At 41.0% G+C, this 72089-nt stretch overlaps 2 protein-coding genes across 2 annotated transcripts in view; one reads left to right on the top strand and one right to left on the bottom strand.

Annotated features, from left to right (window-relative positions):
- LOC102168768 (soma ferritin) lies at window positions 23431–28074 on the bottom strand. Its single transcript, XM_005674882.3, has 4 exons — window positions 27945–28074; window positions 26822–26965; window positions 25073–25198; window positions 23431–23990 (listed from the first exon to the last, which is right to left on the bottom strand). Exons 1-4 carry the CDS (start codon window positions 28044–28046, stop codon window positions 23772–23774), a joined length of 591 nt encoding a protein of 196 aa, XP_005674939.1. The 5' UTR covers window positions 28047–28074; the 3' UTR covers window positions 23431–23771.
- The window catches only part of CPOX (coproporphyrinogen oxidase), a 15432-nt gene continuing 4618 nt past the window's right edge, over window positions 61276–72089 (top strand). The window contains exons 1-5 of the mRNA XM_013972598.2: window positions 61276–62053; window positions 64861–65004; window positions 66093–66203; window positions 66814–66955; window positions 69318–69536. Of these exons, the coding sequence (XP_013828052.1) occupies window positions 61513–62053; window positions 64861–65004; window positions 66093–66203; window positions 66814–66955; window positions 69318–69536 (1157 nt within the window). The 5' untranslated portion in view covers window positions 61276–61512. The remainder of the gene's footprint in view (window positions 62054–64860; window positions 65005–66092; window positions 66204–66813; window positions 66956–69317; window positions 69537–72089) is intronic.

The raw sequence follows: 72089 nt of genomic DNA, 5'->3' as shown, positions 1-72089 counted from the left end.
TTGTTAGCTTAGAGGAAATCAGAATTCCTGTTGGAGAGCCAGCTGCACATTTGTTCAGTAAAATGCGTGAGCAGATTTTGGCCCTCTGGGTCAGGTTCAGACAAAGAAGAGTTTAGGGCTTTCATATTAAAGAAGGAATAATTTTTAGATTCTTCACTGGTCCATGATGGAGATCCGAATGCTGAGATGTTGGAGAAAGCCTAAAACAGAGAGGTGTGGACCCACAATATTCTGGCTGATTCTGAAAAGAAGATGGCTAGAGATGGCAGGATGGTTGAGAGGCTTTGGGGCAGTGAAACAGCTAGTATTCTATTTACGTGTTGCCTTTTTTGTGCTTGGTGTAATTTTCATTTATTACTTCTAACTCCTCGGGAAAATCTGCAATGCAGGCATATGCAGGCGTAAGATGAAGCTAGTGGGAACTCAGTCATCATGGCAGCGGCATGGGCTACACCCAGGGAGCCCACCTGAGAAGATGTTAAGTGAGACCCTTTTTATTTAGTGTGAAAGTCAGGGACATCAAGGACAAAATGGTTTGGAGGCCATTTTTGGAAACCCTTCTGTTCTAAAGAAAAACTAGGCAGAAAAGTAAAAGTGAAAGTGAAAATGGAGTTGCTCAGTCGTGTCCGACTCTTTGCGACCCCATGGACTGTAGCCTACCAGGCTTCTCTTTCCACGGAGTTTTCCAGGCAAGAATACCGGAGTGGGTTGCCACTTCCTTCTCCAGGAGATCTTCCTGACCCAGGGTTTGAACCCGGGTCTCCTGCATTGTAGGCAGACGCTTTACCGTCTGAGCCACCAGGGAAGTCCACCAGGCACAAAAGAGCACTCTTGAAATAGTCTAGTAATTCACTGGTGGCAGTCCGCACTGTGCTTTACTCAAGGAAACAGGAAACCAGACATCCTTGGGCCCAGTGATAACTGTAGCAACTTGAAAAGGACTACATGACTAGCTCTTCAAACTCTGACCTCTTTGAGACTTCCCTGATGGTCTAGCAGTTAGGAATACCTCTGCCAATGCAGGGGAAATGGGTTCCATTCCTGGCCAGGGAGGACACAACTAAGCCCAGACCCCACAACTACTGAGCCTGCACACTAGAGCCTGTCTCCTCAACAAAGAAGCTACCGCGCAGCAAGAAAGAGAAGCCCCCATTCGTGGCAACTAGGGAAAGCCACACAGCACCGAAGACCCAGCACAGTTATAAATAAATTAATTAATAAAAATTTAAAAAACTTCTGACCTCTCTGTAAAGCACAACAAGGTGAACATTAATGTAATGATGATTACAGAGAGCTCTGAGAAGGAAAGATGGACACCTGGGCAAGAAATTCAGGGTGCCAATATCAGCACCTAGAGATGATGGTGAATTGAACTTCCCTTGTTCTGAATCAGATATTAAAGAAATAAAATTGCCCTTCAAAAGCAACTTTAAAAAATTATTTTTGAAAAGTATACAGCATAGTGTAGTAAACCCCCCAGGATCCCATTACCCAGTTTCAACAATAATCAATCTTGCTTCATTTTTACCCCATTCTCTTTCCTCCCTTTAAAATTTCATCATTTATAAATATTTTAATTTATAGTTCTAAAATGTAAATGTAAAGATTCTTATTTTATACATAACCATAATATAATGATCACACTGAAAATAACTGATACTGGTTCCTTAATATCAAATATTATCAATGTTCAGATTTTATTGCTTGTCTCATAAAGTTATGAGACAAAATTCTTTAAAGTTTTAGAAATTTGATTTAATCAGGATCAAAGACCACACGCCTCTTCTCTCCTTTTTTCCCCCATATAATTTGTTGGAGAACTTGAGACATTTGTTCAATAGTTTCTCAAATTCTGGATTTTGTTGATTGCATTTCTGTTGTTCTTCAATAGACACTTCTCTCCCATATTTCCTAAAGGGGAAAGTGAAACCTTGAGGCTTGATATGATGTAATTTCACCTTTTCTTTTCAAAATGACTTCATAAGTAGTAGTGTGTGATTTTGTTAGCGGGCACAAAATGCCTGACTGGTTTTCCTTCTGTTAATACTCATTGATGGTCATTGCCTAGTTATTTTTAAAGACTGGCAAAAGGGTAAATTTCACACCATATTATTTTCTAGAATGAAAACTTTCCCTTATTAAAATTTGGTTATTCTAAGGTAGTTCATGTAGGAAAGACAGGTTAAAATAAATCTTTGATTCTTTCTTTTACCAGTTTTCAGTTCAGTTCAGTCACTCAGTCATGTCTGACTCTTTGTGACCCCATGAACTGCAACATGCCAGGCCTCCTTGTCCATCACTAACTCCCAGAGTTCACCCAGACTCATGTCCATTGAGTCGGTGATGCCATCCAACCATCTCATCCTCTGTTGTCCCCTCCTCCTCCTGCCCTCAATCTTTCCCAGCATCAGGGTCTTTTCAAATGAGTCAGCTCTTTGCATCAGGTGGCCAAAGTATTGGAGTCTCAGCTTGAACATCAGTCTGTCCAGTGAACACCCAGGACTGATCTCCTTTAGGATGGACTGGTTGGATCTCGTTGCAGTCCAAGGGACTCTCAAGAGTCTTCTCTAACACCACAGTTCAAAAGCATCAATTCTTCAGCACTCAGCTTTGTTTGTAGCCCAACTCTCACATCCATATATGACTACTGGAAAAACCATAGCCTTGACGAGACAGACCTTTGTTGGCAAAGCAACGTCTCTGCTTTTCAATATGCTGCCTAGGTTGGTCATAACTTTCCTTCTAAGGAGTAAGCGTCTTTTAATTTCATGGCTGCAGTCACCATCTGCAGTGATTTTGGAGCCTCCCAAAATAAGTCTGTCACTGTTTCCACTGTTTCCCCATCTATTTTCTATGAAATGATGGGACCAGATGCCATGATCTTCGTTTTCTGAATGTTGAGCTTTAAGCCAACTTTTTCACTGTCCTCTTTTACTTTCATCAAGAGGCTTTTTATTTCCTCTTCACTTTCTGCCATAAGGGTGATGTCATCTGCATATCTGAGGTTATTGATATTTCTCCTAGCAATCTTGATTCCAGCTTGTGCTTCCTCCAACCCAGTGTTTCTCATGATGTACTCCGCATATAAGTGACAATGCAGGGTGACAATATACAGTTTTCAGTTAGATCTCTGCTATCCTCCAAAGGTGACTACTATTTTTTAGTAGCATTTTTATAATTATTAAGTAGTAACAATTACTAATAATTTATTATTATTTAATATTTTATTCATAAATTCAAGCATCTGATATGTCTTAGTCCACTGCTTCCCAGGTGGTGCTAGTGGTAAAGAATCCACCTGCCAACACAGGAGATATAAGACACATTGGTTTGATCTCTGGGTTGAGAAGATACCCTGGAGGAAGATATGGCAACCAACTCCAGTATGCCTGGAGAATCCCCATGGACAGAGGAGCCTGGCAGGCTACAGTCCATAGGGTTGGGTTGCAAAAAGTCAGACATAACTGAAGTGACTTAGCACGTATGTAGTCCACTGCAGTTATTTTTTTCTCAAAGTGGCTAACCTTACCCAAAGGAAGCCTTTTTGAGTTTGCTCTTTCTTTTTTTTACAATTAAAAATTTTTAATATAATTTTTAAAGATTACACTCCATTTACAGTTATTACAAATACTGACTATATTCCCTGTGTTGTACAACACATCCTTGTAGCCTATCTTGCACTAGATACTTGGTACCTCCTGCTCCCCCACCTAGTCTATATTGCCCCTCCTTACTGGTGACCACTAGTTTGCTCTGTTCTGACTTCTTTCTGATAGCTTTGATTTCTAATATGATAATATGTTTCAGGATTATTTAATATTTTTCCTGACTCAGAACTACAAGCACCTGTTTCTCAAAGGAGCCCTTGTTCCTTTTAGTGACAAAAGGTATTTAGAGACCAAAATGAGGTTGTTGGGGTGCCCCTTGCTACTTGTTTCTAAGTCTTTTCAGTGGACAGTTAAGAATTTTCTTTAAAAGGTAACTATATCATGAGCTCATTCTGATCTTTACAATTAAATATCTATAGGACTTTTACTTAATCTCATCCATCCTACATTTTCATTTCACACAGAAAATCTCCGTTCTCAAAAACAACGACATAAATGTTTATTTATTTCATCACATAATACAGATAGACAGCGATGTCAGAATAAAAAGAACACCATCAGCTACTGCGCCACCACGGTTATTGTTCTAAACTGCAATCTGATCAAGTCATAAACTGACCAAGTTTATCAAGTCATAAGCTTTGTCTAAACTGCTTGTTTCATTCCCACCCTCTGAAGCACAAAATTAAGGGATGCTAACATGCTGTAAAACCCTTCAGGATCTGAACTTATACCACTGGCTAAGCCTGAAGTTTCTATTCTGCTTCCTCATCCCACTGAACTCTGAGTCATCTGCCCAAGTCCACATCAGATGATTTTTTTATGTGGCATCCTTCTGGGTGTTGCTGCTGCTGTTTAGTCATTAAGTCATGTCCAACTCTTGTGACCCCATGAACTATAGCCTGCCAGCCTCCTCTGTCCATGGGATTTCCTAGGCACGAATACCTGAGTGGGTTGCTATGTCCTTCTCCAGGGGATATTCCTGACCCAGGGATCAAACCTGAGTCTCCTGCTTGGCAGGCAGATTCTTTACCATTGAGCCACCTGGGAAGCCCTGTATTCCCCTTACATTGACACAAATGGTCACTCTTTCTCTGTTTTCTACTCTGTTGCACATAGGCCTTTATTGGTGCATTTACCACATTCAGTTCTAATTATTTACATAACTATGCATCCTTTACGAGATAGTGCACATCTTGATGGCATAGCTCATTCAATTTTGTATTCCCAGCATCTGAGTAAAGTCCACGATAAATAGAAGGTACTCTACAGGTACTTGTTTAATTGAGCTGATTTATTATGACTGAAGAGACACAAAATCTAGCAGTTTTGTTTTCTAATGTTTAAGAAGAGTTCTCTGCAGTGTTTTTAAGGAGAAAAAATTTTTTTCTACTGGTAACATCATATTGCTAGGAATTAAAGAGGCATGGATAAATTATTTGCACAGGCAAAATTGCTTTTTCATCTTTCAGGAGTCAAGTAAACAAAACAGGACTTCCCTGGTGGTCCAGTGGTTAAGAATCTGCCTGTCAGTGCAGGAGACATAGTTTCAACCCCAATTCCAGGAAGATCCCACATACCACAGGGAAACTAAGCCCCTGTGCCACAAATACTGAGTTCTCATGCTCTAGAGCCTGAGAGCCACAACTGCTGAGCCCACCTGCTGCTGCTACTGAAGCCTGCATGCCACAGAACCCTAGCTCCATGACAAGAGATGCCACTGCAATGAGAAGGCTGTGCACCACAACTAGAGAGGGCCCACACACAGCAACAAAGAGCCATCACAGCCAAAAATAAATGAATAAACAAAAAATAAAAATATGTATAACGATATTGGTAATAATAGTATCTGTGAGCATCAGCAAACCTCCATGCAGTGATCCAGTATTCATACGTCTAATGCTAACAGGCAGGATCCTAGAGAGGCTTCAGTGTCTGTATGTTGCCATTCTAGCAGACTGTATTTGTAATATTCCTCTTAATCAGGCTTGGTTCTGCTCCTTCAAAGAACCAAGGCAGAAGGTTAAGTTATTTTCCAATATTATTTTGTAACAGTTTTAAACATTTGCTTTTCATAGTCATCAGGGAAATGCAAATGAAAACTATAATAGGATGCACTGTATACCCACTAGAATAGCTAAAATTAAATGTTTGGGGAGCGGTCCTAAGATGGCAGAGGAATAGGATGGGGAGACCACTTTCTCCCCCACAAACTCATCAAAAGAACATTTGAATGCTAAGTAAATCCCACAAAACAACTTCTGAATGCTGGCAGAGGACATCAGGCCCCATAAAAGCAGCCCGTTGTCTTTGAAAGGAGATAGGAAAAAATATAAAGATAAAAAGAGAGACAAAAGAGGTAGGGATGGAGATCCATCCCAGGAAGGGAGTCTTAAAAAAGAGAGAAGTTGGGATTTTTAATAGTTTTTTTCCTGTAATTGAGATCTAATCTTAGTGCATTATGGTCAGAAAAGATGCTTGGAATTATTTTGATTTTTTTGAATTTATCAAGGTTATATTTATGGCCCAGGATGTGATCTATCCTGGAAAAGGTTCTGTGAGCACTTGAGAAAAAGGTGAAATTCATTGTTTTGGGGTGAAATGTCCTATAGATATCAATTAGGTCTAACTGGTCTATTGTAAAATTTAAAGTTTGCGTTTCTTTGTTAATTTTCTGTTTAGTTGATCTGTCCATGGGTGTGTGTGTGGATTCATGTCAATGTATGGCAAAGCCAATACAGTATTGTAAAGTAAAATAAAGTAAAAATAAAATTAAAAAATAAATAAATAAATTTTTAAAAAAAGAGAGAGAGAGAAGTTTCCAAACAAGAAACACTCTCACTGGCGAGTCTGTGGCGAGCCTTGGAACCTCAGAGGGCAACAGAACTGGGAGGATAAATAAATAAATAATTTAAACCCACAGATTACGTGCCCAGGTGGGACACGTAATACTCCCCCAGCAGAGAAGAATCGCAGATGCCCACATCCGCCACCAGCAAGCAGGGGCTGGGCAGGGAGGCACGGGCTGCATTGCTTAGGGTAAGGACCGGGCCTGAATGCCCCAAGGGCAATCTGAGGGAACTAACTTGAGATAGCAAACCAGACTGTGGAATAGCTATCCCGCCAGAAACTCTAACCTAAGATACCACCAGGCCCACTCACAGAACAAAGGACTGAGCAGAGCTAGCCAGCTGTGGACTAGCCTATCCCCCACCAGAGACAGGCAGGCAAGGGCAGCCAGAGCGGGAAGGGGGCAATCAAGGCCCCAGAGAGGCAACAACTACCAAACTGCAAGCAGGCTTCATTGCTAACCAAGACTTTTTGGGATTCTGGACGGTCAACATCCGCAGGGGGAAGTCGCAGCCAGAGATCAGCTCCAGAAGAGACACACGGCACACCTGAGAAGGTGCGCTGGTTGTACACCCAGAAAACCGATTGGCAGGGACGGCAGAGGTGATAAGTCTCAACGACCGTGCTCGCCAAGCACCTCGTCACCTGAGCTGCTCAGACCTGGGAAGGATACAAAATGTAGGCTCAACTGAGTCTGCGCCTTTGTGGAGTACCCGAGTACCTGAACTTGAGCGGCTTAGACCTGGGAAGTGCATACAACCCAGGACCGGCCTCAGACAGTTCCCGGCAGAGCAACCTAGAGCCTAAGCAGTGTAGACAGGGAAAGCACACACTCCGTGAGCAGGGGCAAACCCAGTGTGGCCAAGACAGTGTGAGCACACTCCAGTGTTATTTGTTTGCAGGGTTCTTCCCTCCCCACAGCACGACTGAACAAATGAGCCTAAAAAAGTGTCCACCACCCCCCCCCCACCCCCTTGTGTCAGGGTGGAAATTAGACACTGAGTTCAGTTCAGTTCAGTTCAGTTCAGTCGTTCAGTTCAGTTCAGTTCAGTCGCTCAGTTGTGTCCGACTCTTTGCAACCCCATGATCGCAGCACACCAGGCCTCCCTGTCCATCACCAACTCCTGGAGTTCACTCAGACTCACATCCATTGAGTCAGTGATGCCATCCAGCCATCTCATCCTCTGTCGTCCCCTTCTCCTCCTGCCCCCAATCCCTGCCAGCATCAAAGTCTTTTCCAATGAGTCAACTCTTTGCATGAGGTGGCCAGAGTACTGGAGTTTCAGCTTTAGCATGATTCCTTCCAAAGAATCCCAGGGCTGATCTCCTTCAGAATGGACTGGTTTGATCTCCTTGCAGTCCAAGGGACTCTCAAGAGTCTTCTCCAACACCACAGTTCAAAAGCATCAATTCTTTGGCGTTCAGCTTTCTTCACATTCCAGCTCTCACATCCATGCATGACTACTGGAAAAACCATAGCCTTGACTAGACGGACCTTAGTCTGCAAAGTAATGTCTCTGCTTTTGAATATGCTATCTAGGTTGGTCATAACTTTTCTTCCAAGGAGTAAGTGTCTTTTAATTTCATGGCTATAGACACGGAAGAGACCAGCAAACAGAAGAAGCTGAAACAAACAGAGGGAACCACTTGGAAGTGACAGGTGTAATAGATTAAAACCCTGTTATTAGCACCGACTACATAGGAAGGGACCTATAATTCTTGAGAAGTATAAGCCAAATTAAGGAACTATCTGAAAATGAAATGACCCCACACTGTCCACAACAACACCAGAGAAAGTCCTAGATATATTCTTACTATTATCATTTTTCAAATTAAAATTTTTTAAGTCCTCTATTACTTCTTTAATTTTCTTTTTTATAACCTACTATTATTTTGCAAAAAAAAGACCCTATTTTTTAAAGAAAACTTCATATATATATATATTTTATAACTTTTGTGACTTTGTTTTTTCTTTACTATGGTATTTTTGAGAATCCAACCTCTACTCTAGATTTTTAATCTTTGCTCTTTGGTGTTTGTTATCAATTTTGTACCTTTAAGAACCCAATCTTCAGTACCCATTTTTACTTGGGAGCGAGATCACTGGCTTGACTGCTCTCTCCCCATTTGGACTCTCCTTTTTCTCCACCAGGTCGCCTCTATCTCCTCCCTCCCCCTTCTCTTCTCTACCCAACTCTGTGAATCTCTTTGTGTGTTCCGGACTGTGGAGAACACTTAGTGAACTGATTACTGGCTGGATCTGTCTCTCTCCTTTTGATTCCCCCCTTTATCCTCCTAGACACCTCTGTCTCCTTCCTACTTCTTCTCTTCTCTGTATAACTCCGTGAACATCTCTGAGCAGTCCAGACTGTGGAGAGCACATAGGGAAGTGATTACTGGCTAGCTTGCTCTCTCCCCTTTTGATTCCCCCTCTTTTCCTCCTGGTCACCTATATCTCCCTCCTCCTTCTTCTCTTCTCCATGGAACTCTGTGAAACTCTCTGGGTGTCCCTCACTGTGGAGAAACTTTTCATCTTTAACCTAGATGTTTTATCATCGGTGCTGTATAGATGGAGAAGTCTTGAGGCTACTGTAAGAATAAGACTGAAAACCAGAAGCAGAAGGCTTAAGTCCAAATCCTGAGAACACCAGAGAACTCTTGACTCCAGGGAACATTAATCGATAGGAGCTCATCAAACGCCTCCATACTTACACTGAAACCAAGCACCACTCAAGGGCCAACAAGTTCCAGAGCAAGACATACCATGCAAATTCTCCAGCAACACAGGAACATAGCCCTAAGCTTCAATATACAGGCTGCCCAAAGTCACACCAAATCCATTGACATCTCACAACTGATTACTGGATACTTCATTGCACTCCAGAGAGAAGAAATCCAGTTCCACCCACCAGAACACCGACACAGCTTCCCTAACCAGGAAACCTTGACAAGCCACCTGTACAATACCACGCACAGTGAGGAAACTCCACAATAAAGAGAACTCCACAAACTGCCAGAATATGGAAAGGCCACCCAAAACACAGCAATATAAACAAAATGAAAAGGCAGAGAAATACCCAGCAGGTAAAGGAACAGGATCAATGCCCACTAAACCAAACAAAAGAGGAAGAGATAAGGAATCTACCCAAAAAAGAATTCTGCATAATGGTAGTGAAAATGATCCAAAATCTTGAAATCAAAATGGAATCATAGATAAACAGCCTGGAGACAAGCATTGAGTAGATGCAAGAAAGGTTTAACAAGGACCTAGAAGAAATAAAAAAGAGTCAATATATAATGAATAATGGAATAAATGAGCTCAAAAACACTCTGGAGGGAACCAACAGTAGAATAACAGAGGCAGAAGACAGGGTAAGTGAGGTAGCAGATAGAATGGTAGAAATAAATGAAACAGAGAGGAAAAAAGAAAAACGAATTAAAAGAAATGAGGACAATCTCTGAGACCTCTGGGACAATGTTAAATACCCCAACATTCTAATCATAGGAGTCCCAGAAGAAGATGAAAAGAAAGACTATGAGAAAATACTTGAGGAGATAATAGTTGAAAACTTCCCTAAAATGGGGAAGGAAATAATCACCCAAGTCCAAGAAACCCAGAGAGTCCCAAACAGGATAAACCTAAGGCGAAATACCCCAAGACATATATTAATCAAATTAACAAAGATCAAACACAAAGAACAAATAATAAAAGCAGCAAGGGGAAAACAACAAATAACACACAAGGGGATTCCCATAGCATAACAGCTGATCTTTCAATAGAAACTCTTCAGGCCAAGAGGGAATGGCAGGACATACTTAAAGTGATGAAAGAGAGAAACCTACAGTGCAGATTACTGTACCCAGCAAGAATCTCATTCAAATATGAAGGAGAAATCAAAAGCTTTACAGATAAGCAAAAGCTGAGAGAATTCAGTACCACCAAACCAGCTCTCCAACAAATGCTAAAGGAAATTCTCTAGACAGGAAACACAGAAAGGGTGTATAAACTCAAACCCAAAACAATAAAATAAATGGCAATGGGATCACACATATCAATAATTATCTTAAATGTAAATGGGTTGAATGCCCCAACCAAAAGACAAAGCTTGGCTGAATGGATATAAAAACAAGACCGCTATATATGTTGTTTACAAGGGACCTACCTCAAAACAAGGGATATATACAGACTGAAAGTGAAGGGCTGGAAAAAGATATTCCACGCAAATAGAGACCAAAAGAAAGCAGGAGTTGCAATACTCATATCAGATAAAATAGACTTTAAAGCAAAGGCTGTGAAAAGAGACAAAGAAGGCCACTACATAATGATCAAAGGATCAATCCAAGAAGAAGATGTAACAATTATAAATATATATGCACCCAACATAGGAGCACCACAATATGTAAGACAAATGCTAACAAGTATGAAACGGGAAATTAACAATAACACAATAATATTGGGAGACTTTATTACCCAACTCACATCTATGGACAGATCAACTAAACAGAAAATTCACAAGGAAACACAAACTTTAAATGATACAATAGACCAGTTAGACCTAATTGATATCTGTAGAACATTTCACCCCAAAACAATGAATTTCACCTTTTTCTTAAGCTCACATGGAACCTTCTCCAGGATAGATCACATCCTGGGCCATAAATCTAGCCTTGGTAAATTAAAAAAAAAAAAAAAAGAAATCATTCCTAGCATCTTTTCTGACCACAGTGCAGTAAGATTAGATCTCAATTATAGGAGAAAAACTATTAAACATTCCAACATATGGAGGCTGAACAACATGCTGCTGAATAACCAACAAATCACAGAAGAAATCAAAAAAGAAATCAAAATATGCATAGAAACGAATGAAAATGAAAACACAACAACCCAAACCCTGTGGGACACTGTAAAAGCAGTTCAAAGGGGAAGGTTCATAGCAATTCAGGCATACCTCAAGAAACAAGAAAAAAGTCAAATAAATAACTTAACTCTACACCTAAAGCAACTAGAAAAGGAAGAAATGAACCCCAGGGTTAGTAAAAGGAAAGAAATCTTAAAAATTAGGGCAGAAATAAACGCAAAAGAAACAAAAGAAACCATAGCAAAAATCAACAAAGCCAAAAGACAGTTCTTTGAAAGGATAGATAAAATTGACAAACCATTAGCCAGACTCATCAAGAACAAAGGGAGAAAAATCAAATCAATAAAATTAGAAATGAAAATGGAGAAATCACAACAGACAACACAGAAATACAAAGGATCATAAGAGACTACTATCAGCAACTATATGCCAATAAAATAGACAACTTGGATGAAATGGACAAATTCTTAGAAGAGTACAACTTTCCAAAACTGAACCAGGAAGAAATAGAAAATCTTAACAGACCAATCACAAGCACAGAAATTGAAACTGTAACCAGAAATCTTCCAGCAAACAAAAGCTCAGGACCAGATGGCTTCACAGCTGAATTCTACCAAAAATTTCGAGAAGAGCTAACACCTATCCTAATCAAACTCTTCCAGAAAATTGCAAAGGAAGGTAAACTTCTAAACTCATGCTACGAGGCCACCATCACCCTAATACCAAAACCTGACAAAGATGCCACAAGAAAAGAAAACTACAGGCCAATATCACTGATGAACATAGATGCAAAAATCCTTAACAAAATCCTAGCAAACAGAATCCAACAACATATTAAAAAGATCATACACCATGACCAAGTAGGCTTTATCCCAGGGATGCAAGGATTCTTCAATATCCACAAATCAATCAATGTAATTCACCATATTAACAAATTGAAAAATAAAAGCCATATGATTATCTCAATAGATGCAGAGAAAGCCTTTGACAAAATTCATCATCCATTTATGAGAAAAACTCTCCAGAAAGCAGGAATAGAAGGAACATACTTCAACATAATAAAAGCTATATATGACAAACCCACAGCAAACATTATCCTCAATGGTGAAAAATTAAAAGCATTTCCCCTAAAGTCAGGAACAAGACAAGGGTGCCCACTCTCACCACTACTATTCAACGTAGTTCTGGAAGTTTTGGCCACAGCAATCAGAGCAGAAAAAGAAATAAAAGGATTCCAAATTGAAAAAGAAGTAAAACTCTCACTGTTTGCAGATGACATGATCCTCTATATAGAAAACCGTAAAGACTCCACCAGAAAATCACTAGAGCTAATCAATGAATATAATAAAGTTGCAGGATATAAAATCAACACACAGAAATCCCTTGTATTCCTATACACTAATAATGAGAAGATAGAAAGAGAAATTAAGGAAACAATTCCATTCACCATTGCAACGAAAAGAATAAAATACTTGAGAATATATCTACCTAAAGAAACAAAAGACTTACATATAGAAAACTATAAAACACTGGAAAAGGAATCAAAGAGGACACTAATAGATGGAGAAATATACCGTGTTCATGGGTGAGAAGAATCAATATAGTGAAAATGAGTATACTACCCAAAGCAATCTATAGATTCAGTGCAATCCCTATCAAGCTACCAACGGTATTTTTCACAGAGCTACAACAAATAATTTCACAATTTGTATGGAAATACAAAAAAACCTAGAATAGCCAAAGCAATCTTGAGAAAGAAGAATGGAACTGGAGGAATCAACCTGCCTGACTTCAGGCTCTACTACAAAGCCACAGTCATCAAGACAGTATGGTACTGGCACAAAGACAGAAATACAGATCAATGGAACAAAATAGAATGCCCAGAGATAAATCCACACACCTATGGACACCTTATCTTTGACAAAGGAGGCAAGAATATACAATGGAAAAAAGACAATCTCTTTAACAAGTGGTGCTGGGAAAACTGGTCACCACTTGTAAAAGAATGAAACTAGATCACTTTCTAACTCCGTACACAAAAATAAACTCAAAATGGATTAAAGATCTAAATGTAAGACCAGAAACTATAAAACTCCTAAAGGAGAACATAGGCAAAACACTCTCCGACATAAATCACAGCAGGATCCTCTATGACCCACCTCCCAAAAGATTTGAAATAAAAGCAAAAATAAACAAATGGGACCTAATTAAAATTAAAAGCTTCTGCACAACAAAGGAAACTATAAGCAAGGTGAAAAGACAGCCTTCAGAAAGGGAGAAAATAATAGCAAATGAAGCAACTGACAAAGAATTAATCTCAAAAATATACAAGCAACTCCTGTAGCTCAATTCCAGAAAAATAAACAACCCAATCAAAAAATGGGCCAAAGAACTAAATAGACATTTCTCCAGAGAAGACATACAGATGGCTAACAAACACATGAAAAGATGCTCAACATCACTCATTATCAGAGAAATGCAAATCAAAACCGCAATGAGGTACCATTTCATGCCAGTCAGAATGGCTGCGATCCAAAAGTCTACAAGTAATAAATGCTGGAGAGGGTGTGGAGAAAAGGGAACCCTCTTACACTGTTGGTGGGGATGTAAACTAGTACAGCCACTATGGAGAACAGTGTGGAGATTCCTTTAAAAACTGGAAATAGAACTGCCATATGACCCAGCAATCCCACTGCTGGGCATGCACACTGAGAAAACCAGAATTGAAAGAGACACATGTACCCCAATGTTCTTCACAGCACTGTTTATAATAGCAACCTAGATGTCCATCAGCAGACGAATGGATAAGAAAGCTGTGGTACATATACAGAATGGAGTATCACTCAGCCATTAAAAGGAATACATTTGAATCAGTTCTAATGAGATGGATGAAACTGGAGCCTATTATACAGAGTGAAGTAAGCCAGAAAGAAAAACACCAATACAGTATACTAATGCATATATATGGAATTTAGAAAGATGGTAATGATAACCCTGTATGTGAGACAGCAAAAGAGACACAGATGTATAGAACAGTCTTTTGGACTCTGTGGGAGAGGGTGAGGGTGGGATGATTTGGGATAATGGCATTGAAACATGTATATTATCATATGTGAAACAAATTGCCAGTCCAGGTTCAATGCATGATACAGGGTGCTTGGGGCTGGTGCACTGGGATGACCCAGAGGGATGAGATGGGGAGGGAGGTGAGAGGGGGGTTCAGGATGGGGAACACATGTATACCCATGGTGGATTCATGTCAGTGTATGGCAAAACCCATACAATATTGTAAAGTCATTAGCCTCCAATTAAAATAAATAAATTTATATTAAAAAAAGAAAAAACACAATGAAAGGCGGTAACAGAGGAAAGTCACTAAAGACATACAGAAAACAATGTATAATGGCAATAGAAAGCCCTTCTCCATCAGTAATTTACATGTAATTTAATTACATGTAAATGGGTTAAACTCCTAGTCAAAACATATTGAGCGGCTGATGAATAAACAAACAAGATCCAAGTAAATAAATAAATGTTTGTTCACAGTTTGCAACTATTCCATATCAAACTAGTCCGCATATGTTAATAAACTATGGTTTATTTCCCTTCCTTTTTCTCTATAGCATCTACATATCAGTTCCCCACCAAGCCCTTTCCTCTTTTGTATTGATCATTGTTATTTGAGATGGGAATTTCTAAATCATTCCTTTTTAAGAATTTCCTGAAGGTTAAAACCTAGGCTAAGTGATTTTGATACTTTTTGCTAAACCAGTACATCTTTTCTGCAGTCACAAAATTAACTGGCTTCCTACAGTCTAGGTTGCCTTCATGATACTTTATGAGGACTTGCCTTTTTGCACTTATGTACCTAAAGTTTCCATAAGGATCTTCTGTTAGCATAGCCCTATAACTGAAAAGTCAGTTCAGTTCAGTCCAGTTCAGTCGCTCAGTCGTGTCCGACTCTTTATGACCCCACGAATCTCAGCAAGCCAGGCCCCCCTGTCAATCACCAACTCCTGGAACTCACTCAGACTCACGTCCATCGAGTCAGTGATGCCATCCAGCCATCTCATCCTCTGTCGTCCCCTTCTCCTCCTGCCCCCAATCCCTGCCAGCATCAAAGTCTTTTCCAATGAGTCAACTCTTCGCATGAGGTGGCCAAAGTACTGGAGTTTCAGCTTTAGCATCCGTCCTTCCAAAGAAATCCCAGGGCTGATCTCCTTTAGAATGGACTGGTTGGATCTCCTTGCAGTCTAAGGGACTCTCAAGAGTCTTATCCAACAACACAGTTCAAAAGCATTAATTCTTCAGCGTTCAGCTTTCTTCACAGTCCAACTCTCACATCCATCCATGACCGCTGAAAAACCATAGCCTTGGCTAGACAGACTTTGTTGGCAAAGTAATGTCTCTGCTTTTAAATATGCTATCTAGGTTGGTCATAACTTTCTTTCCAAGGAGTAAGCCTCTTTTAATTTCATGGCTGCAATCACCATCTGCAGTGGTTTTGGAGCCCCCCAAATAACGTCTGCCACTGTTTCCACTGTTTCCCCATCTATTTCCCATGAAGTGATGGGACCAGATGCCATGATCTTCGTTTTCTGAATGTTGAGCTTTAAGCCAACATTTCACTCTCCACTTTTTAAGAGGCTTTTTAGTTCCTCTTCACTTTCTGCCATAAGGGTGGTGTCACCTGAATATCTGAGGTTATTGATATTTCTCCTGGCAATCTTGATTCCAGCTTGTGCTTCTTCCAGCCCAGCATTGCTCATGATGTGCTCTACATATAAGTTAAATAAGCAGGGTGACAATATACAGCCTTGACGTACTCTTTTTCCTATTTGGAACCAGTCTCTTGTTCCATGCCCAGTTCTAACTGTTGCTTCCTAACCTGCATACAGGTTTCTCAAGAGGCAGGTCAGGTGGTCTGGTATTCCCATCTCTTTCAGAATTTTCCAGTTTATTGTGATCCACACAGTCAAAGACTTTGGCATAGTCAATAAAGCGGAAATAGATGTTTTTCTGGAACTCTCTTGCTTTTTCCATGATCCAGTGGATGTTGGCAATTTGATCTCTGGTTCCTCTGCCTCTTCTAAATCCAGCTTGAACATCTGGAAGTTCACAGTTCGTGTATTGCTGAAGCCTGGCTTGGAGAATTTTGAGCATTACGTTACTAGGGTGTGAGATGAGTGCAATTGTGCGGTAGTTTGAATATTCTTTGGCATTGCCTTTCTTTGGGATTGGAATGAAAACTGACCTTTCCCAGTCCTGTGGCCACTGCTGAGTTTTCCAAATTTGCTGGCATAATGAGTGCATCACTTTCACAGCATCATCTTTCAGAATTTGAAATAGCTCCACTGGAATTCCATCAGCTCCACTAGCTTTGTTTGTAGTGATGCTTTCTAAGGCCCACTTGACTTCACATTCCAGGATGTCTGGCTCTGGTGTGATCTAGATGATCACACCATCATGATTATCTTGGTCTTGAAGATCTTTTTTGTACAGTTCTTCTGTGTATTCTTGCCACCTCTTCTTAATATCTTCTGCTTCTGTTAGGTCCATATCATTTCTGTCCTTTATCGAGCCCATCATTGCTTGAAAAGTTCCCTTGATATCTCTAATTTTCTTGAAAAGATCTCTAGTCTTTCCCATTCTGTTCTTTTCCTCTATTTCTTTGCATTGATTGCTGAGGAAGGCTTTCTTTTCTCTTCTTGCTATTCTTTGGAATTCTGCATTCAGATGCTTATATCCTTCCTTTTCTCCTTTGCTTTTCACTTCTTTTCCCAGTTATTTGTAAGGCTTCCCCAGACAGCCATTTTGCTTTTTTGCATTTCTTTTCCATGGGGATGGTCTTGATCCCTGTCTTCTGTACAATGTCATGAACCTCAGTCCATAGTTCATCAGGCACTCTGTCTATCAGATCTAGGCCCTTAAATCTATTTCTCACTTCCATTGTATATTTATAAGGGATTTGATTTAGGTCATACTTGAATGGTCTAGTGGTTTTCCCTACTTTCTTCAATTTCAGTCTGAATTTGGCAATAAGGAGTTCATGATCTGAGCCACAGTCAGCTCCTGGTCTTGTTTTTGTTGACTGTATAGAGCTTCTCCTTCTTTGGCTGCAAAGAATATAATCAATCTGATTTTGGTGTTGACCATCTGGTGATGTCCATGTGTAGAGTCTTCTCTTGTGTTGTTGGAAGAGGGTGTTTGCTATGACCAGTGCATTTTCTTGGCAAAACTCTATTAGTCTTTGCCCTGCTTCATTCTGTATTCCAAGGCCAAATTTGCCTGTTACTCCAGGTGTTTCTTGACTTCCTACTTTTGCATTCCAGTCCCCTATAATGAAAAGGACATTATTTTGGGGTATTAGTTCTAAAAGGTCTTGTAGGTCTTCATAGAACCATTCAACTTCAGCTTCTTCAGTGTTACTGGTTGGGGCATAGGCTTGGATTACTGTGATATTGAATGGTTTGCCTTGGAGATGAACAGAGATATTCTGCTGTTTTTGAGATTGCATCCAAGTACTGCATTTTGGACTCTTTTGTTGACCATGATGGTTACTCCATTTCTTGTAAGGAATTCCTGTCTGCAGTAGTAGATATAATGGTCATCTGAGTTAAATTCACCCATTCCAGTCCATTTTAGTTTGCTGATTCCTAGAATGTTGATGTTCACTCTTGCCATCTCTTGTTTGACCACTTCCAATTTGCCTGGATTCATGGACCTGACATTCCAGGTTCCTATGCAATATTGCTCTTTATAGCATCGGACCTTGCTTCTATCACCAGTCACATCCACAACTAGGTATTGTTTTTTCTTTGGCTCCATCCCTTCATTCTTTCTGGAATTATTTCTCCACTGATCTCCAGTAGCATATTGGGCACCTACTGACCTGGGGAGTTCCTCTTTCAGTATCCTATCATTTTGCCTTTTCATACTGTTCATGGGGTTCTCAAGGCAGGAATACTGAAGTGGTTTGCAATTCCCTTCTCCAGTGGACCACATTCTGTCAGACACCTCCACCATGACCCACCCATCTTGGGTGGCATGGCTTAGTTTCATTGAGTTGGACATGGCTGTGGTCCTAGTGTGATTAGATTGACTAGTTTTCTGTGAGTATGGTTTCAGTGTGTCTGCCCTCTGATGCCCTCTTGCAACACCTACCGTCTTACTTGGGTTTCTCTTACCTTGGACATGGGGTATCTCTACACGGTTGCTCCAGCAAAGCACAGCTGCTGCTCCTTACCTTGGACGAGGGGTATCTCCTCACTGCCACCTCTCCTGGCCTTGAACATGGAATGAACTGAAGCCTCATTAGCAGATAAATGATATAATTTTTGCACTCAAGAAGTATTCCTCACTTTTAGGAAGTAAACATTTTAGTGTGTGTGTTATGACACACACTCTATTATTACTGGATATTTTTTCTCCTCATTCTCTTCCTTTAAGTATCCTAGATGATAACTGTTTGGAGCAACTGAAGTCATAGGCTTTAGTTCAGAAAGCCACAACAGTGCGCAGGTTTTTCTGAGAATAGGATTTGCAAAAGTGGTAGGTGTCAGAAATCAATAGCAAATATTCACTCCCAAAAGGATGAGGTCCCATTATGAGTGAGAACTTCTGTGATCAAAGAGGGTTAGTGCAACAAGAGGGTTGGAGATAGAAGTAGAATACGTTTGGATGAGGAGTCACACAGAGGTGGTAGATTCAAGAAAATAGAACTAATGGCATTTTTCATAAGACTATAATAACTTTAAATTTTGTATGGAAGCATAAAAGACCCCAAATACTCAAAACTATCTAGAGAAAGAAGAACAGAGCTGGAAGAATCATACTCCCTGCCTTCAGACTATACCACAAAGCCACAGTAATCAAAATAGTGTGGAACTGGCACAAAAACAGATAGATAAATCAATGGAACAGGAGAGAAAGCCCAGAAATAAACCCATGTACTTATGATTAATTAATCTATGACAAAGGGGGCAGAAATATACAATGGAGAAAAGATAGTCTCTTCAATAAGTAGTGCTGAGAAAACTAGACAGACACATATAAAAGAATGAAACAAAAGTATTCTCTAACACCATATGCAAAAATTAACTCAAAATGGATTTAAGACCTAACTGTAAGAGCAGATACTATAAAACTCCTTGAGGAATACATAAGCAGAACACTCTTTGACAGAAATTGTAGCAATATTTTTTTTGATCCCTCTCCCAAAGCAAAGGAAACCAAAGAACAAATAAACAAGTGGGACCTAATTAAACTTACAAGCTTTTACACAGCAAAGGGAACCATCAACAAAATAAAAAGAGAGTCTACTGAATGGGAGAAAATATTTGCAAATGATATGATTAATAAGGGGTTAATATTCAACATATATAAATAACTCATACAACTCAACATCAAAAAAACAAACAATCCATTTAAAAGATGTACAGAAGAACTGAATACATTTTTTTCAAAGAGGAAATGCAGATGGTCAAAAGGCACATGAAAAGATGCTCAACATTACTAATCAACAAAGAAATGCAAATCAAAACCACAATGTGTTATCACCTCATAGTGCTCAGATGGTTATCATCAAGAACACAAATAGGAGACTTCCTTGGCAGTCTGTTGGTTAAGATTCCATACTTCCAATTCAGGGGCCTCATGTTCCATCTTTGGTGGGGGAACTAAGGTCCTACATGCCATGAAGTGGAACATAAATAAATATAAAAAGAACAATCCAAAGTCACATTTTAAAAAAAGAACAGAAATAAATGTTAGTGAGGATGTGGAGAAAAGGGAACCCTCCTGAAGTGTTGGTGGGAATGTTAATTGCTGCAGCCACTGTGGAAAGCAGTATGGAGGCTTCCCAAAAAACTAAAAATAGAAATACCACATGGCCCAGCCATTTAATTCCTAGGTAAATTTTGAAAAGAACAAAAACACTAATTCAGAAAGATACATGTACCCCAACATTCATAGCGGCATTAGTTATAATTGCCAAAGTATGGAAGCAACCTATGAATCCATCAACAGATGAATGGATAAAGAAGATGTAATATGTATATACAATAGAATATTGCTTAGCCACAAGAGAATGACATTTTTGTTACAACTGGAGAAGGCTCTATCTAATAGTTAGAGGCCAGGGATGCTCCTAGACACCTTACAATGGGAAGGATTACTCCCTATAACAATGGGTCATTAGCCTCAAAATACTAATAGTGCTGAGGTTGAGGTCTTCTTTGGTGGCTCAGTGGTAAAGAATCTGCCTGCCAATGCAGGAGACATGGGTTCAATCCTTTTTCCAGGAGGATCCCACATGCCATGGAGCAACTAAGCCCTTGTACCGCATCTATTGATCCTGTGCTCTAGAGCCTGGCACTCGGAACTACTAAGTCCATGTGCTGCAACTACTGAAGCCCGTGTTGTGCCTTAGAGCCTGTGCTCCACAACAAGAGAAAGCACCACAGTGAGAAGCCTGTGCACCACAGCCAGAGAGTAGCCCCCACTCGCCACAACTAGAGAAAACCTGCTCAACAATGAGGACCCAGCACAGCCAAAAATAAATAAAATAATAAAGAAAATTAGTCACAGGAATGTAATATATAGAATGGGGAATATCATCAATTAAAAAAAATAGTACTGAGGTTGAGAAATGCTGTTTGAGAATGTTCAGAACAAAATAATTAGTGCTGAGGATAATGTGGTTTTGTCTTATTCTCAATTTAATGTGAATTTCTATCATTCACTAATAAGTATAAAATTAATATAAATTAGTAATTGTAAAAGTGAGAACTTTATTGAAGAGTGCTTTGTACACTAGTATTTCTCCAGTGGTGACAAGCTTGACATGGCAATGATTTTCAAGATGTTTGACTTGTAGAAAAGGTAGGAAAAATCCATGATGTGGTTGACTATTCCCTAGGGGCGTACTCTTTCCCATTAGAATTGCTCAAGCATAGCACACTTGTATTAATATCAGCTAGGTTACTTTGAATCTGCCCATAGAAGCGCATGCCCTTATATTTTGCTATTGAAACAGTGATATTGTTCACAGTAAAGGTCTTCAGGTTAAAAGCTTCTGATAAGTTTAGTGTATACCTGAATTGGTCTATTCTATCCTAGGTCTATTAATTTCCCCTTCCAGTGTTTGGAAGATTTTTCTTATTTCTGCTTCTAATATTGGTGAAAAAGCTGTTATTAATACATCAGTTCAGTTGCTCAGTTGTGTCCGACTCTTGGCGACCCCATGAATCACAGCATGCCAGGCATCCCTGTCCATCACCAGCTCCCAGAGCTCACTCAAACTCATGTCCATCAAGTCGGTGATGTCATCTGGCCATCTCATCCTCTGTCGTCCCCGTCTCCTCCTGCCCCCAATCCCTCCCAGCATCAGGGTCTTTTCCAGTGAGTCAACTCCTTGCATGAGGTGGCCAAAGTATTGGAGTTTCAGCTTCAGCATCAGTCCTTCCAATGAACACCGAGGACTGATCTCCTTTAGGATGGACTGGTTGGATCTCCTTGCAGTCTAAGGGACTCGCAAGAGTCTTCTCAGCACCACAGTTAAAAAGCATCAACTCTTAAGCACTCATCTTTCTTCACAGTCCAACTCTCACATCCATACATGACCACTGGAAAAACCATAGTCTTGACTAGACAGACCTTTGTTGACAAAGTAATATCTCTGCTTTTTAATATACTGTCTAGGTTGGTCATAACTTTTCTTCCAAGGAGTAAGTGTCTTTTAATTTCATGGCTGCAATCACCATCTGCAGTGATTTTGGAGCCCCTCCAAAGTTAATACATCAGTTTTCCTTAAATGATGACTTAATGGCAAACTTTTTCATCCTTGATGCTTTAAAATTTCACTATAATAGATTTCTTTCCTCTTGGAACTCTAATCAGATCTTTTGTTGCAACTCCATGTTTTAACTTTTAAAGACCATTTCTTTATTCTTTTGCCAGAGAACTTCTTAGCTTACTTCCAGATCACTTGTTTGATTAGCTGTGTTTATTTGAATATTCAGCCCATTTGTTAACTTCAGTTTTCCCAGATATATAGTTGGTTCTTTCTCATGATCACTTATCCTTGTTTCAAACAAGATTATCCTAAGATTAAATGTATTAAGATTCTGGCTTAATTTCAGTGATTTGTTTTCTTACTGTCAGTGCTTCTCTTATGTACCGGCTTTCTACATGTTTAAGCAGTGGCACTATTTATTGAACAAATAACAGAATACATAATCTGAGCAGGCACTGTTTTTAGATACTTTATATAATCCTTAATCCTTTTATTTGGACATGACTAACCAACTAAGCACAACACAGTTCATAAAGTTAATAGAAGGATTGTGCTAAGTAACAGTAATCCCACTTTACAGATGATTAAACTAGATCAGTGAGTAAGGCAAATAACTTATTCGAAGCCACTGAGTTCGTTTTCAAGTCAGGACACAATCCTATAGAGCAGTGGTCTCCAATCTTCTGGTACCAATGACTGGTTTCAAGGAAGGTATTTCTGCCGACCAGGGGTTGGGGATGGTTTCAGGATGACTCAAGTACATTTACTGCACACTTTATTTCTATTATTATTACATCAACTCCACCTCAGATCATCAGACATTAGATCCCAGAGTTTAGGCACCTGTTACAGACCCCTGCTTTACCGAGGTGCTACTAGCCACCTGAGGCCCTTGGGTGCGATCCGTGATTGCATGCTCATTCTTTGCTCCTGAAAGCAATTCCCCCAGGAGTTGCTGGCTGGCCCACAGAGGAGGGGGTAGGGCCATCCTACACTGGTCTGTCGAGTCTTAGTTACCTGGGTACCCGTTCTCTACGCCTGCCTCCAGCACTGGAAGGGCACCTGGGTTGCAGCTACGTATTCACTGTGTATCTTTCAAGTGAAGTCATCTTTTCTAGACCAAGAGCTCTTGTTTAAGTTTAGCTTTGCATTTACTAGAAAACCCTACTATTTTGTAAACTTAAGATATTAAGGGGAGAAAGAAATGGCAACCCACTCCAGTTTTCTTGCCTAGAGAATCCTGTGGACAGAGGAGCCTGGTGGGCTGCTGTCCATAGGGTCGCACAGAGTCGGACATAAATGAAGCGACTTAGCAGTAGCAGCAGCAATATATTAAGTTGCGGGGAGGAGAATTAGCAAGACATCAGGTTTTGCTACTTAATTTCATCTGTGTCCACTTGGACTAACTGAGTTTACTAGAACCTGACTCTACATCTGGGTGTTGAGGGAATTATATATTATTTTTAAGTCTAATGCATCCACGGTACCTCAGGAAGCTTTCAAACTCCCATGTATGAACCTAACCTTTCTTGTGCTCCAATAGCAATTTCTCTACACATAATCATAATGCAAAACACATTTATTTGCATGTACAACAAGGAGGATTAGGATCTGAGATGAAAAGAAAAGCATACTTCTGTCGAATGGAGATCAGGATTCTTAAGGAGCTGACTTTGGGACCTTCTGGGCAGGAGGACTTGGAGAGTTGCCTGCAGATTCTGTCTCTTGACCTGCTGTTCCAGATGGTCCGGCGGCATTTTCAGGCTGTCCTTCACTCTGGGTTGACTTTTCCAAATCCTTCTGATAATTAAGCTGGTATTCCAGATAGCTTATATTCCTGGTCTGTTCATCCAGGAACTTTTTCATGAAGCGTAAGAGCTACAGAAATAAAAACAAGAAAAAACTCATTAAGGACCTTGTCTGCAGCAGGAGACAATCTAATCTGCTACCCAAATTATAGTTCATGGACAAGCAGTTTTAGGAGCTTGTCAGAAATGCAGAATCTCGAATCTCTGCCACTCCTACTAAATCAAAATCTATGTTTTAAGAAGGAACTAGATGATTTACATGCATAATGAAGTTCAAAGGCATCAATCTCTGACATTCAAGACCTCCAGATGAACACAAACATCCACTTTTTTAAAAAGTTATTCAAGTATAGTTGGTTTACAATGTTATCTTTTCTTAAAATTATTTATTTTAATTGGAGGATAATTACTTTGCAATACTGTGATTGTTTTTGCCATGTATCAACATGAATTGGCCACAGGTATATGTGTGTCTCCCCCTCGCCATCCTGAACCCCCCTCCCACCAAACAACCACTTTCAGTGAGTATGAGCATTAAGGCATCTCTTCAAAAGCACAGGGTAATTTAATAAGCTACTACTATAGTGGTTTTTCACCCTATTTGAATCGTAGGTAAGTGTCAAGTAGGCTCCCAGACCTCATTCCCAAGCACTGAAATTTTAGGGTTCTGGTGTAAGGCTCAGGCATTTGATAGTTTTCAGGGGTCTACAGTGAGTCCAATATGCAACAAGGTTGATAGCTCTTCTACTAGATCATTTTCTTCAACCTCCAGAGAAACTAAGAAGTTTGGTGAGAAATGTTATCACTGCAATAGAGTGTTCACCATTGACCAAAGAACACTTCAGAGAAGTCTATAGAATAGGTCACCATTGACATTCACTTTTGTGGGGGTAGTCTAGGATAGCAATTCTCAAGATGGGTTTATTTGAATATCCAGAGTGCAGATTATTCCCGAAAAGTCTTCTCCATTTTGTGTTGAGTTGCATTCCTCCTTACCAGGGCCCCTGCTCCTCCCACCTCCCAACTACTCTAAGAAATAAGTTCATATACTTCCTTCAGAGGAGATAAACTCATTAGATGATCCACTGCCTGGGGTTCATTTCCTAGAAGCCAGCCATCATCTAGAAGTGAAATGACCCGTTTACTACTTACATTGGTTTCTCTGTTCCTAGAAGCTGAGGCCTTCAGGTCTTGAAGGAGCTTGTTTAACTCATTCTCCAACTGCAGAGCAGACAGCAGAGCTTGTTTACCAGTTCCCCAGTTATCTAAATCAGGCCTCTGTTGGAGAGAAACAGGGAAGTCACTCTCCTAGCTGAGGCACAGCTTACACCTTACTTTCTGGGTAGATTTATAGGCCTGCAGAGGCCAGTAGTTTCCATGGTTTGTGGCATGATGGAATCAGTGAAGCCCCTTAAATACTGCTGTCTGGCTTTCAGCAGCAGACATTCTGACTTAATTGGTACTGAGGAGCAGGGCTTTTAAAAGTTCTCCAGGTGACTTTAATGTTCTGCAAAGCATGGCTACCACTAGGCACAGTTATGTGTGCTCTTTCATTAGCTCTGGAATTCCTTTAGCTTTGGAGAGTAGTTCGGTTCAATTATCACCAGACATTTAGTTGTCTTTGGAGACCTGGAGTTAAAAGAACCCTTCAGAGAAGGAGGGATATTTCCAAATGTAATAGCTTCAACTAAGGTTTAGATTGTTTCTTTAGAGTATATCAAAAACATTAGGAGTAAATCAATTTTAGATTGTCACTTTCTCTCTCCTGGTTTTAGAACATAAATATGTATGTTTGTGTTAGTCGCTCAGTTGTGTCCGACTCTTTGAGACCCCATGGACTGTAGCCCACCAAGCTCCTGTATCCACTGGATTCTCCAGGCAAGAATACTGGAGTGGGTTGCCAGTCCCTTCTCCAAAGGATCTTTCTGACCCAGGAATCAAATCCAGGTCTTCTACATTGCAGGCAGATTCTTTACCATCTGAGCCACAGGGGAAGCCCTTTGAGAACATAAATGCCTATTCTCTATCATTTGGGTGTGTCCCTATTCATAATGTTTAAGTTGGTAATAGTAATTATTCCTAAGAAAGAGGAAATAAGAGAAAAGTGTGTAGCAACAGGGCTTCCCTGGTGGCCCAGCGTTAAAGAATCTGCCTGTAATGCAGGAGACCCAGGTTCAATCCCTGGATTGGGAAGATCCCCTGGAGGAGAGCATGGCAACCCACTCTTTTACTCTTGCCTAGAGAATCCCATGGACGGAGGAGTCTGGCAGGCTTCAGTCCATAGGGTGGCACAGAGTCAACAGACACAACTGAGGCAACTAAGCGGCAGTGGCAGCATGTAGCAATTAGAACGTACAGCTCTACAAATGTAGAGTCTGTTCCAGTGGAAAAAAGGTTTGTTTTATTAAATACATTGAAGAGGCAGCTGTATTAACTACATGAGGATGTATCTGAATTAAAGAGCTAACATAAGATACAAACCACGCTAGAAGAGAACAGTAGGTCTTCTCAAAACTATACAGAGGATTAGAATCATCTGGAGCGCTTGTTAAGCTCTTTAGCTCCTTGGGCCCCACTCTTAGAGAGGGTAACTCAGTTTCTTAGAGTGGGGCCTATGAATTTGCATTTCTAATAAGGTCCCAGGTGATGCTGGTGCTGCTGGTCCAGAGGTCACACTTTGTATCACTCTTTCAGAAAAGAAAAACTAAGATTTAGTGACTGAAATTTACTCAAAATGATATGAAGAGGTTATAAACAAGATACTTGCTTACCCTCAGTCAGCTGCTATAATCCCATGTAGGAACATGAGTAATGAAACAAGTCAGATAACAACTAATAACTTTGTTATCTAGACCCAGCAAAGGCCCTATAGAGATCACCATAACAAAGCTACATCATCACCTTAATCACCGGAAGACAGATTGTACACTTATATTTTCTTAGATATTTTATGAACTGCTTTGCATGCTCCCTCTTCACATCAGCTTGGTCTTGGAAGAATGTATGAAAAGTAGGTGCTTCTGAATCTTCAATGTAATAACAGGCCTGGAGCAGGGATAAGAATGGGGAGAGACTGCAGGTGAGAGGAGTCGATGTTTAGGACCGGAATCTCACGCAAACTCACTTTGTTATCTCTATGGCTGTCCAAAAGAGGCCTTCTTTGTTCAGTCCAGGGTTCTCAGTTTGCTCTTTGACTTCCAGAAGGCCCCAACTGCCTTCATAAACGCAGGCTACCTCAAAGAGACGCGACTCAGGTTTTAACACACTGGTGCCTAGCATTTGGCCATTAGGCCTCTTTAAGGGTCAGGTTTATGAACCCTATATGCTAGCACTATAACCAGTATTTATGTGGACAACTGGCAGAAGTCCAGCATAAAGTAAGTGACGTTCAAGAGTCAATCTTGGGACTTCTCTGGTGGTCCAGTGGTTAAGAATCCACCCACCAATGCAAAGGAAACTGGTTTGATCCCTAGTCCAGGAAGATCCCACATACTTCAGGGCAACTAAGCCCATGTGCCTGGAGCCTGTACTCTGCAATAAGAGAAGCCACTGTAATGAGAAGTCCATGCACTGCAACTATAGTACTTTCTATTCACCATAACTAGAGAAAGCACACACAACAGCAATGAAGACCCAACGCAGCCAATAAGTAAATACACTTAAGAAAATGTGTAAAACCATTGAACTCTACAAAAGTCAAACTATTTCATTAACCCTACCATATCAACACTAGCTTCAAACTAGCAGATAGATGAAAAATTATTTATAACCGTGTCTGATGCCCACACCAATTTTGGGACTACTCTGGAAAAGAATTATTCCTCCAACTATTCACCCACAGTTTGCAATCACAGGTCTAAATCACTGGGCCTCAGAGCAGCAAAATCCCAGCTGCTAAACTGTTGTTCCCTCTAGTATCAAACAACAAACATGCCTGCAACAAAAATGAGTAAGGCTTTGTGGGATATATTACCCAGGCCAGATCTGAAACCTCCCTGATGGTGACTCCAGGACACATACTAACCATAGATAAATAAGCATCACTGACATGCAGCTCGTAAGATGCTATCCGATTAATAGCATCCCTACATTCTTCAGAAAGAAGGCCCTTTGCCTGGGATGCCATCTCAACGTTAGGAAAAACCAGGCATAAAAAGTGCTGCCCGCCAAAGTAAGAGACTTCTTAAATACTAACAGGCTTAAATATATATATAGCCAGCCCACTTCTATTCAGCTGGAAACAAGATGAAATGCTATTCAGCTGAGATTACAGCTACTGACCTACCAATGCGGATGTTGTTTTGCATGAAAGAACCAATCTGATAGAGAAAAAGGTGGGGAAAAAAGTGAATTCTCCTAACTATCCCAACCAGTGTTTTGTATTTGCCCTCATGTTCTCTGACTATGATTTGAGAAGGCTGATTTAAACACTTCCTGAATGGGGAAGCAGTAACAGAATAGACTCATTACCTTTAATTGTTTCCTTTTTTTCAAAAAGTACTTATGGCATATGATGCTAGGTCCTATAGAGAATCTAAGAAAACTGACTAAAATACACTTTTTGCCTATAAGGGACATATTCCCTTCTCACAAGGCCTCAACATATACAATCTTAAAGCAGGATATGATGGGACTTCTGACTTGTCAGAGCTCCCCAGTGGTAAAGAATCTGCTTGCCAACTCAGGAGACACAAGAGACGCGGGTTCGATCCCTAGGTCAGGAAGATCCCCTGGAGGAGGAAATGGCAACCCATTCCAGCATTCTTGCTGGGAAAATTCCATGGACAGAGAACCTGGTGAGCTATAGTCCACAGGGTTGCAAAGAGTCAGACACAACTGAACACACACAAGCTTCTGAATTCTTAAAGGCATATTTATAGGAGGGAATTACAGCGGGTTACATTGATAAACTGGCATTTGAAACTGGCCTTGGAGTGTGGGTAAGAATGTAGAGAAATAGAACTGGAAGAGGGTGTTTCACCTGGAGAAAGGGCACAGACAGGCTGTAGGGTCCAGATATAAGGCCGGTTTCTCCAAGCTACAGTAAGACCCTTCCATGTGGGAACCTTTTGGTTCTTTCGCCATTAGGAAATGATAGCTGCTGAATCAATATTTGTTACCAAAAAAATTATTTTACATGTGTAGTGGTATAAGATCTCCCATAGTGTGGTGGATTCTTAGTTTGAGCCCAAGCCACATCTGGTTACACTGAAATAGAAGGGACAGGTCATCAAAAGGCTCTCTCGGTGAGGCAGTGAGGATCGAGGGGCTCCTGAGGGAGAGTGCATCCTAAGAGAAGGGACCACGCAGCCTACGTTTAGCCCAGTCATAAAGACAAGTTCTTCAGAGAGAAGAAATCATTATAAAAGGGGCTATTATTTGCTACTTTTGTTTTCTGACCCAACACTGCTCTTATTGTAGCCTCAGAGCATGTCTTGAGTAGGTGTTCCTCAGACCGTCACTTGTATATGAATCACCTGGGACTCTTCTTAAAAGGCAGATTCTGATATACAGGACCTGAGAGTCTGCATTTCTAACAATTCTGCCCAATGATGCTGGCCCATGGATCACATTTTGAGTAGAAATTGTCCCAAGACATGGGACACAAATAGTCTGCTGGGGAACCTCCAAGGGGACATTCTGTGTTTCCTTTTGTTTAAAAAAAATTATTTATATTAATTTAAAATTTTATTTTTAATTGACTGATGATTGCTTTATAATATTGGTTTGGTTTCTGTCATATATCAACGTAAATACGTCTGAGTTGAGGCACTGGGATCTTCATTGTGATGCTCAGGGCTTAGTCACCCTGCAGCATGTGGGATCTTAGTTCCCTGACCTGGCACCAAACCCATGTTCCCTGCTTTGGAAGGCAGATTATCAACCACCAGGGAAGTGCAGTCTATGCTTCTGCACACACCACAGCACTGCTTTGGCATTTCCAGGACGTCTGTGGCAGCATCCTGGGGAAGGCAGTGTCACTAGAAAACTCAGCAACATCTAGCCAATGATGGTTAGAGCTGAGAAGAGGAAAGAAAAAAGGAGGTGGACTAGACAGGTAACTGGTTTTACTTATAGCACAAGTGAAACATTATCTGAAATCCCAGAAAAATTTGGGGGACCTTTTCGTGACATTACGGTCCTATGTGAGAAGTGAGGACAGTTCCGTTCAGCTCAGTTGCACAGTCCAACTCTTTGTGACCTCATGGACTGCAGCACGCCAGGCCTCCCTGTCCATCACCAATTCCTGGAGCTTACTCAAACTCACACCCATTGAGTCAGTGATGCTATCCAACCATCTCATCCTCTGTTGTCCCCTTCTCCTCCCTTCAATCTTTCCCAGCATCAGGGTCTTTTCAAAAGTCAGTTCTTCAAATCAGGTGGCCAAGTATTGGAGTTTAAGCTTCAGCATCAGTCCTTGCAATGAATATTCAGGACTGATTTCCTTTAGGATGGACTGGTTGGATCTCCTTGCTGTCCAAGGGACTCTCAAAAGTCTTCCCCAACACCACAGTTCAAAAGCATCAATTCTTCAGCACTCAGCTCTCTTTATAGTCCAACTCTCACATCCATACATGACTACTGGAATAACCATAGCTTTGACTAGACAGAACGTTTTTGGCAAAGTGATGTCTCTGCTTTATAATATGCTATCTAGGTTGGTCATAGCTTTTCTTCTAAGGAGCAAGTGTTTTTTCATTTCATGGCTGTAGTCACCATCTGCAAGTGATTTGGGAGCCCCCCAAAATAAAGTCTCTCACTATTCCCACTGTTTCCCCATCTATTTGCCGTGAAGTGATAGGACCAGATGCCATGATCTTAGTTTTCTGAATGTTTTAAGCCACCTTTTTCACCCTCCTCTTTCACTTTCATCAAGAGGCTCTTTAGTTCTTCACTTTCTGCCATAAGGGTGATAACATATGCATATCTGAGGTTATTGATATTTCTTCCAACAAGCTTGATTCCAGCTTGTGCTTCATCCAGCCTAGCATTTCTCATGCTGTACTCTGCACAGAAGTTAAATAAGCAGGGTGACAATATACAGCCTTGACATACTCCTTTCCCTATTTGGAACCAGTCTATTGTTCCATGTCCAGTTCTAACTGTTGCTTCCTGACCTGCATACAAATTTCTCAGGAGGCAGGTAAGGTGGTCTGGTATTCCCATCTCTTTCAGAATTTTCCACAATTTGCTGTGATCCACACAGTCAAGGATTTAGCATAGTCAATAAAGCAGAAGTAGATGTTTTTTTGGAACTCTCTTGCTTTTTCAATGATCCAACGGATGTTGGCAATTTGACCTCTGATTCCTCTGCCTTTTCTAAATCCAGCTTGAACATCTGGAAGTTCAGAGTTCACATACTGTTGAAGCCTGGCTTGGAGAATTTTGCGCATTACTTTGCTAGTGTGTGAGACGAGTGCAATTGTGTGGTAGTTCAAGCTTTCTTTGGCATTGCCATTCTTTGAGACTGGAATGAAAACTGACATTTTTCCAGTCCTGTGGCCACTGCTGAGTTTTCCAAATTTGCTGGCATATTGAGTGCAGCACTTTCACAGCATCATCTTTCAGGATTTGAAATAGCTCAACTGGAATTTCATAACCTCCACTAGCTTTGTTCACAGTGATGCTTCCTAAGTCACTTGACTTCACATTCCAGGATGTCTGGCTCTAGGTGAGTGATCACACCATCCTGGTTATCTGGGTCATAAAGATCTTTTTGACACAGTTCTTCTGTGTATTCTTGCCACCTCTTCTTAATATCTTCTGCTACTGTTAGGTCCATACCATTTCTGTCCTTTATTATGCCCATCTTTGCATGAAATGGTTCCCTTGATATCTCTGACTTTCTTGAAGAGATCTCTTGTCTTTCCCATTTTATCATTTTCCTCTATTTCTTTGCACTGATCACTGAGGAAGGCTTTCTTATCTCTCCTTGCTATGCTTTGGAATTCTGCATTCAAATGGGTATATCTTTCCTTTTCTCCTTTGCTTTTTGCTTCCCTTCTTTTCACAGCTATTTGTAAGGCCTCCTCAGACAGCCCTTTTCCTTTTTTGCATTTCTTTTTCTTGGGGATGGTCCTGATCCCTGCCTCCTGTACAATGTCATGAACCTCTGTTCATGACAAGTGTCAACAAAATCTGGATTATTACTGTTAATATGACTCCATCTACAAGTTGTAAATCTGGAAGATAATGGTTTTACCTAGTGGGAGATGATAATGAGAGTTTGAATATTTCAGGATAATCTAGAAGATATTTTTACGTAAATATTCCATGATTCTACCTTTCCATCTGGGCCAAAAACACATAACTGCACACATGTGAAGAAAATGTTCCTATTCTTGTGGATTAAATATTATTAAGAAATATTGCTCTCTCAATCCCAAACTCCCAATTATCCCTCACTGCACCTCATTTCCCCTCTGGTAACCATATGTTTGTTTTCTAAGTCTGTGAGCCTATTCCTGTTTTGTAAATACAAGTTCATTTGTATTATTTTGTTTAGATTCTGCATAAAAGTGGTATCATATGATATTTGTCTTTCTCTGACTTACTTCACTTAGTATGATAATCTCTTAGAGTCTATCCTGCTACTGCTGCTAAGTCACTTCAGTCATGTCCAACTCTGTGTGACCCCATAGATGACAGCCCACCAGGCTCCCCCGTCCCTGGGATTCTCCAGGCAAGAACACTGGAGTGGGTTGCCATTTCCTTCTCCAATGCATGAAAGTGAAAAGTGAAAGTGAAGTCGCTCAGTTGTGCCCGACTCTTAGCGACACTATGGACTACAGCCTACCAGGCTCCTCCGTCCATGAGATTTTCTATGCAAGAGTACCATGTTGCTGCAAACAGCATTATTTATGTATATATATATATATATATATATATATATATATATATATGATGGAATATTACTCAGCCGTTAAAAAGAATGTGGTGTGGGGTCTTTATACATATATGGTGTGTGTATATATATATATATATATATAGTGTATATATATATACACACACTGCATCTTATGTATCCATTATTCTATTGATGAACATTTAGGTTGCTTACATGTATTGGCTGTTGTAAACAGTGCTGCAACAAACATTGGTGTGACACACTACTATATTTAAAATAGACAACCAACAAGGACCCACTGTATAGCACAGGGAACTCCACGTAATATTCTGTAATAACCTAAATGGGAAAAGAAATTGAAAAAAGAATAAATACATGTATAGCTGGTAAAGAATCCGCCTGCAAAGCAGGAGACCATGGTTTGATTCCTGGGTCAGGAAGATCCACTAGAGAAGGGATAGGCTGCCCACTCCAATATTCTTGGGCTTCTTTGGTGCCTCAGCTGGTAAAGAATCTGCCTACAATGCAGGAGAACTAGGTTTGATCCCTGGGTTAGGAAGATCCCTGGAGAAGGGAAAGGCTACCCTTTCCAGTATTTTGGCCTAGAGAATTCCATGGACTATATAGTCCATGGTGTCACAAAGAGTCAGATATGACTGAGTGATTTTCACTTTCATATATGTACATATAACTGAATCACTTTGCTGTACACTTGAAAAGAACACAACATTGTTAATCAACTATACTCCAATATAAAATAAAAATAAATAAATAAAATGTGACACAAACAAACTTATCTATAAACAGAAGCAGACTCACAGGACATAGAGAACAGATTCGTGATTGCCAAAAAGGAGGAGGGCTGGGGAGGAATGCATTGGGAGTTTGGGATAAACAAATGCAAACTATTATATACCTGTATAACTGAATTGGAGAAGGCAATGGCACCTCACTCCAGTAATCTTGCCTGGAAAGTCCCATAGATGGAGGATCCTGGTGGGCTGCAGTCCATGGGGTTGCTAGGAGTCGGACACGACTGAGTGACTTCACTTTCACTTTTCACTTTCATGCATTGGAGAAGGAAATGGCAACCCACTCCAGTGTTCTTGCCTGGAGAATCCCAGGGACGGGGGAGCCTGGTGGGCTGCCGTCTATGGGGTCGAACAGAGTCAGACACGACTGAAGTGACTTAGCAGCAGCAGCAGCATAACTGAATTATTTGCTCTATATCAGAAACTAACACAACACTGTAAGTTAGCCATACTTCAATAAGACAAATTATAATTTTAAAATGAACTGTTGCTATCTAATCACTTTAAAACAACCTCATCAAGGTATAGAAAAAACAAGAGGGAAATAACACATCATAAAAAACAACTGAGTTAGTGTAGTGGCTTTATAAGTAATTTTTTTTCCATATTTTTTCAACTTTTATAATTATGTATATATATTTCATTTTAAAAAAGGAAGCTAACGGATACCTTTCTGGAGAATTAGCACAATGTATTTTCCTAATTGGGCTTCCTAGGTGGCGCTAGTGGTGAAGAACCCACCTGCCAACGCAGGAGACATAAGAGGTGAATGTTCAGTCTGGGTCAGGAAGATCCCCTGGAGTAGGAAATGGTAACCCATTCCAGGATTTCTTGCCTGGAAAATTCCATGGACAGAGGAGTTGCAAAGAGTCAGACATGACTGAAGTGACTTAGCGCACACATTCATTTCCTAATTGAAGCTCCATATATGTATTTATGAATATATTTTTTCTAATTAAAAAAGTAACGCATTATCATTACTAAGAAGTATTCCAAAATTACAGAAATACATAATGTAGAATGTGAAAGCCCAGGGGTAACACTGAAATTCCAATACCTATTTTAAAATCTAATTTGATCCATAATACCACTATTAAATTTTGTTAATCTAATGAACTGACTTCTGAATTATTGGATACAATCAGACTGGTACAGGCACCCTTTCCTCTGGGATGTACTGAAAACAAAAATAGTTTTTAAAAAATTGCACAATGCCTCTCAAAAATGTTTTGACCTAATCTAGACTTTCTGTCCTAATCTTATCAACTCTCTAATGATTCAGGAAAAACAAGCAATGCTCTTCTGAATTTAATTAAAACTAATAAATCCTTATCTTTAAACATAAAATATCTTTAGTAGAGCATCTATTATTCTCTATATTCTGTTCTTTGTGCACGTTTCCCTTATTAGTTTATAAGCTTCATGAGGAAGCTTAGTCATCTTTGTATATCTCTTTGTAGAGCTCATAGTATGGTGCCTTGTCCATAGAAAGCACTCAATAAATTACACTGAGCAATTTCAAAGTAAAAAGGAAACCAAAAATTTAAAGTCATTTGTTGTCGAGGAAGAAACAGTAGCAAGAGCCAAATGAGTACTTTGCATTTTGGAAAAGCAGGTTAAAAGTTCCCCCAAATTATGGGGGAGGGTGAAAGCAGGGAATTCCTTGAGTCTTTAAAATGAGTCTTAGGGACTTGCCTGGTGGTCTAGTAGCTAAGACTTCATGCTTCCAATGAAGTTTCGATCCCTGGTCAAGGAAATAGATTCCACAAGCCACAACTAAAAAAGATTCTGTGTGGCTCAATGAAGATTGAAGAACCCACATGCTGCAGCTAAGATGAGATAAATAAATTAAAATAAATATTGAAGAATGAGCCTTAAAAAGAAAAGACCACACTTAATGTGGTCCTGGTACTGAGTGGGTCCTTAAACATTTTTATTAATGAAAGAGTGAGAAGTAATTTATCAAGATAGCTCACTAGTAAACTTTAAAAGTTCAGATGTCACAAGTGATTCTGATGAAAAAAGACATCTCCAGAAATCTGTGTGCCTGCACATATGTCCTGTAGCCTCTACTTCTGGCTTAAGAATGGCTATCTTATCTTCCAGAACATGTTTTCTGACTTTCACAGTCTGGGTTTGGTATCCCCACCTTTGTGCTCCTTGGTTATAGTTATTCTTTCCACATCTTTGTGACTTCTTGCTTATCTGTATGAATTCTCTACTAGTTCATGAGCTCTTTGAAGGTGCTTGCTGGGTCATGACTTGGTATTACCATCATCTAGCGTAGACCTGGACGTTGCAGGTCGTCAATAGATATTCATCCACTAAGAGTGAATAAGTAAATGGTCAAACACTGGGAGGGCAAAAACAGAAACATGGAAGACAAATATACGGGGGAATGGAATGTAAAAGAAATATCAGGCAATATAAACTTTCATATGTATTCATATGTTTCGAGCTAATAGCAACAAAGATCTGAGGCAAGAAGGACATGGCAGGGTTAGGAGATGGAGATGTTTTTAGCCAAAAAGAACAAAGTAGAGAAATTCCCTGGTGGTCCAGTGGTTAAAAATCTGCCCGCCAGTTCCGGGGACATGGCTTTGATGCCTGGTGCAAGAAGATTCCACATGCCTCAGGACAACTAAGGCGGTGCACCGCAACAACTGAGGCCTGTGCACCTGGAGCCCATGCTCTGAAACGAGAGAAGCCACCGCAGTGAGAAGTCCAAGCTCGCACTAGAGAGTAGCCCCCAGCTGCCAAAACCAGAGAAAGTCTGCGCACGACAATGAGGACCCAGAACAGCCAAAAACAAATACCATTAAATGAAAAAAAGAGAACAAAGTAGAGAGAAAGAGACACACTAATGGGACAAAAATTGAAGTTAGACAAAGACAGAGAGAAAGCAGAATAACTGAAGTGGTATATAAAGAAGAAACATGTAGATAAACCCAATCTCAAATATTAATAGAGAAATATGAATAGCAGGGAAGTAGGAAGTAGTGTGTGTGTGTGTGTGTGTGTGTGTGTGTGTGTGTGTTAGTCACTCAGTTGTGTCCAACTCTTTGTGACTCCATAGACTATAGCCCACCAGATTCCTCTGTCCATGGAATTCTCCGGGCAAGAATACTGAAGTCAATTGCCATTCCTTTCTCTGGGGGATCTTCCCGACCCAGGGATCAAACCCAAGTCTCCTGTATTGCAGGCAGATTTTATTTACTGTCTGAGCCACCCAAGAAGACTGAAGGAAGTCCAGATAGAGTAGTAGGGAATAAGGGTACCTAGATAATTTAAATCTAGGTAGAACATGTCCAGGTCTAGATGAACTTTATTCTTTGGTTGGAATAATGACTTCTGTAAGAGACTATAGGAAGTACTTTGGTAATGTTTAAAGAATATTGGAGAGGAATGCCAGGATACAACTAAAGACTTCTATATCTTGGTGGAAAAGATGTAGAAATATGTACCAAATGATAATACATGTAGTTACACTAGAAGGCATCTGAAAATCAAAGGTAGCCATTTATTGGATTGGGAACACCTTAGCACAAGGCTCCAGCGACATGTTACAAGGCATTACGGTCTACTTTATCTTCTTTTATATTTATATTTCTTAAGTCAATAATTTGAATGAATAGAGTTTTATTGTTCATTGTTGCTGTTCAGTTGCTCAGTCTTGTCTGACTCTTTGCAACCCCATGGACTGTAGCACACCAGGCTTCCCTGTCCTTTGCTGTCTTCTAGAGTTTACTCAAATTCACGTCCGTTGAGTCGGTTACGCTATCTAGCCATTTCGTCCTCTGCCACATCTTTCTCCTGTTGCCTTTGATCTTTCCCAGCATCAGGGTCTTTTCCAGTGAGTTGGTTCTTCCCATCAGGTGGCCAAAGTATTGGAGCTTCAGCTTCAGCATCAGTCCTTTCAATGAATGTTCAGGGTTGATTTTCTTTAGGATTCATTGATTTAATCTCCTTTCAATCCAGGGGACTCTCAAGAGTCTTCTCCAGCACCGCAATTCCAAAGCATCAGTTGTTTGGCGCTCTGTACATGACAATGGAAAAACCATCGCTTTGACTAGATAGACCTTTGTGAGCAAAGTGATGTCTCTGCTTTTTAACATGTTGCCTAGGTTTGTCATAGCTTTCCTTCCAAGGAACAAGTGTCTTTTAATTACATGGCTGCAGTGAATTTTGAGTTCAAGAAAGTAAAATCTGTCACTGCTTCTAGTTTTCCCCTTTTTATTTGCCATGAAGTGATAGGACTGGATGCCATGACCTTAGTTTTTAAAAATGTTTTTTATGACTGAATAAAACACTGTATATGAACTTCTAGGGAAAATAGAAGTCACGTATTTTAATAGGCTCAAGGAAATAATAATAAGCAGGGATTATGATTTGATATGAAAATGGATATGTACATAAATATAGTTCATAGAAAGTAAAATGTACAAAGAGTAGTGATATATTATTATTTTAGGCTGCGTAGTTTCTTTGGAGACATTGCACCAAAACCTTGGGAGTTTGGGATGGACATGTACACACTGCTATATTTAAAATGGATAACCAACAAGGACCTACTGTATAGCACAGGGAACTCTACTCAATATTTTGTAACAACCTGAATGGGAAAAGAATTTGAAAAAGAGTATATACATATATATGTATAAGTTAATCACTTTACTATATACTTGAAACTAACACGACATTGTTGACTTACACCAATATAAAAAAAATAATAATAAGGTCATTTTAACAGTCACTTCCATAGCTTCAATTGACCAGTGTTGATTTATGGCTCATTTAAATGCCCATTTCATTAAAAAAAAAAAAAGAATACTACTTTTCAATATTTCCCTTGACCACCAAAAACATCATCCAACAGAAGAAAAACTGTGATCGCTCAGAAGAGACTTTATTGTACAAAATTATACTATAATCATTTTTTCTTAAAATGGGAGCATATTGTTGCATGAACTTTTCTACACTGGTTTTAAACACACACACTCATCATCACCACCAGCAGCAACGGAAATTTTCCAAGCAATGATCTGTAGTCTGGACAATTCTTGGTTAACATCTTAAAGTTGTGTGCTAGAACTCCTGAACTGCTGGAGGGAGAATGTTTGGTATTTAGCGTGAAAGTCTTGGCTGTTTCTTAGAGGAACATGTGTTTGGTTTTGATTTCAGTTTAATTTGATTCAGTGGTTAGAAACACAACTGCTGAACCAACAGTCAACACGAACATGTCTTTCAGTTGAGAGAGGGTTGGGATTAGGCTCAGTTCTTGGGAAAAGGGTTATGAGGTGGCTTTCCGTGATCTGGAAAGTTCATTGGCAAGGGCTAAAATGCTGGCTGGCAAAGACGGGAATATGATCTTAAACAAACCTGTGGGGAAGAAAAGTATTTGAAAACATTCTTCTGGCCTTTGGTTTCTCCCATCCCCCTTTCTTCTAAGAAATCTAGATGAATGGATAACATTTTTAAATGTATCTTTATTTTTTTTAAATAAAAACTTAATTTTTAAATTAAAAAATAATTTTAATTTTTCTCTGCTTATATTATCTTCATTCTTACACCCTGGATCTGAATAGGAGGTTTTAAGTGAATAACATTATAAGCTGTTCCGTGTTATGGTTAAGAATGCAAGATTTGCCAAAGGCAGCATGGGTGTGAATCTTATTTTGCAACTTTATTCAATGAAGAGGCACTTTTCCAGGCAGTGGGGTAGCAGTCAACAAAACAGACAACAATCCCTGCCATCACAACCTTGCCTAGTAGCTTTAGGACATTAACTACACTGTGATTCAGTTTCCTTCTCCAGGGATTACAAAGGCATCTTGCTTGCTTGCTAAATCGCTTCAGTCACATCTGACTCTTTTGCAACCCCATGGACTGTAGCCTGCCAGGCTCCTCTCTCTGTGGGATTTTCCAGGCAAGGATACTGGAGTGGGTTGCCATGCCCTTCTCCAGGGGATCTTCCTAACCCAGGGATTGAACTTGGGTCTCCTGCATTGGAGGCAGCTTCTTTATTGTCTAAGCCACCAGGGAAGCCCATAAAGGCATCTACTTCTGGGCATGTCTGAGGCATTAACTGAGTTGATTTGCATAAAATGCTTAGAACAGAGTTTAGCCCATAGAAAGCATTGAATAAATGTTAGATATTACATTTAAGACTTTTGTTTTTATTGGTGTTAACTTAGTTTATTGTGAAGCCTAACACACACGATGGATCCCTGGAAGCTCCTGTACCAAGCCTTTTTCTCAGGTTCTGCTTTCAGGGGAACCCAAACTTTGACACAGCCCTTCATTGATGATGTGTGTTGCCCATACCTTCTCCCACTCTGTGGCTTGCATTTTCATTATTTATAGGAGATTTTGATGAAAAATTCTTAACTTTAATCTAGATCAATTTCTCAGTCTTAGGTGTTTTTTTTTGTTGTTGTTGTTGTTCTGGTCATGACCCCAATATCATGAAAACGTTTTTCTATATTTTCTTCCAAAAGTTTAATTTTTCAAACTCTCACATGTAGAGTTATGGCCCATCTGGAATTGATTTGGTATTTGATGAGTGGTGAAGGAAGTTTTCTTATTTTTCACTAAGAGTATCTAGTTGACTGTCGTAGGCAGAATGAGGACCCTACAAAGATGTCCTGGTCTTGATCCCTGGAGCCTCATAATATGTTACCTTCTGCTGCAGAGAGGACCTTGCAGATGTGACTCTGGGATGGCCAGTTTATCCTGTATTATCTGATTGAGCCCAACTTAACCAAATAGAGCTCTAAAATAGAATCTTTCCAGGCTGCAGTCAAAGGGAAATTTAATTAGGGAAGAACAAGCCAGAGAGATGCAACACTGTTGATCTTGAAGGTTGAGGAAAGGGGCCACAAGCCAATGTAGAATAGGGGATGTGGGTGGTTTTGCTGCTGCTGCTGCTGCTGCTGCCAAGTCGCTTCAGTCGTGTCCGACTCTGAGCGACCCCATAGACGGCAGCCCACCAGGCTCCCCCGTCCCTGGGATTCTCCAGGCAAGAACACTGGAGTGGGTTGCCATTTCTTTCTCCAGTGCATGAAGGTGAAAAGTGAAAGTGAATTTACTCAGTCGTGTCCGACTCTTAACGACCCCATGGACTGCAGCCTACCAGGCTCCTCCGTCCATGGGATTTTCCAGTGGTTTTAGAAATCTGGAAATGGCAAGGAAATTAATTCCCTCCTAGAGCCTCCAGAAAAGAACGTTTCTGCCAATCGTTTATTTTATCTTAGTGAGGTTTGTGTTGGGCTGCTGACTTAAATAATGGTAAGATAATAAATGTGTTATTTTAAGCCACTAAGTTTGTGGTTATTTGTTATGGCAGCTACAGAAACTTTACACATCAATCCAGCACTATTTATTGAAAAGGCTGTCTTTTACCCACTTCTCTGTACCTCCACTTTTCTCATAATTGTGTATCCATCTATTCACTGCCTGTTTCTACATGCTCTCTTCTGTTTTAGTGGTCTTTTGGTCCATTTTTTGTGCCAGTATTGTACACCTTTGTATTCATTGGGACAGACCCTGATGCTAGGAAAGATTGAAGGTAGCAGGGGAAGTGAGAAACAGAGGGCAAGACAGTTGAATAGCATCGCCGACTCAATGGGCGTGAGTTTGAGCAAACTCCAGGAGACAGTGAAGGACAAGGGAGCCTGGCATGCTGTAGTCCATGGGGTTGCAATTAAGAGTCAGATATGGCTTGGCAACTGAACAACAACAAATCTTACTCCTTTAACTTCTATAAGATTTTAATGTTTTAAGTAGTTCTGTGAACTAATTCTCAGAGCAAAATTTCCCATGATTTTTTAAAAATTAATTTATTTGGCTGCACTGGGTCTCAGTTGTGGCACACGAGATCATCTTTGTGGCTGGTTCTTTTTTTCAGTTGCAACGTGTGAACTTAGTTGCAGATGTGGCATCTAGTTTTGGACAAAGGATTAAACTTGGGCCGCCTGCTTTGAAAGTGTGATGCCTTAGCCTCTGGATGACCAGGGAAGTCCTTCCCATGATGTTCTTTAACAGCAGTTTGTCTTTCCTTACCTCTCTACATTTCAATATAAATTGCAAAACCACTTGTCAGTTTCAGAAAAGGCAATAACAAAAATTCATTGGGATTTGGATCAGTATTGCACCTGCTCCATAGATTAACTCAGGAACTTGACCACTTTATAATACGGGCATTTAAAACATCTGTGGTATACGACAGAGGATGAGATGGTTGTATGGCGTCACTGACTCGATGGATGGCATACACAAACGCGAGTTTGAGTAAACTCCTGTAGATGGTGAAGGATAGGGAAGCCTGGCCTGCTTTAGTCCATGGGATCACAAAGAGCTGGACATGACTGAACAACTGAACAACGATTTTTCCTAATAATCCTAATAGTTTTCTGTGTAGAGGCCTTGCATATCTTTTGGTAGATTTATTCATGTGTTTAATTTTATTTTAAATGTCATATTGTAGATATTTTGGGGTTCTTTTGGCTAACGTTACAATTGATTTTTGAATACTATTGCACAGTCTTGTACACTGACTTTTCCTCTAGCTTTGTTAATACACTTATTGATTCTGAAATTTAACTGTACTTCCTTTTGGAATTTTACATATGCAACCATATGACCTGTGACTAATAGCAATTTTAGTTCTTTTCCTGCCCTTATAACTTAGATTTATTTATTTATTTTTGCATTATTCTGTAGCTGGAAACTTTAATTCAGTGGCAAATAAAAATGGGGGAAAGCAGGCATTTATCTTGTTCTTAATATTCAAGAAAAGCTTTCAATATTTTCCCCAAAAGTATGTTTGTTATATGCTTTTCAGAACTACTGTTGATCAGATTTGGAAGTTCTCACCTATTACTAGGTGTTTAGGAGAAGTTTTTTCAATTAAACTTTGCTTTTGCGGTAATTTGTAGATTTACACACAGTTGTAAGAAATAATACTGAGAAAGTCTGTACCATCTACTCAGTTTATTCCCATGGTACCATCTTGCAGAGATATAGTGTAATGTTACAATCAGGACCTTGACATTACAATCCCACAATCTTATTCAGACTTCTCCCATTTTACTTATAGTGAAAGTGAAAGTGAAGTCGCTCAGTCGTGTTCGACTCTTTGTGACCCCGTGGACTGTAGCCCACCAGGCTCCTCTGTCCATGGGATTCTCCAGGCAAGAGTACTGGAGTGGGTTGCCATTTCTTTCTCCACTTTACTTATACTCATGTGTATTTAGTTCTATGTGATTTCGTCACATGTGAATTGACCATAGTCAAAAATACAGAACATTTTCATCACCACAAAGATTGCTCATGTGGCCCTTTTGTATGCACATCTCTTTCCCTAACTCCTGTGAATCACTAATCTGTTCTTAATTTCTAAAATTTCATCTTAAAAAATTTTATACAAATCAAATAAATCATGTAGTATGCAATCTTCAGGAACTGTTTTTTTTCACTCAATATAATTCCGTGGAGATTCATCCAAGTTGTTTCACAGATAAAGAATTCATTCTTTTTTTACTGCTTTCCTTAGTATGGATATATCACACTTTGTGCAAACATTCACCCATTGAAAGACATCTGGGTTGTTTCAGTTTGGGGCTAAACAAATAAAGCTGCTCTGCAAATTTATGGATAGATTTTTGTGTGAATGTAAGTTTTCACTTCTCTGGGATAAATGTCCGTGAGTGCAAATTGCTGTGTCATATGGCGGTTTCATGTTTAGTTTTATAAAGAAGTCCCAAACTATTTCCCAGTGTGGCTATACCACAGAGGTTTTTAAACCATGAATAAATGTTGTTGCTGCTGCTGCTGAGTAGCTTCAGTCATGTCCGACTCTGTGCGACGCCATAGATGGCAGCCCAGAAGGCTCCCTTGTCCCTGGGATTCTCCAGGCAAGAATAAATGTTGAAGTTTATCAAGTACCTTTATCATCGCCTGTTTAGTTCTTATGTTTTTTTTCCCCCCTCTTTATTCTGTTACAGTGGTGAACTACATTGGTTAATCTTTGATTTAAAGGAAACATTCTCAACTGAGTTTTGTTTGTCTTCCTTTTTCTAGTCTCTTGAGGTATATGTTTCGATTGTTTGAGATTTTTCTTATTTCCTTAGGGAAGGGTTGTATTGCTGTCAACTTCCCTCCTGGCCCTGCTTTTGCTGCATCCCACAGATTTTTGGATCATTGTTTTCATTTTCATTTGTCTCCAGGTGTTTTTTTTTTTTTTTTAATTTCCTCTTTGATTTCTGCATTGATCCATTGGTTGTGTGTTCTCAGTCGTTCAGTAGCATCTGACTCTGTGACCCTATCGATCAGTTTTCATGCCCACCAGTTTTCTCTGTCCATGGAATTTTCCAGGCAAAAATATTGGAGCAGCTTGCCATTTCCTTCTCCAGGGGATCTTTCTGATCCGGGGATTGAACCCATGTCTCCTGAGTCTCCTGCATTGGCAGGCAGATTCTTTACCTCTACATCATATGGGAAGCCCCAGTGGTTGTTTAGTAGCATATTATTTGGCCTCTGTGTGTTTGTGGTTTTCCACAAATTTTTTTCCCTTGTAGTTGATTTCTAGTCCTATATTGTTGTTGGACAAGATGCTTGATATAGTTTCAGTCTTCTTAAATTCACTGAGATGGGTTTTGTGGTCTAACATACCACATATACGTATATAAAACCCCACTGGCCTTCCAAGCCAGCTGTTTTGGTGGCTTATCCTCCCAGTGTAGGATTCTTCAGGCCTAGAGCTCTGTATTGGGCTCAGACTCCTAGCTCCTTGGGAAGAATGTCTGTAATTATCTTTTTATTTGTGAGTCATCTACCTGGGAATGTGGGTCTCACGTATCTCACATCTCTGCCCCTCTTACCCATCTTTATTGTAGTGTTCTTCTTCATATCTTCAGCTGTAGAGATCTTCTCAGCTAGTCTTCACATCCTTCTCATTAATAGTTGCTCTGTAAATAGTTGTAATTTTGATACGCCTGTGGAAGGTGAGCTTAGGCTCTTCCTACTCCACAATCTCAGCCCCCTAACTGTATATTTTAAATGGTGAATTGCATAATATGTGAATCATAGCTCAATAAAGCTACTATATGTATATATAAAAAATACAAGTTATAAAGTGTGTCATGGGCTTTCCCAGTGGCTCAGCGGTAAACATTCCACCTGTCAATGAAAGAGATGTGGGTTCAGTCCCTGGGTCAGGAAGATCTTCTGGAGAAGAAAATAGCAACCCACTCCAGTATCCTTGCCTGGGAAATTCCATGGACAGAGGAGCCTGGTGGGTTACAGTCTATGAGGTCTCAAAGAGCCAGACATGACTGACCACGCATGCATGCATGGGATACACTCATTTTCTGGATTAATTTTTGAGTATTCTGATTTTCTCATAGTCTCAAATGTTTGGTTATAACTTTAGGGTTAAATTTTTCTCTTAGTAAGCCTTAGGGAGAATCAGTTCGTTCCAAAAATTTTAATATGGTTAATGGCAAATTCGCTTCCTTTACTTTTTAAAATATAATGTGAAAATTAAGGGGCTGAATAAAAAATAATATCCACTGATAAATGCTCTAGTTGCATTTAATATATCTGTGTACCTACATCATCATCCCTCAAGAAAACATTATTTTTTTCACAAGTGTTTCTTAGCAAATGACTACTCTGGGGAGCCCTCATAAAACCAAATAACTCTGAACTCTCTGGGACTCATTTTTGTCCTCTGTAAAATGGAAGAACTTGTTTAATCATGACTTTCAGACTTTGCTCCTTTAAGTCCTGGGTGTTCAAAGAATTAATTCACAAAATAGGGTGTTGGAGATAGAGGCATTGCCCAGCCAGAAATCCCTTTCAAAAAAGCAGCTCTGCTTTCTGTTCACATATTATTTGAACTTCTTCACTGGATTTCCTCTGAAGGGATCAGATACTAAAACGAACTTGAAAACCGTTGGATTAGATTATTTCTAGCTCTACGCAGTCTAAGATTGATTCTGCAATGTTAACAGAGGAAAGAGTTGTTTTATCATTTTATAGTTTGTGGGTTTTCAGAGACTCAGAAACAGATATGTTTCTAAGGAACTAAGTGACTAGGTAGATGGGCGATACATGAGGCGTGGCTGAGGGAGCAAGCAGGAATTGATCCTGTTAGAGAGGGCCCCAGGGATGGATTCTTTTCTCATAAAATCATTCATAGCCCCTCCTCAGCAACTAGAGAAAAGACTCATGTATTGTAGCTATTTCCCCAAGCACTGTTGACTCCACTAATTTAATGACAGCAGAGCAGTGTTGGTGAATTCAAGGCAAAACCAACGAGGAGACTGCGACTTCAATTTTCCCCTCCTCCTCCACCACTTTCTCCTGCCCCCCTGGCGGCTCCTCCCATTTTGGCTGGGGTGTGATAGAGCAGAACTGAAGTTTATTTTAATCTCTCTTAGGTCAGACACTTCAAAGCTGCCACAGTTCCTGGAAATCTACCCCAACCTTGACAGGCTCACCAGTTGATGCACAGAATGTGGTCCTTTCATAGCCTCCGGTATGGTGGAAAGCAGTCCAGTTTTTCCTTGATGACTGCATAGCTAATGAGCTTTCATTGCAGGACTGGCTGCCTCAAAACTTAGGGAGGATGCCTTCCAGGTACTGTGTGCTCTATACTGTGTATAAAACATCGGGTAGAGTTGGCACAGAGTGTTTCATAACAAACTCTATTTTCACCTAAGAAGAAAAGATTTATAAGGTTCAAATTGTTAATACTAGAGTCACTGATGTGGATAATTGCAATGCTTTCTGGAGACCGTTCCCTGGGCTGGAAAAGGAGAAGCATTGTATCTACCCGAGCTCCCTCACCCATCTGCCTCCAGTGTAACCCATCCCATTCCAACCCCCACTCTGCTTGCAGAGTAATCCATCTCACATATAGACCTGGTCTTGCCTTCTTCTGCCTCAATGCCTGTGATGACTTTCCATTGACTTCTGAATAAAGGAAAAACTGTTTGGCAGAACATACAAACACCAGCTTTTTCCTGTACCTTTGGTTCTTCCCATTCTGTGGTCACTCTAGCTGGGGGTCAGAACCTGAAGTTTTAGCCCAGCTGGGTAGAATGTTGAGAATATCTTCTTTTTTCTTTTAAAAATAGTCTTGTGCTGCTCAAGAGTAGTTATCAAGTCTTCTTGCAACAATATCAATGTGCATCTTTATTAAAAAAAAAATACTTCTAAGCACCTAAACCTGAAAACTGCTGTTTCTTGTTTAGTCACTAAGTTGTGTCTGACTCTTTTGCAATCCCAGGGACTGTAGCCCACCAGACTCCTCCGTCCATGGGATTTCCTGGGCAAGGATACTAGAGTGGGTTGCCTTTTCCTTCTGCAGGGGATCTTCTCGACCCAGGGATCCAATTTGAGTCTCCTGCCTTGGCAGGTGTATTCTTTATCATTGAGCCACCAAGGAAGCCTGCTGTTCCTTATAGCTATAGTTTAAAGAGAGGTGCTAGTACCAAGTGGATTTCATTGCCTTTGGGAGGCTCTGGCCTTGCCCCTCAAAATGAATTTGAAGGTTCTACAGCTCTGGTAGCCAGTGCCTGCTGGGGACGGATGCTGTGGCCATTGGGTCCCCTAGTGCCTTCTTCCCCTATATGTGATGGGAGGTATGGGGGAATGTACACATGTACTGTGCCCTCTCTCAATCCCTGCAGACAGAGATGCGGGTGCCTGAGCACACTGAATACTGATCATGAAGGTGGAGGAGACCACAGTCAGTATGAGTGCCGCTGACCAGGAGTCAAGCAATTCCGCTACTCCAAGATCAATTCAGTGTGTAACTTCGCACTGCCCCATCAGGTCCTGCATTGCTAGCACAGGCCACATTCACCAACAAGAGGCCCAATACCTTATTTTATGTGCAGTTCCTCCCAGTCCCCAGGGCTGCCCAAATAAAATTGTTTGGGTAAACCAAAAACCAAAACAACAAACAAACAAAAAACTTTTAATAATAGAGTGAATATTTACTGCCAGGCATTATATTGTATCTTCTAGGTTAACTCTCTTAATCTTTTCAACAACCTAAGACATAGGTGCTATTCCTGACTCTATCTGGCAGATAAGGAAACTTAGGTAAAGAGAGATTAAATAATTATCCGAGTTCACAAGTGTCAAAGCCAGATTTCAAATCCTGGCAGTCAAGCTTCACAAGTCATCCTCTTAACCATGCTCCCTTATAATAAGCTCTTACTAAAAATGCAGATTCACAGGGTTCCTTTACAGTCTAAGAGTCTATATTTTAAACAAGATTCTAAGGAGGTAATTCTTCAATAGCCTTGTTTGAAACCATTTTGCTCAACTAGAAAACAGTAGGTGAGTGCCCTCTAGTGCATATACACAAATGTTACACATTGAATTGACAAAATTGCGACTCCATGGACTAATGAATACAGTCCATGGAACTCTCCAGGCCAGAATACTGGAAAGGGTAGCCTTTTCCTTCTCCAGGGGATCTTCGCAACCCAGGTCTCCTGCAATGCAGGCCGATTCTTTACCAGCTGAGGCACAAGAGAAGTGTTACGCATTTGTTCATGTTAAATCAGATCTTTTAAATATGTTGCTTACTGAGAAGCCACATTGCATGATGCACAAATTTTAAGAACTGCATTAGGATAAAGTATTTCCATATCAATAACTTAACTGATTAACACTATATTAAATTTATTTTGCCACAAAAATTATGTAATTATTCCAGTAACTGTCTCTCATCAGATTTTAGCAGCTCCTGGAAATTTAATTATTGGAAGCCTTCATCCCAGCATGTCTGGTGACTAGAAAGAGAGGCTCATAGCCTTAGTGCACAGTAACTGCTAACTGTGAAACATCACATGCACATTGCAGAGTGGCAGATCTTACTCATCCTATCTGTGGTGGCTTCGTGACATCATTAATTGTCTTCAACAGGTTCTGCTCAATTTATTTTCTCAGAAGGGGATTACACTTAGAACCTTGTTTTTTCTTATCCTCTTTAAGATAGAGCTGGAAGGGAAGAGAATCAATTAACTCTTTAGTGTGTTATAAATATATGTAAATCCCCTGTATTACTATGTTACATTATTGCATATTCCCAAACAGGAAACCATCCATTAGTTAGAATTAAAACTGTGACTTTCACAATTCAAGAAAGGACTGGAGAACGGATTTTCAGTGGACAAATAGTTGTCTGTACCACAAACCACCTTCTATATTTGAACATTTTTATGTGATTTGCTAAGCAGCCAGCTATTCACAGAAAATAGGCAAGAAAGCAAGTATCAGGTATTTCAAGAATAACAGTTAATGAAATGATACAACTTTTACATAGGTGCTACTGATTCAGTGGAGAACCTGTTTTGTTATCCATCAGAGTTGTTCTTCAGTTGCTAAGTTGTGTATGACTCTTTGAGACCGCATGAACTGCAGCATGCCAGGCTCCCCTATCCTTTACTATCTCCTAGAGTTTGTTCAAACTCATGTCCATTGAGTTGGTGATGCCATCCAACCATCTAATCCTCTGTTGCCCCCTTCTCCTCCTGCCCTCAAGCTTTATCAGGGTCTTTTCTAATGGATCGGCTTTTTGAATCAGGTGGCCACAGTATTGGAGCTTCAGCTTCAGCATCAGTCCTTCCAATGAATATTCAGGGTTGATTTTCTTTAGGATTGACTCATTTGATCTCTTTCCTGTCCAAGGGACTGTCCTTCATAGTAGAGATTTATGGACCTAGACAATTAGTTCAAAAGTAAATAGAAGCAGTCCTTGCATTGCATGGCTTCAATATGCATACATTTAATTAGTTACTATGGTTTAGTTAAATATCACTGGTTGCCGAACCACACAGTGCAAATTTCAGTTACTACACCCACCCCACCCACCCACCCCCCACACACACATACACACACACATATATGTGGTAGACAGAGATAGAGATGGATATATAAAGCACAAACTTGGTGCAAGCTCTTCAGTCCACAGATCACTACATAGATAAGAGATGCACATGCTCTTCACGGACCAATCACATTACTTTTTTTGAAAGTCTATTGGTGGCAATCTAAATGTCCATTGACAGAGGAATGGATAAAAAAGATGTAGTACATATATACAATGGAATACTACTCAGCCATAAAAAATGCCATTTGCAGCGACATGGGTGGGCCTGGAGATTATCATACTAAGTGAAATATGTCAGACAAAGGCAAATGCCATATGATATCACTTATATGTGGAATTAAAAAAATGATACAAATGAACGTATTTTCAAAATAGAAACAGATTCACAGATTTCAAAAACAAACTTATGGTTACCAAAGAGGAAATGGGGCTGGGGTGGGGGATAAATTAGGAGGTTGGGATTAACATATATACACTACTATATACAAAATAAATAATTGGGACTTTCGGACTTTCCTGGTGGCACAGTGGATGGAGATCTGCCTGCCAATGCAGGAGACACAGGTTTGATCCCTGGTCCAGGAAGATCCCACGTGTCATGGAGCAGCTGTGCCCATGCACCACAACTACTGAGCCCAAGTGTTGCAGCTACTGAAGTCTGTGTGCCTAGAGCTTGTGTTCCGCAATGAGAGGAGCCACCGCAATAAGAAGCCCATGCATTGCAATGAAGAGCAGCCCCTGCTCACTGCAGCTAGAGAAAGCCTGCATGCAGCAGTGAAGATTCAGCGCAACCAAAAATAAATAAGATGGATTATTTTTAAAAACAGGTAATCAATGAGGATCAAATGTGCAGCTCTGGGAATTCTACTCAATATTTTTTAATAACCTATACGGGAAGAGAACTTGAAAAAGAATGGGATAATAGATGTATACATATCAGTATAACTGAATCACTTTGCTGTGCACCTGAAACTAACACAACATTGTCAATCAACTGTACTCCAATATAAAATAAAAATTTAAAAAAAGGTTTGTGGTGACTGGCCACTGCGCATCTGCTACTGTTTACGTACAGAGAGCAGAGTGTGTAGCTATGCTGCTTCTTTGTCTACCAGTGATAAACCCATGTGACATTTTACAAAAATGATAATTGGACAGTAGAGATGAAAGTGGAGTAAAGAAACAAAAAGTGAAATTCTAATTGAATATAAATGGAATTAGAAAAAGCTGATCAAGGAAATGTCATCACTGCCGCTGTTTGAGACACAGATGCTTAGCCAGAGGAACTGTTAGTCTGTGTTCTCCAGAGAAACAGAGTCAATAGGACTTGTATATATATACACATACACACACACGCACACACACACACACATAATGAGAGACATATTTTAAAGAGTTGGCTCACATGACTATGGAGGCCAACATGTGAAAATGTGCAGAGTGAACCAGCGTACTGGAGACCCAGGTGAAAGCTGATGGTGTCATTCAAGATGTGACTAAATATCTGGACACAATGGCACAACCAAGTTGATACATAACATTAAGCATCATTCGGAGAGGGCAATGGCACCCCACTCCAGTACTCTTGCCTGGAAAATCCCATGGATGGAGGAGCCTGGTTGGCCGCCATCTATGGGGTCACACAGAGTTGGACACGACTGAAGTGACTTAGCAGCATTAAGCATCAAAGGAACTTCATGAAGGTTAACTTATTGACACAGATGAAAAAAGTGGTTATGACAAGCCACACAAAGATGTCCCAGAGGAAGTGTTGGTGGTAAGCAAAGAAACAAACAGGAAATCTCCACATTACAAAGCTCTTGGAATATTTGACAACATCAAAAGTGCAAGGATAAAATATCAGAAGCTAATACAGACTTAGACAGAAGACTGACAATTCACCAAGGAATAGAAAAGATGCTTGTTTCACATTGCATGATATATAACAAAAAAGGCAGTTTTTTTGCCACACCTCACTGCTTGCAGTATCTTAGTTTCCTGACCAGGGACTGAATCCATGTGCTTGCAGTGAAAGCACAGAGTCCTAACCACTGGATAGCCAGGCAATTCCCAAAACTATTCTTGATAAGTACAAAGAAATAAAACACTTTACTTCTGAATGTTTCTAATGTTTTAAATTGAAGGGAACTAAGTAAATATTAGTTTCTGTGGAGGAGCTGGAAGGCTTTAAGCAAATACTGAAAATGTATTTGCTCCACTCCTGACGAAGGTTGGAAGCTGGGACGAGCATAACAAGGGTTATGAGTGTTCACTGAGTGCCCAAGGCTGGGAACGGATGACGAAGGGTCAATACTCCCAGCCTTGAGGTGTTCGAAGGCTTCCTGCTGACCACCTGTTTCTGAGAGCAAGGACTGTTGTTTCATGATAAGACTCCCTTTAGAGGTTTGCCAAAGCTATGTTATGGCTTGGGCGGTAGGAACTGTATTTTATGCTTGAATGCTTTAATGTTTATCTGGAATGGCTATGTGCAAGTCAGCCTTATGCTCTATTCCCTGAAAATTATAAAACTACACAATTGGATAATAAACTTTGTCAGTCCACTAGAGGCTGTCCCTGAGTGTCCTTTTCAGAGCGCGGTTCTCCGAGCCTTACAAGTTTTGATATTTTTTTATTTATAACTTACAGTAACCAAATCTTTAATGTTTTGACAAAATAGTTTAAAGATTACAGAACAGTCAGTTCTTTTCTTACATTGATTATTAAGATTGATTGGTTTAGCTTCTGTTCGCATGGTCATTTTTATGATCCCAAAGTACCATGCAAAATGGGTACTGACTGTGTGATATTTCATTTAAGGAGATTGTCTGGTGGCTCAAATGGAATTTCTTTGTGGGACAGTGGGAGAGGGTATTAGCTCCTTTGTGTACTCTGAAGTTTCTAGCAAGATGTAGGGATTTAGAAAATATTGATCGCATTGTTTTAGTGGAAAGGCTCTGAATCAGATAGTAAAGTGATGTTAAAACAACATTAGAAACAAACTCCACGCTTGCTCTATGTCTAAACCTAAGCTTCAGTTTCTTGATCCATCACGTGAGGGTAGTAACAGTGGTTCTTTCTTTTATGGGGTTGTGTTCAATGTAGCACATAAAAGGTGCTAAATAAATGTCTATAGAAGAATGAATGACCAGGACTCAGTATCACTGAGAATAGTTATCCCATAAAGTTCTCATAACCTCTTGAATTACAGTGGAGACTAGGACAGGCTGCCTCAGAACTAGTTAGAATGAGGGTGAGAGGGGGGTCAAATACTTGGAGCAAGAAAGCCTGATCCCTTGAAGCTACATGTATTAGGACCAAATGTATTTAATCTTTTCCCTCAGTCCTCATTCCTATATCCCTTGACCTTTGTGCTCTCTTACCGGAGGTTGAATGGTTCAATTTGGGAAAAGGAGCAAAGGAATTAGACCTAAGGTCTGGCCTCAGGGTCTCCTAATGGTGCCTATTCTTGCATTTTTGGTTCTCTCTGTTGCCTCACTCTTCTCAGCAAAAAACAAAAAACATGCTCAAGTCTTCCAACTCAGACAAAAGATCAGTCTTATAAGTGCCTACCCAAGCTATTATTATTCTACACATTCTTTTAAATTACCTGCCCTCTCTCTGGTTTTCTGAACCTCTTGTTACAAAGGCATCCAGTGATTTCATAATTTCTAGTATCCAGTACTCAGCACTAAGCTCTCCAATCAGAAAGTTCAGCTTTCTATCCACTGGCCACACTTACCTCCTTGGCTCCTCATCTCATGCTTCTGGGACTTAAGACTTCTTGTTTCTTTTGTCCCTAAATGTGTCTGGTGCCCTGTCTTCTAACTTTGAGCCCTTTATCCCTTTGTTTCAAAGTTATTCTGTGACCTTTTCATCATTTCAGCTATGGGCATCTCATAAATCTGCCCTTTCAGTCCTTATGCCTCTCTAGACCCGCATCTCAGTTCACACACACCACCACGATCTTAAGCTCAATGTGTCTGTAGTGAGGGAAGTGTTTCAAATGTGCTTCTCTCTCCCTCTACATTCATTCAACCCCATCACTTCTAGAAGCAACTCCTGGTTCTAGCTAAACAGATAGGGGAGAAAAGCTCACCCTAGATAGATGCAGAGAACAAAGGAAACTGATTCTTGGCTCCTAAACTTACTAAAATGTTTGGGTTTATGGGTTTACGTCAAAAGGCTTTTAAATGTATATTTTTCTGAAAGATTGCTGCTGAGCCATGAAAGATGCCTGGATTCTTGGCCTCCAGAGGAGAGGAATTCGATCCAGGGCCAGTGACAAGGCTTGATCACTCAGAGTTTTTGTGTCATAAAGTTTTATTAAAGTGTAAAAGAAAGAAAGCTTCTGACACAGACATCAGAGGGGGCAGAAAGAGTGCCCCATTGCTAGTTTTTAGCAAGAAGTTATATACCTATCAGCAGGCTGCTAATTAGAGAAAGGAAATGTCTCAGAACTCAGAGAGTGGCACCAGGCCCCGCACCCCACAACATTCATTTTGAGATAACACTGGCACAAGGTGTCATCCTGGGCCATAAAACGATTGACATGAATCTTGAAGAAAGACAGGTTTCCAAGCAAATACATAGGCTCATTAACACAGCTTAAGAGAACATTTCCATGGGTAAAACGCACTGGTTTGTTGAACCATTATAGGTTCTGAGTCTTAGGCAGAACCAACTTGAAGCAAGACAGAGTCTAGGGTAAATACATAATTCATTAACATAGCTCAAGAAGAATATTTCCATAAGAAAAAGACATCGGTTAGCTCAAGGTTTGAGAAAAGTTAAGTTCAGATGGAACCAGGTATCATCATGTCAGCAAAGAATTCTAAAAGAAACCTCCTTTTAATTTTGTATAGAGAAGGGAAAAAAAAAATCTGACACTTGTAGCTTTTTTCCTCCTGCCACTTAAGAGAGAGACAAAAAACATCTGACACTTGCAGCCTAGTTCCTCTGTTTGGGGCCCCTAGCCTTCCTGCCTGTTACCCTCTCCTTTTCGAAGACAATATTCTAGTCCATCCACCACCTGAGATGAATTCTCCGTGACGTGAATGGGAGGAGCAGCTTTCATCTCTTATGCAAAAACCACCAGTTGCAAGTGTCAGGAAGTCATCATGGAGGCAGGTACCCAGGAGCAATGTTATTGTTATTCTTATTTCTGTCTTCTCATTAAGATTACTCAGTAGCAATCTAATGCCCATTGTTCCTTGACTGCCTAACAGAAGGGACACTTGCATATATCACACTTTTCCCCTAACATTTTCCAAAATGACCCCCCTGCTTCCTCTTTTCCGTTGACCCATGATATTTTTAAGCCATCTAGAATGGATGCTGAGAACATAGTATAGTGAAGGGGTGGGTGGAAAGAAGTGGAACTCCTGCATTCACGCAAATGACCATCTGGAGAGCGTCAGCTAAGCTGGAGGAAATAACGCTTTCAATAACTGTCTGGATCAAAGTTATTACCGCCTATCTCCTCTCTTTCTGAATTTCATATTTTTGTTAATTTTAGATCCACACTGGCTCAATTGCTGGAATCATCTTCAAAAACTTCTCTCTAAAGTAGGCATTTACAGTATCACTTGCTTATCATATTTCCTTTCTATTTAATTGTCATTTTCTAGAAATAACATCCCACACTCACCACCCATTCTCTCCAACACTAATTATAGAGGGAGGTCCCCTGTGTCTTAACATGATCCTATCTTCTACCCTTAGTTATTGTTGATTGCTTCCAGGGTGGGTATCTGAGCAAAGGGGGAATAATTAAAGTATTAGAAAGACTTAAACTGCAAATAAAACAAAATCTGACAACTAGTACCTTCTTTATTTTTTCCTGTATAACAACAACTACAAAGGTAGACAGCCCAGGGCTGGTGCATCTGCTCGAGAATGTCGTCAGGAGCCAGAAATATATTTCTCATGGGACTTTCTTAATCTTGGTCACAAAATAGTTGCTGCAACTCCAGATATCACATAGATATTACTATAGGGAAGAATTACAGAGGAGCTAAAGACAGAAAATGAAAGACTAAAGGGGCTGGCACCATGGTTTTATTTTATAAAAATTTTCTAGAATACCTGGTAATATCTATACCTCTATGAAAAGCTAATTTCGAAATTACTTCAGTAAAGAAAAAGAGCAAGTCAGCAACACTGAATTGGATATTTAGCTTATATTTAGCTTTAAAAATCATTTTAATGATTCATGTAAATATTTGCCTCTAAAGACCTAAACATTTAGAATGCAAATTCTCAGTCAAAAATAGAGTAAAAATTTAAAATATTCCATTTCTTTGATAATCTCACTGCTATCAATCCACGTTTGTGCGTACTAACCTGCTTTAGTCATGTCTGATTCTGTGAAACCACATGGATTGTAGCCCGCCAGGCTCCTCTGTCCATGGGATTCTCCAGGCAAGAATACCGGAATGGGTTGCCATGCCCTCTTCCAGGGGATCTTCCTGACCCGGGGATAAAACTCGAATCTCTTATGTCTCTTGCACTGTCGAGTGGATTCTTTATCAGTAACAACATCTGAGAAGCCCTATAAACCAACAACCACCCCCATTAGAATTTCTAATAAATTGGCCTAAGTAAGCCAAGTCAAACATACCTATCTGTTTTGCAATACAGTACTTTGCTAATAATTAGCCTGGCTCTGTAGCTAGTTGAAAGTAACTAAACTGAGTCACTTGAATAATACATTTCTTAAGTTTGGCTCTCCAAACTTGGGAACTGGTGAACATAATACAATTTAGTAAATGCAGTGGAGTTATGACTGTGTGTGTTGTTAGAAGGCAGGAAAGGTACCAGAGGGATGTCAGGATCTCTTCTAATTCTCTCTACAAAAGGGAGACTCATATATTATTGGCAGGCCTGAAGTCAGTTATTCAACAGAGCTTTGATAAATGGGATATTTCCTGCCGTATCAGTAAACAAAGGCTATCACAATCATCAGAGATTGCAGCCACCACTGGACAGTGAGCTAGTGAGCCCTGAGGGAACTCAGGTTGTGAAAACACAGGATACTGGCCCCAATAGGTGAGGTGCATATCAAAGGAATTATTTCAGTGAGCCCAGGCTCTTCAATCGTCTCATGCATAGAAAAAGCACTAAATTCCTTAACTTGAGCTATCTGGTTTTCTTTATTGTCAATAACCTTTGACTTCAGACTACCTGCCCTTTGTTGCAAATTTTCTATATATCCTGACTCCCCACCTCCACCCCTCACCTTCTCAAAACAGTTCTCTCAGGATTACTTGAGATGCTGCCTCCTAAAAATTATCATCAAATGAAACATAAGTGTTAACATTTAGGTTGTGAAATGTGTTTTAGCTGACAACTTTAGGGCATAGAGGAGGGGAAGTCCATAAGGATTCTGGGAAGCATGTGGATTTGAAAACTTCTAATGTACCTTGTGACCTGGAATAAGGCTAGACAGAATCTTTTGGCTGGTAGGGTCACATGGAACGCAAAGCAGTGCAAGCACCTGGGTTCGAAAAGGATGAGAACCTCTACCTTACACCTTAAGTCTTACCACTTACTGTAAACTTGCAAGATTTTATCCCTGTCAACTTTCTGATGCTTGAAACTTCTTGATTAGGGCTTGTCTTTTACTCTACACTGACAAATAAAACTTACATACTAGTGTCTTCCTTGGAGACAATTTGAATCCCTAGGAACTGTGGTTTAAATTCTCACTGATCAGGCTGTTAAGGTCTTTTTTTCAAGCATAGCATAACAAGGTGAGGGTAGGGAAGGCACTGGAAACCAGAAGAAGAAATGAGAGAGGCCCCGGGCATAGAAAGGCTAAGGATGGGGAGGAGTGGAAATCTGGAAACTAGCAGACAGTTGGGCTCAAGACCAGCCTATCTGCTTGAACAAATGTTCAAAATAGCCTGCGCCTGCTTATCTTTTACTAACTTTATGGGTATTCCCAGAATTAAGGCACTAATAGGCCAGAAAGTTTCCTTTTTATTAATGAATTTCATTCATCACAACCAGGCTCAGTCAAATTCCATCACAGGCATCTGGAAAAGGCAAATAAACCCTTTCTTGAGTGACAGTTCTTTTTCTGTTTGCTTTTTATAAATTAAGGTATAATTGAACTATAATATTAAGTTGATTTTAGTTGTACAACATAATGATTTTATAAGCATGTATCTATTGCAGAATGATGGTTGCAATAAGCTAGTTAACATCTATCACCATACAGAGTTAACATTTTTTTCTTGTGATAAGAACTTTTAAGACCTACTCCTTTAGCAACTTTCAAATATACAATATAGTATTGTTAACTATAGTCACCATGCTTGTAGCTTACAGCCCCAGGGCTTATTTTATAACTGAAAGTTTGTATCTTTTAACTCCCTTCATTCATTTTGTCCCCTCAGCCCCATTTCACTGTCTCACAACACTCTTCTTGATTCCTTCGGAACACCTGGCTGTTTCTCCAGTCTAGTCTGCCCTCTGTTCATTCATTCTATAAGCATTCAGGGCCAGCTACATTCTGGGCACTGTGGTAGGTGCTGGGGATACAAAGACCCTGCTCTAATGAAGCTCACAGTCTGGTAGGGCAAACAGACATTGTTGTCTGTAGGACAAGTATTAGGCAGAGGTGAGCACAGGGTCCGAGGGGAGGAGAAGATGCTATCCAAGTCAATCTGCGAGTGTCAGGGATGGCATCATGGGAGGCGAGGCCAGAGTTCAGTTCTGAAGGGCACACAAGAGTTGGTCAGGTAAAGGGGGGGGGGGCAGGAATGGGATTAGCAGTGATTAGTGACTGTGGGCTGGTGCACTGGCCTGGAATCCAGGATGCAGCAAGAGTATCCCTGATGGGGTTGAGGTCCCCGACTGCCCAGTGGATCTTTCTTCTCTGAATACAAACACCATCTGCCCTTCACCTCCTCTCTTACATCTTGAGGTATTCTTTCCAATGGGTGGCTGCTGCTAAGTTGCTTCAGTTGTGTCTGACTCTCTGCGACCCCAGAGACAGCAGTCCACCAGGCTCTCCCGTCCCTGGGATTCTCCAGCCAAGAACACTGGAGTGGGTTGCCATTTCCTTCTCCAATGCATGAAAGTGAAAAGTGAAAGTGAAGTCGCTCAGTCATGTCTGACTCTTAGTGACCCCATGGACTGCAGCCCACCAGGCTCCTCCGTCCATGGGATTTTCCAGGCAAGAGTACTGGAGTGGGGTGCCATTGCCTTCTCCGCAAAAAGTGTTAATACCCAACTAATGTTTCTTTTGGGCTTCCCTGGTGGCTCAGTGGTAAAGAATCTGCCTGCCAATGCAGGAGACACAGGTTCCATCCCTGGGTTGGGAAGGTCCCCTGGAGAAGAAAATTGCAACCCACTCCAGTATTCCTGCCGGGAAAACCCCATGGACCGAGGAGCCTGGTGGGCTATAGTCCGTGGGGTCACAAAGAGTTGGACACTAAGCAACTAAGTCGACCATGGCAACAACGTTTCTTTATCTTCACCCACAGCCCCCGGACTCTCCCTGTCTCTGCTGAGGGCCAAACCACCTTAAGGTTCTTCAGCTCTGGTGTCTCTTCTGCCAAAAGACCTACCAGGCTTCCAGGTTGGGCTTGGTCCCCTCCTGGTGCTCACTCAGCCCCCGTGTTCCCTGCAGTGGGTCACATTATACAGCGATAGTTACCTTTCATTTTCCTTTGCCAACTCAGCCTCCTGGCAAGTTATACTATGGCTAAAACTTTCTCTAATGTAGTTTATTCACTTCTTAATCCAGGCGTTTAACACTCATTGAATCTGCTAGGAAGTCAAGTATACCCATCCAGCCAAGAATGTTCTCTGTGTGAGAGCCACTGGATGTAGTTATCTGTGGATGATAAAATATCTGCCTTGAACAACTGGTTTGACCTGTAGCCATGGAAATTCCATTGCTGAGTGAGTTCACTTTCACTTTCATGCATCGGAGAAGGCAATGGCAACCCACTCCAGTGTTCTTGCCTGGAGAATCCCAGGGACGGGGGAGCCTGGTGGGCTGCTGTCTATGGGGTCGCACAGAGTCGGACACGACTGAAGTGACTTAGCAGCAGCAGCAGCCACAAAGAAAAAACGTAGAAACCAGCCCCAATGGCTTAATTATCTATTACTAGAAATTAAAATTGGAGATTTAAGGGACAAATTAGCCCATAACAGTCCTTCTTACAGTTTTCTTTTTCTTTTTCTTTTGGCTTCATGGCCTGGCTGCAGGACCTTAGTTTCCCCCCAGAGTTCCAACTGGGGCCCACAGCAGTGAAAAGCTGGCCTCTAACCACTGGACTTCCAGGGAAGTCCCTCCTGACGCTTACATGTCCAGACATAATGGAACTGTGGCATGGATACAGGAACCAAAAATCTATCAAATCTCTGTTAGTTTCTTTCCTTATTTCTCTAAAGTGAGTGTGTGTGTGTGTGTGTGTGTGTGTGTGTGTGTGTGTGTGTGTATGTTGAGGGGGTAGGTGAATGTCCTGCCTAGTTAACAGGAGTTATTCGAAGTGTGAAAAATCTTTGGCAGCATCCTACAACTGTAGGATAAGTATTTTTAAATCTCTATTCCTTGATCACTCAAACACACCAGGTCATGAGTTTTATGCTGCTTTAGCTCTATTCAGTTCAGTCAGTTCAGTCGCTCAGTCGTGTCCGACTCTTTGTGACCCCATGAATCGCAGCACGCCAGGCCTCCCTGTCCATCACCAACTCCCGGAGTTCACTCAGACTCACGTCCATCCAGTCGGTGATGCCATCCAACCATCTTATCCTCTGTGGTCCCCTTTTCCTCCTGCCCCCAATCCCTCCCAGCATCAGAGTCTTTTCCAATGAGTTCTATTAGGTAGTTAGAAAAGGAAAAAGGAGTCCAGAATGGTGGTGGCTGAAAGACAAGAAAGGGAAAAACCCATGAAAATAAAAGAAAGGAAGGTCAGAGGACCAGAGTGAGGACCTCAGGTAAAACAAACAGCACTCCTGGCTAGCCTAATTTACACAGGGCAGGCCCAAGGGGAGGAGAAAAAAACAAAAACAGGAGCCAAAATTGGGCTGGGGGCCTCTCTCCTCTTCAGGTCTTCTGGGTCGGCATGCCCTCTCGGCTTGAGGATGTATTTCCCTTTACTTTCTAAATAAAACTCAGCTGCAGCACAGAGCTGTAACACTTGTTCAACTCAGGGCTGTTACACGGATCTGTCCAAGGGCTGTAAACCTGGTCTATCTGCTGCTTCAAATTTTTGTTGTGAGGAGACAGAACTGGAGGAAATTACAAACTCCCCCAACAGTACAATACTTTGCTTTTCTTATTTCTAAAATAATTGAGTGGGCACTGTATAGGCAAGGTCTGGGAAGATTTTAATGCTAGGCCTGTGTTATGTAGTTGATCCCAGAAATTCTTTTCCCAGAATTTTCCTATGGGCCCAATTATAGCTTTTCTTACTCCCTTTAAAAACTATTTCATCGGTAAGGAGTTTCCCAGGCTCCCCCCACAATCGTCCAAGCTCTAGAAGCCTTAGAGGACTAGAATTGGGGACAAAGGGAAACACAAGAGTCAGGATTTGCAACTCGGTTTAAAAATAAAAGTCGGGGCAGGGGTCTCTGGCCGTATTTCTGCTCTGTTTAGCCCTTGGCGCGGCCAGCCCTATTTCGCCTTCTCCTTGTGATTGGTTGAACCGACAGAGGTTGTACGTGACAAAAAGGCCTTTTTTATCTTTGCTTTCGCTTTCCTTGCCCTCTCCTACCCAGCACCCCACTTCTCCTCCTATGGGATCCGCCCTTCTGGGGACTCTGGATTCTTTTATCTCCCCGGCGCGCCCCTGCAAGGCGGCGATAGGAGCCGGGACTACAGATCCCGGCATCCCCCACTTCCCGCCCGCCACCGCCTCCGCCGCCGCCGGGGATCGACCCGGTAGTATCTCTTTTCCAGCAAAGGTTCCCAGTACCGGCGCCACTTGCCCCCGGGGATCTCGGGGGACTCAGGGGCCGGCCTGCGGGAGGCGGGCACTGCTCGGGGTGACAGCGCGAGAGCATGGCCATGCATCTGCGCTGGCTGAGCGCGGGTCCCTGCTGGCGCGCGGTGCGGGGCGCTTGCGGGGAGCTGCGCGCCTACGGCGAGCTGCGCGCTTGGGCCCCACGCTGCGCAGCCGGACGCCTGTGCCGCCCCCCTGGTACCGCTTGCCGCGAGCAGAGCCGCGGGCTGGGGTACGGCCCCCCGGTGGGAGGCGGCTCCCGGCTGAGGACTCGGCTAGCCGCGGGGCTGGCGGGGCTGGTGGGACTGGCCGCCGCCGCCTTCGGGCACGTGGAGCGGGCGGAGATGGTGCGCAAGAGCTCCGGGGCGCAGAGCGCATCGCCCGGCAGGCCCGAGGAGGAGGACGATGAGCTGGCCCGCCGCTGCCGCTGCTTCATGGCCCCGCCGGTGACCGACATGCGCGAGCTGCGGAGGAGGCCGGACGACATGAAGACCAAGATGGAGCTGCTGATACTGGAGACCCAGGCCCAGGTGTGCCAGGCGCTGGCACAGGTGGACGGGGGCGCCCGCTTCTCTGTGGACCGGTGGGAGAGGAAGGAAGGTGAGGAGGTCGGCCCCTAGCGGGAGGTGGAGATGGGGAAGAGAGGTCGGGTTTTAGTTTGCGGGGAGAAAATGACTCAGAATAAGGAATGGGAGTAGAGAAGGGGTACCTACACAGCGGCTGCCAGGTTAAAAGGTTCACCTTTAAAGCGGTTGACACTGACAGGGTCATCAGCCCTCGGCTTCCAAACCTGCTGTCACTCTAGTAGTGGACATTTCAAAAATCTTTGCAATTTTATATGGCACTTTTCAAAGAAGTCTTAAGGTCAGTTTTAACCCACAGGCACGGATGCCCAAGGTTGTAATTGAGCATAGATTTGTCTCTACATTTCATCTCTTTCTCCGGGTGCGTTTACCCATTCTCCTTCTCTGGAGATGGAAAGAGAAAGTCTCTTGCTAACTGTCAGCTAGACTCCTCCTGCTGAGGGTGTTGTGTCACTGTGTCTTTTGCCCAGGTTTCGCAAGAAATGGCTAGCAGTTCAGCCAAGTGCACCCATCATATTTCCTGCTGGAAGAGTGTTTACCTCAGTTGGCAAAATACTTAAGTATTAAGACCCAGTTCTAATAGACTCATGTTATTACCTATACCGTGAAACCTTATATCTTGGTCATAAACTTAAAGGATTTTTGATCCTTCTTACCTGGAAATACTACAGCAACGTCTTATCAGCTGGTTTTGGATTGTGATATTGACACATTTATTTTAAATGGAACTAAGTCTGGTTTCCTTAGTGTTTTCCATCTTGTAGCTTTTTTTTAAAGCCTTTTTTTTTTTTTCCCCTGGCCTTGCCTCCTGGCTTGTGGGACCTTAGTTCCCTGACCAGGGACTGAACCTTGGCCCTCAGCAGTTACGTAGGGTTCAGAGTCCTAACCACTGGACTGCCAGGGAATTCCCTATCTTGTAATGTTTTTAAGTGAAGACTGTTGATTCAGGAGATAACCTGTACTGGCTGTGTGACCTTCCAGAGTTACTTTTTGTGCCTCTGTTTCCTCATCTATGAAATGAAATTTTGTATGAGTGTTCAGTTCAGTTCAGTCGCTCAGTCGTGTCCAACTCTTTGCGACCCCATGAATTGCAGCACGCCAGGCCTCCCTGTCCATCACTGACTCCTGGAGTTCACTCAGACTCACGTCCATCGAGTCAGTGATGCCATCCAGCCATCTCATCCTCTGTCGTCCCCTTCTCCTCCTGCCCCCAATCCCTCCCAGCATCAAAGTCTTTTCCAATGAGTCAACTCTTTGCAGGAGGTGGCCAAATTACTGGAGTTTCAGCCTTAGCATCATACCTTCCAAAGAAATCCCGGGGCTGATCGCCTTCAGAATGGACTGGTTGGATCCCTTGCAGTCCAAGGGACTCTCAAGAGTCTTCTCTAACACCACAACATGAATATATATGAACTACTACAGATACTGTTTGATGCTTAGAAGGCACTGAGACCAATTGTTTGGGTCATTTGCTGTTGTGTGTTTCTGGAGACGGTGTTTTGCTCACCGGGCCTCACTTTTCTCGTTTGAAATATACAAGGGTTGTACTGGATCCCATCCAGCTCTAAAAATTCTTAGAAATAAAACAAGCCAAACATGAAGCTTCAGGAAACAATTAATTCTAGTGTCTTAAAAAAACAAACATACCAGCTACTGGGAGTAAAGCTCATATTGACTCTTTGCAACCTTAGGGACTGTAGCCCTCCAGACTCCTCTGTCCAAGGAATTCTCCAGGCAAGAATATTGGAATGGATTGCCATTTCCTTCTCCAGGGGATCTTCCCCACAAAGGGATCGAACTAGCTTCTCTTACGTTTGGTGCATTGGCAGGTGGTTCTTTACCACTAGCACTGCCTGAGAAGCCTTAAAGGTCATATACCCAAATGTTAATATGTATCTCACTCAGTTTAAGCCTCCGAATCCCTTAAGCATTCAAATGTCTGCTGTTTTTTAGTTACCTGTAAACGAAATTAAAAGGCAAACAGCACACTGAGAGAAAACCAATTGAAACAATATGGAACTCTTGAAAGTGAGAGTGAAATTGCTCAGTTGTGTCTGACTCTTTGCGACCCCATGGACTGTAGCCTACCAGGCTCCTCAGTCCATGGAATTTTCCAGGCAAGAGTACTGGAATGGGTTGCCATTTCCTTCTCCAGGGGATCTTCCTGACCCAGGGATTGAACCCGGGTCTCCTGCATTGCAGGTAGACACTTTTACTGTCTGAGCCAAGTTCAAATATATTCATTCCAGTTTTTAATCTTAGTTTTCTCATATACCATAACAAATAGATGCCGTTCTGGATGGTCTTATTTGAAGGGAAACTATTTCAGTAATTTATTTTAGAGGATGATGTAAGGATGTAGGGGCTTCCCAGGTGGCTTAGTGGTAACGAATCTACCTGTTAATGCAGGAGAAATGGGTTCCAAGCCTGGGTTTGGAAAATCCCCTAGAAAAGGAAATGGCAACCCACTCCAGTATTCTTGCCTGGAATATCCCATGAACAGAGAAGCCTGGCAGGCTACAGTCCATGGGGTTGCAAGGAGTCAGACAGGACTTAGCAACTAAACAACAACAAACAGTGACACAGAAGAAATGGTGATGTGAAGAGTTAAAATATTTGCTTATAGTCAATAGAAAATATCATAGTGCTAAGCTGGTTATCTAATTTTATTGTACTTAACAATTATAAATATACTGATATTATGGAAGATTTGGAAAGTAGAGAAGGAAAATAACTCCTAATCCCACCATCTTCTCGCAGCAGTAGTTTTCAGCTTTGTACATACCCTTACATTCTCTCCTCATTTTACATTTCTGTTCACAGGAGGTGGCGGCATCAGCTGTGTACTTCAAGATGGGCATGTTTTTGAAAAGGCTGGGGTTAGCATTTCTGTCGTTCATGGAAATCTTTCTGAGGAAGCAGCAAAACAAATGAGAAGCAGAGGAAAACTACTGAAGACAAAAGATGGTAAATCAGACAATCTCAGTTCAGTTCAGTCGCTGAGTCGTGTCCGACTCTTCATGACCCCATGGACCACAGCACACCAGGCCTCCCTGTCCATCACCAACTCCCAGAGTACTGAAACTCATCTCTATTGAGTCGGTGGTGCCATCTAATCATCTCATCCTCTGTCGTCTCCTTCTCCTGCCTTCAGTCTTTCCCAGTATCAGGGTCTTTTCAAATGAGTCAGCTCTTTGCATTAGGTTGTCAAAGTATTGGAGTTTCATCTTCAACATCAGTCCTTCCAGTGAACACTCAGGACTGGTCTCCTTTAGGATGGACTGGTTGGATCTCCTTGCAGTCCAAGGGACTCTCAAGAGTCTTCTCCAACACCATAGTTCAGAAACATCAATTCTTTGGTGCTCAGCTTTCTTTATAGTCCAACTCTCACATTCATATATGACTACTGGAAAAACCATAGCCTTGATGAGACAAGCCTTTGTTGGCAAAGTAATGTCTCTGCTCTTTAGTATGCAGACAATCTCGGCAGCCTTTAATAGTTCCTGCAAACCTTTTCTCCCCATAAATTTTATTTGTAAAAGTAACATTGATTCTATAAAATTCCATTCAGTTGCATATACCAGATGAGCCTGTTCACAGTTGTTTTTAATGACAACTCACTCCAGTATTCTCGCTTGAGGAATTCCATTGACAGAGGAACCTTGCAGGCAACAGTCCATGGGGTCGCAAAGAGTCGGACATGACTGAGCAATTAAGCATACACACAAACATATGTAGGTATATATACACTCACACACATTTGCACATAGGCACATGTGCTAAAGTGTTAACAGTTGTCTGTTTGTTCGTTTTTTGACCTTGAGGTATGTGGGATCTTAGTTCCCTAACCAGGGATTGAACCGCAGGCTTTTGGCAGTCAGAGTGAGGAGTCCTAAGCTCTGTACCACCTGGGGATTCCTCACAGTTATTTTTTAAAAATTACATTTTAAGAGATAAATAAAAAAGCAACCTTTGAAAATTGATTCAGAAACCATGTTGGAGTTAATTTGTATCAAGCCGGGTGTTTAAGTGCAGTTCTCTGTATTCCTTTCCAGGTAAATTGCCATTTTCTGCCATGGGCGTGAGCTCTGTCATTCACCCCAAGAATCCTCATACTCCTACTATCCATTTCAACTACAGATACTTCGAGGTGGAAGAAGCTGACGGTAAGCATCTCAAGCTGTGAAAAGTATTATTGTGCAAAATGAGTATTTTAAAACAGGTTATTAGGCATAACACCTAAAGTCAAGAAAAATTAAGTACAGTCTTAATTGTTTCAGGAGGCACATGAAGGCTTACTCCTTGGCAGGTGCAATGGATTATATACACTAGACATGAAAAGTGAAAGCGGTGTTGGCCGCACTCTGATGTCCCCATATTTCCTCCAACGCAAAGAATGGTGTAATGCACCTGAACTGAAAGTGCACATAGGGTTCTTTGCAAATACTAATTTATTACAAACAAAGGGAAACCTCACGTGCAATGTTAAGTTGCCACTGAGAACTTGCTTTTGGACATTATTTTCCACATACGTAGCTTTGCCAGTCCCCAGTGCATTATCAGTGGCTTTATGATGGGGTACAGTTGATCATGCCTCAGGATGTAAATATAGTTCCAGCCTATGTGTGCCATTAGTTGGGCTGTTACCCTGTCCAAGCTCCTGAGCAGTGCATGCCGCTGCTGTGCCTGCCTCTGCAGGTGATGGCATTTAAAGCAACGTGTCTAACTTTTCCTTTAGAGCAGCATCCACTTGAATCTCGTGTCTTGATTTGGTAGGTAACACCCTGTGGTGGTTTGGTGGTGGATGTGACCTTACCCCAACATACTTGAACCAAGAGGATGCGGTCCATTTTCACAGGACTCTCAAGGAGGCATGTGACCAGCATGGTCCAGATCTCTATCCCAAATTTAAAAAGTGGTAGGTAAAGTTATTGAACTTCTCATGATCCCTACATGTTTACCATTCCTTCTATAGCTCCTGAAGGCACTACTGTGTCACTACATACCTTTTGCAGCTTATGGAGGTTGAACTGTTTTCTTTGCCCAGCAGAAGTGAGATACCAGTTTTACATGGTTTTAATGTTAAACCAGATGATTAGTATATAAACTTGAAGGTGATCTATGCCTGAGAATCGGAGACTTTTTAATCCTAAGTTGGGATACAGTAAGTCCCCTACAAATAAACAAGTTCCATTCCAAGAGTGCGTTCATAAGTCCAACAAAGTTAGCCTAGGTACCCAGGTAATACAATCAGTCATATAGTATTGTACTGGAATAGATTTATAATGTTTTTCACACAAATAATATATAAATAGACAAACAGACAGGAAATAAAGAAAACATTTTTAATCTAACAGTACAGTAACTTGAGAAGTACAGCATAGTACCAGCTACAGACTGCCGTTTTTGTGCTTGCTTCTGAGCATCCTGGGCTTGAAATAAGGATACTGTACACTGTGTGGTACTGGACTGTGAAGTGCACAGAAGCACATGTACTTGCAGAGGATGCATGCATGTACACCAGACACGGGAACTAACTTAGAAGATTGGGTGTGCACAACTGTAGAATCTTTGAAAATTTGCAACTTGAAGGTTCGTATGTAAGGGACTTACTGTATTAAATGCTCACCCCACATGAGGATTATCATCTCGTTGTTGCCATAGAAATGTGTTAGAGCATGGGAGAGTTGGAGAACTGTTAGGAGAGGTGCAGATGTGCCGGAGATTTGGGACAAGGAGAACACTGGGGTTGGAAACTTTGTGAAAGAAACTCTAATGATAAAGAAAAGAGTTACCCAGGGTATTTGATAGACATGAAATGGAATTTCTGCATAAGTTATCTGGAATAAGAATAAAGTACTCATCACTGCTTGGAGCTAAATGCCATTCTAGAAAAAGAAGGAACAGAAAGGGTTTTGGGTGGGTTGTTTTTGCTTTGTTTTTAGTGCTAACATTTGTAGACTCTTGCTGTTATTTATGTAAGAATATGGAGTCCAGTTTTAAAATCCTCAGAAAAGATAAGACATTTACATAACCTCTTTTTGATTTGACATTACCACTGAACACTGCATAGCCGTGGAACAGAGGTGTAAGAATTGTTTTTTTGTTACATATTAGCTTCCTTCCAGCAGGAGGATGGGATGTTCTCTCTCTTTTTTTTTTTTCTGGTTTCCTTTTATCCCTGTTACTGAAGAACTTTATCTGAGTCGTATTAAGAAAATATCTCAGATACTAAAAACTTAAGAAGTTTTTAGTGTATTTAGTTAAATCTCCTAATTTCATAATCCCATGAAGAGAGATGTGGAATTAATATGATTTCATTAAAGCTGGCTTTACAGCCTGGCTCTGGCTGTTCTTTAACTCTGTTAATAAAATGTATGTGTGAAAAAAGGTCAAGAAGTTGCAGTCAAGATGAATTATACCAGTGCATCAGTTCTAGGGATTTGTATCTTCTGCCCCTGCCCCCCACCTTTTTTAAAATTTTAAACTATTAAGGCTATTTTCACGATAACCTTTTCAGCAGTTTTTTAGTTTTTGTTTGTACAATTCTTCCTGGTTACAAACCCTTATTATATCAAGATAATGGAAAGAAGTCAACTATTTCCACGAAGTCAGCTGTTAGCAGTTAGGAAGTGACTTAGGAAATCTGCTCTAGTGGGCCCAGATGGGGAGACTGTAGACCAAATTGATAGTCTCATGCGCTGGCTCACAAGGGCAGCCTTTAACATCCTGAGGACTCTTACTCTCTGAATGTTTCCTTCCAGCAACCCTCCCCCGAGTCACGCATACTGTAGAGTCATCACGTTTTATTGCTGAGAGAGACCTTAGAGGTAATTTACTGTACCTTCCTTTGGTGAATAAGAACTGATTCAGAGAGCTTAGGGGTTAGCCCCTGGTCATGGACTTGGTGGCATTGTTGGTGGAGGGTTCCTGCCTCCTGCAAAAGCAGCAATGCTTCCGAGGGCAGCAGCATCATTTGTTTTAAGAAATACAACTAGTAAGAGTGGACTCTGTTTTTCTTTTCAGTAAAGGTCTTACAACGCCACGTTAGATAGACTTGTATTCACTTGCCTACTTGATTTGTAGGTAAAAGTGTAAGCATTTTCTACATCGGTAATAACTGCAGGAAATCTGTCTAAAACTCTAGTTTCATTTTAGATGTGCACAAAAAGAAAGGGCACTGTGCTCGCATTAGTCAGGGATGGTGCTGTAAGCTGAAATGCTCACACTGATTTCACATACATCTCTTTTTCCTTTTGTGGTCCTGCTGTGTTTTCCAGGTGTGACGATTACTTTTTTATAGCCCATCGTGGGGAGCGGAGGGGTATCGGGGGTATCTTTTTTGATGACCTCGACTCTCCATCCAAGGAGGAGGTGTTTCGCTTTGTGCAGAGCTGCACCCAGGCGATCATTCCTTCTTACGTCCCCCTTGTGAAGAAGCACTGTGATGACTCCTTCACTCCCCAGGAGAAGTTGTGGCAGCAGCTCCGAAGAGGACGGTGAGTGAGCGACAGGAGCATGACCCTTCTCGTGTCATAAGAGGTGGGAGTGGGAGGGAGGAGTGGAGCAACTGTAATAACCGTGGGTGATGGTCATCTTGGCCAGTACTTTGTCAGAGCTGTGTTAATGCTCACCCTGCTTTCTTTTCATAACTAGATAAATAACAAAGTGAATTAAAAAAAACACTGTGAAATAGTATTATAAAAAGAGCAAAGTTTGTTTAATCTGTACATTAGAGACTCATATTAGGCTTATAGTAAGTACTTGTTGAATTTAATTCAGCTGATTTCTTTTAGTTTTTCTTCGAGCAATACCTTCCAACCTTCTGCCAAGGTAGGAGAATCATTTAATGTTTTCGCTGCTTTGTAAATTGTGAATCATACCTTTTTTTGTTTAACTTCAGGTTTTCATGGAAGTCATTATAATGAAAATGATTGTTTTAGAAATTGTTAGTTAGGGAACTGTAATGATATTCGTTTGTTATGGAACTGTTCATATGTGCTGGCCAGTACGTTAGGCAGTTTGCATCTAATTTTTCATCACAAAACTGTGGAATTGGTATAACTATCATCATTTTACAGATGATAAAACTTAGTCTCAGCGAAGTAAGTCCCTTACCCAAGTTTACACCGCTGGTAAATCAAAGATCCCAGATGCGGAACCAGGTCATTGTGCCTTCAAAACTTGCAGACCTTCTTCCATGTGAATGGTTAAGCAGTTAGTGTTGCCAGCCACGATGCTCATTTTGGCCACCCTGCTCTGTGCGCTGAGTTGGTGAGCTCAGTTGGATGACCCGCATGGGGGCATCTTCAGCTGGGGTGTGATTGTGAATCTGCTGCAGATGAGCCACTCTTCCAGCTCGCAGTGGTTTCTCATTACCATCTTAAATCGCATGTGTTCTACTGGTCCATGCCTACAAAAATGGATTTTCTCATTTATATTAATTCTGTCTTGGGCATATGAAACTTTGGGAACTGAAGGAGATAAGGCTAATGCCCTGAAAACGTTCAGTTAGATGCTGTTCCAAGTCTAAAGATAAATGTTGGTTATTTACACTTTCTCAGAACTGCCCGTGCCTGCCTACTCCCTGTGTATAAAACTTGGGAAAATGAGAATTGACTGTGTTCTTGTCAGATATTTATTAAACAGGGGCATTTTTTTAAGGACAGGTGTGTTTTTTGGTCCTATGATTTCCCAAATACGCCCTTACTCCTCCTTCCCTTTCTCTTGACATTTATCCTATGGCCCTATGGCTAGGGCCCATGCTGGGCAGAGATGTTCATAGTTTAGTGGGGAAGACCATCCTCAGAGGGTAAATTAAAACTCTGGAAAAAATTAAAACAAAAGTAAAACAAAAGAACAAAAAAAGAGAAACAGTTAATACATAAATAAACCAGACTCTGTGGAAAGTGCCATGTTCTCGTTTTACGTGAGATTTCTTATGCAAAGCCAGCAGGGTTTGTGACTGCTCAGGAGGTGAAGCCTTTAAAACTTTTTGGACATAGGAATAATGGCTTATTCTGTTTGTTTTATTATTGTAATTAATTGACAGCACATTGTGAGAGTTCCATTTGTGTGTGTCATTGCATGTCGTGTTTTTTGAATTTGGCAGAAGTGTGGGGTGTTAGGTTAATTTTCTGTGGTGTGGTAGGTGACGGTACTTTGAAAGAGGCCCCTTCTACTGTTCTTATCTTTGGGCCTTAAAATGGCAGTCAACTCTGGGACTTAGACGATAACCCTAGCTCTTTTTTGTGGTTATGAGCCCTGACGTCACTTTCTTACATGGCGTTCATAACCCATTATCTGTATTACTTTTCCCCACTTTCTGTCACCCCAAATAAAACTTTCCCCTGTGGTGGTCAGGCTGCTTATCTTTTGACTTGACAGCCTCTTCTTTGGCAGTCTCGTTTAGTCTTGTGGTGGTACATTGGTAATGAACCTGCCTGCCAATGCAGGAGACGCGGGTTGGATCCCTAGGTCGGGAAGATCCCTTGGAGGAGGAGATGGAAATCCACTCCATTATTCTTGTCTGGGAAATCCCATGGACAGAGAAGTCTGGCAGGCTACATTCCACAGGGTCACAAAAAGTCAGACATGATTGAACACACGTGCCTGCCCTCAGTTACTTCTGTTCTCTCCCCAGACCTTGAACCTCCAGTCTTAGGAGGTGCTTTTCTAGTTTCTTTTTCGGAGAAACTAAACATCTGTAACTTATTTTGTTGTATTTTGGGACAGGGAAACAGGATAGATGGATATCAAGGTAGGTATCAGTTATATTAAAGGGAATGGCTGAGGTTCATAGTTTACAGATATCTCGGAGAGCATAAATGTATGGAAAGGATCAGAAAGATCAGATCTAAGCAAAACCTGGTGAAAGTCAGGCTACACAAGAAGGAACATTGTTCACTTAAACAGGAAAGCAGCACAAGGATTCGCTCATGAGCACAAGAGGCTCATTTGGGAGCTCCTTACAGGGGTCTCTGAACAAGACGTCAGTACAAATAGAGAATCACAGCCATCCCTTAAATATCACGTTTCAGAAAGATAACATC

This window comes from Capra hircus, chromosome 1, assembly GCF_001704415.2.
Source record: "Capra hircus breed San Clemente chromosome 1, ASM170441v1, whole genome shotgun sequence".
Classification (NCBI taxonomy): Eukaryota; Metazoa; Chordata; class Mammalia; order Artiodactyla; family Bovidae; genus Capra; species Capra hircus.
This window is presented reverse-complemented; position numbering and strand designations above follow the sequence as displayed.

Excerpts from the sequence above, each read along its gene's own strand:
- LOC102168768 (XM_005674882.3), bottom strand. The coding sequence starts at position 28,046 with ATGGCATCCCAGGCAAAGGGCCTTCTTTCTGAAGAATGTAGGGATGCT. Across the intron at positions 26,966-27,944 it reads GTGATGCTTATTTATCTATG|GCCTGTTATTACATTGAAGA; the intron begins GTTAGTATGTGT and ends TCCCTGCTCCAG. Across the intron at positions 25,199-26,821 it reads TCTGTCTTCCGGTGATTAAG|AGGCCTGATTTAGATAACTG; the intron begins GTGATGATGTAG and ends TCTCTCCAACAG.